The 72,089-nt window shown below is 42.8% G+C and overlaps 2 protein-coding genes across 2 annotated transcripts; both read right to left on the bottom strand.

Moving 5' to 3' along the window:
• Positions 1 to 22,264: 22,264 nt before the first annotated feature.
• Positions 22,265 to 32,226, bottom strand: Ptger2 (prostaglandin E receptor 2). Its single transcript, XM_041634156.1, has 2 exons — positions 31,384 to 32,226; positions 22,265 to 23,659 (listed from the first exon to the last, which is right to left on the bottom strand). Exons 1-2 carry the CDS (start codon positions 32,224 to 32,226, stop codon positions 23,414 to 23,416), a joined length of 1,089 nt encoding a protein of 362 aa, XP_041490090.1. The 3' UTR covers positions 22,265 to 23,413.
• Positions 32,227 to 64,407: 32,181 nt separating this feature from the next.
• LOC121434827 (prostaglandin D2 receptor-like) lies at positions 64,408 to 71,437 on the bottom strand. Its single transcript, XM_041633787.1, has 2 exons — positions 70,595 to 71,437; positions 64,408 to 64,641 (listed from the first exon to the last, which is right to left on the bottom strand). Exons 1-2 carry the CDS (start codon positions 71,435 to 71,437, stop codon positions 64,408 to 64,410), a joined length of 1,077 nt encoding a protein of 358 aa, XP_041489721.1.
• Positions 71,438 to 72,089: the final 652 nt, after the last annotated feature.

Genomic DNA, 72,089 nt, shown 5'->3' with positions numbered 1-72,089 from the left:
TATTTTTACTTTTTTCTTTTTAATTAACTCTTCTAAGAGCAAGGACGTAGGGCATGCCACTTGTTTGTGGATGCGTGAATGCAAACCCGTACCCACGTAGTTACCTGGAGTTTCCTCTGTTTATCGCAGATCCCACCTAGGTGCCAGACCCTATGCTAACCAAATGGACAAAATCCGTACCCACGAGAAATTTGTATTTTTAGCAAAGAAAGCTAAGTTCTAAAAAGTTGTAGATAATGAGATGTGATAATGACTTGTTTGTGTTTTCTGCTTAAGAGGCCTTCGTTCTCTCTTTTCGAAAATAACAGTCCCCACCCTCACGAGATTTAAGTTCTCATCTTAAAGCCATATGCACCGCCATGCGGTATTTATAAATTCATAGTGGTTCTTCGGAACAGAGTTCTCTGTTTTATTTCCTGGGTAAGGTTCAAGAGACAGTCCTGAGAGCACCAAGTCGGGGCTTCTTCCAGCAAGCGTGCATTAGAAGGAAATGTTTACTAACTGGCGAAAGTAGCCTGTAAATGGAGCATTCCAATGTGCTGAGCAGGCAGCACTCTCGGCACATCACACGGAGAAAGAGGTCTGGACTGTGGGGCTGCAAACCTCTTAGACTCATTGTTAGTTAATTCCCCTTTCTGCATAGCAGTTTGCTTGTTAGGACACACAGCCCAGGAGACCGATAGCAATTTACTTACCAAAGCAGCGAGTGGCAGCTTTTCCAGTTGTTCTCCTTCAGTACATGCATGCTGGTGTCAGAAAAGGGCCTCAAATACAAATGACTGGAGACGACTCTCCCCACCAGCCGCCAGTGTAATAGCAAAGATAATCAGAAACCCGTGCTTGATACGATCTGCAGTGCTATGGCTTATACCAGATTTAAATCAATGAATATATGGAATGAACCAGGGGAGGGTAACAGATTTTGCTCTGGACTTTGCTGTCTGTCTGGCTTCTTCAGAAGAACAGGAAGTGTCTTTGTTCAGTTGCAGCACACTGTCCTGGGCAAACACACAAGGTTCTAGCACTTGGCTGTTCAGGGATCTCTGATTAGGGAGTGTTGCTGAAGCTGTTACTGTGGCTTCCTCTTCAAAGATGCTCACCTTTTTGCAGTAGTTCTCTGTTTCTATCTCTTTGTGTGTCTTTCTGTTTCTCTCTCTGTGTGTCTCTGTCTGTCTGTCTGTCTCTCTCTCTCACACACACACACTTTAGTCAGTTTTATTACCATAGCAAAATTTATGCAGTCTTCATGGCTATATCTCATTTATTAACAATAAGCCATTAATAAATTATTGGTTATTTAACTCTGAAAGAGCCTCTCAGTTAAAAGTACACACAAAGATAGTGCCATCTGTCAGAAATAACAAACATCAGCAATGTGTTTTGTTGCCTTTCAAGTTTCTTCTAAGAAACGAAAATTATAGATAATATTCCTTTGATGCCACCCTTATCTCCAGGGACAACCACCATCAAGAAGTTGATGGGCATCTTTCCTTATGTGTTCCTGCCTTCTACGATGTCTCCACTCACAGTGAATGTGTTAAAACTGTGTACAAGTGTGTCAGTGGAAATCCACCTTGCCTTTTTACTCGACATCGGAAGGTATTTCCATACAAGGCATTATATCCAATTCAATTTTCATTTTCACTGGTGTTTGATCTGTGTCCGAAAGTATGTTTGGCTTGGAAGTTTCACAAGCATAATGAGGTTAATTCTAATTAATTAATTTGTATTTTTTTGTTGGTGGTCATTTCATATCAGACTCTTCAGCAAATTGTCTGGTTGGTCCTCAGATCATTTTCCGTTTGCATCATTTGTATTTTCACAAAGATTTATGGTACTATTTTTTTCTTGGATGACAAGCTACATGGATGACAAGCATCTTAAAAAATAATTACTAGTTTATCTTTTAACAGTTTCCATGGTCCTGTCTGTTGTGTTGCATGCAGCATATTGCTCATTTGGCATAGTAAAACGTACTAGTGAAATCCAGTTATCCACAGTGTTGTGCAACCACACCTCTGCCTAGTTGCACAACGTTTCATCATTCAGAAAGGGAACATATATGCATAAGCAATTTCTCCCTCTCTTCCCTACCGGGCCGCCGAAAACATGAATTGCTTCGTTTGCTGATTCTTAGTGTTTCACATAAATGGAGTCATGTGACATGTGACCTTTTGTGTCTAACTCCTTTCACTTAACTTATTTTCCATGTTCATTCAATTGTACCATACATTAGTACTTCATTCCCTTTATGTTTAATTTGTTAAAGAGAAATGTTTATTTACGGTTTCTGACATTTTACTCATGGTCAGTTAGCCTTCTTATTTGGGACCTGAGGTAAGGCATGGTGTGGCAAAGCTATGCATGTCACAGAGGCCGGGAAACAGAGAAACAGCAAGAAGAGGCCAGAGTCCTAATGCTCCCTCCAAGGGCACGTCCTCAGTGGGATGCTTTCTCCAACCAGGCCCCACTTCCTAAAGTTTTTCAAACCTTCCGAGCTATCACCCCCAGAGGGACCCAATGTAAACTTATGGAGAACGGTTTGTTTTCCCATCACAGGGTTCCACGCTGGCTCCCAAAAGCTCATGTCCATTTCCCAAGGCAGAATTCCTTATACCTCTAAGAGCTCCAATTACAGCATTGTTTAAAAGTTATATCTTATCTTGGAGCCCCTACCAAAAGAACAAAAAAGAGCAAATTCATATTTGTGACACACAGGGTAACAGGGCAGACATGTCCAGTCCAAGTGTAAGATGTGGAGAGCAGGCAGGGGACAGAAGCAATGCTGAGATCCAGCCGGGCCAACACTAAATCCTGTTGCCCTGGCACATCTGGCCTTCCTCACTGTGTGAGTTCCAAGGGACTGACTTGTGCAGCCCAGCCCCCACAGCCTCAAAGGCTGCTACACTGTCCCCACAGCCTGCAGAGTCCTGAGCTGGCTCTTCTTGTTTCCTACATCTTTTCTCAACAGATATCCTATAAGCCTGGCATCTCTACCTTGTTGGGATCTCCCCTGCATTTCTTTTTTACTCCACTCTTGCATCTCCACACTCTTCCTTCCAGGGTGTCGCTCAGCCTCCCACCCTCACAGATACTGCTCCATGTCTCTGGCATTTTATATCCATGCACCACCAGCATTATATGACCAACACCAGTGTCTGCCACCAGCCTAGCCAGGAGTCAGGCTCCCTGGGATAAGAGTGGCCTTTGAGGGCCTGGATGGCTGAACATGAGGAAATATTTTTGTAGGCAGTCCTGTGTGAGCAAGACACCCCAATCGCTCTTCTCAAAGCTAACTCTTACAAATGATTTAAACCTTGGGATGGGTGGGTCTGGCCCATTCCTGAAGCATCCTCAAAACACTATTCCTACTGTCAGAATGCAAAGTGCTTGACTTGTTTTAATGTCCATCCTCTCTTTAAAAGCCATATGTCCCTTGGCCCCAGCTGTATTTTTCATTTTGGGCCAGAGGCAAGCATTTGGGATCTCTCTGTTCTTTATTTTCCCAGTCCCCCTCCCCCCCCTCATTAGGTGGCAAAACCCAAGCCACAGTCTGAATTCTGAGCTAACTGGACATCTCTTCCCCCAGATTAATTATCCCATCACCTTTCACCTCAACCTACTAGAGTTTCAGTACATGGATAAAATGTAGGTAGGCGATTTGCCAGAATGTTACACAAATGGCTTCCAGGCTGATTCCCAATAGAGTCCCGGTACCCTGCTGAAACTCATAAGCAGTCTTTTCTGTCACATCCCTCTCAGCATTCTGACCTTGTACTTCATTCCCTTATATAATTGAAAGATACTGGGTTACAGCATACTTTTTAAATCGCCCATCACTTGACAGACATTTAGATGATTTCAATCTCTTGCTTATAGTAAATAGTGTTTCTGTGAACATTGCCACATAGGTATCTGTGTTAGTCCGTTTCAATTCTTGGGAGTAGGTACCTAATGGAAATGCTGGGTCATATGCAATTCTGTTCAGTGTTGTGAGGACAACAGTCTGCAGTAGCTACGCCAATAAAATTATTTTTATTTTATATCTTACTTTCCACTCCCTGCTCCCCCCCCCCCCCACCGAAATCCTTCCAAGAGGGTCTTAGCCCCAGACACTCAACTTTCAGTGCAAACTGCAGGATACTGGTCCAAAGCTACATGTCAGGCCAATGAGCTGCAGGGACCCACTGTCTCTCTTTCCTTAGCATTGGCGTAATAGACGCAAACGCCGTGCCCACTTACGTGTGTTCTGGAGATCTGGACTCGATACTTACACTTATGTGGTAGGCACTTGACTGCCTGAACCATCTCTCAGCCACTGTTTTTGCATTCTTGTCAACAGTACATGAAGGTTGGATTCTTCCACACCTTTGCTGTTATCTATTTCCCATCAAATATTGCTATAGTTATGCTAGTGGGTGTAGAGTTGGTATCTTGTGTGATTAAAGTTGTATTTAATAATAGCTGATGATTTTCAGCATTTTTCAGGTCCTTGTTGGTCACTTAATATCTTTGTTAGAGAAATATCTATTCAAATATTTTCCATTTTAGCCAGGCGGTGGAGGCGCATGCCTTTAATCCCAGCATTCGGGAGGCAGAGGCAGGCGGATCTCTGTGAGTTCGAGGCCAGCCTGGTCTAGTTCCAGCTAGTTCCAGGACAGGAACCAAAAAAGCTATGGAGAAAACCTGTCTCGAATATATAAAAAAAAAAATTCCATTTTAAAAATGAGTTCTGTTGGGTTGTAAGTGCTCTAGATGCTAGGAGCTTCAAATATGTAATTTGTGAATATCTCTTTGAGTTTATATGCTTCCTTTTAAAATTCATTATGGTTTTCTGATACACAAAATTTTCAAATTCTGATGAATCTTATTTTATGTATTTTTTGTTTTATTTGTGCTTTTGATGTTATACCTAAGAAACTATTTCCAATTCAAGGTTATAAAGATTGATCTCTTTTCCCCCTAAGATTATTATGGTTTTTAACTCTTATGTTTAGATCTTTTATTAATTTCAGTTAATCTTATGTAATTATAATTTCTCATTGATTTGTAGAAATTCTATATTTTAAATACTAATGTTTTGACTGCAAGAATGGTAGAGAGGCCTTTTTACTTTATGCATGGCATTTTATTCTGACATCACATTTTTTTTATTTTTATTTTATTTTTTTTAGTTGTTGCAAAAAAAAATTTCTGCCTCCTCCCCGTTTCCCATTTCCCTCCCCCTCCTCGCACATATCACTCCCTCCCCCTACTCCCCTATTCCTCTCCCCCTCCCCCCCACTCCATTCCCCCTCCCTCTCTAGAATGAAGAGCAGTCCAGATTCCCTGCCTTGCAGGAGGTCCAAGGTCCTCCCACTTCTATCCAGGACCAGGAAGGTGAGCATCCAAACAGGCTAGCCTCCCACAAAGCCAGTTCATGTATTAGGATCAAAACCTAGTGCCATTGTCCTTGGCTTCTCATCAGCCTTCATTGTCCGCCACGTTCAGGAAGTTCGGTTTCATCCCATGCTTATTCAGTCCCAGTCCCGCTGGCCTTGGTGAGCTCCCAATAGATCAGTTCCACTGTCACAGTGGGTGGGTGCACCCCTCGTGGTCCTGACTTCCTTGCTCATGTTCTCCCTCCTTCTGCTCCTCATTTGGATCTTAAGAGCTCAGTCTGGTGCTCCAATTTGGGTCTCTGTCTCTGTCTCGATCCATCGCTAGATGAAGGTTCTAAGGTGATATGCAAGATATTCATCAGTATGGCTATAGGATAGGGTCATATTCAGGGGGAACAGTTTTTTAAACTTTTTTATTTTCTCCTTCATTTATTTGTATTTTCTTTTAGAAATTCTCATATTTTCAGAAGGTCTCACAGTTCCCTGAATCTGCCATCTGGATTTAACTTACCATCATAACTTCTATTTTGAAAATATTTCCTTTATTCTTCTTATCTAAAATGTGAATATTTGGCATATTTATATGCATATATTTTATGCATATATTTACACAATATGTTGTAGAATATTATTTTAAGGTGTGTTACTTTTGTTTCTACTCTGGAAATTTGTTTAATGATGCAAAGATGTGTTTGATTAAATAAAATTCACCTGTCAAGTTTCAGGAGGTTGCCCCTGATAAACTAGAATCAAATTAAATTGACATACATCCATAGCCTCTTCCTTCCCATGGAAACAAAAGCAAAACCTCTTCTCTAAAGCATTTTTTGATTTCCATTCTGACATCACATTTTTATGTCTGCAACTCACCATGTGTGTTTTTTGGTTCTGTTTAAGAAATATTTCTCATATGAATTTGCAAGATTATTTCCTATACTTTTGCATTTCCTTTTCCTGTGTCTAAATGACTACCTGGAAGTACTTTCATATATGGTCAAGTAGAGATCTAATTACTGTTTCCTGCATAGACAATAATAGTCTCAGTGGTCTTTATTAGTCTTTCCCTCATAATTTGCAAAACTACTTCTGTTCTATATTAAGTTCCCAACATGGTAGCCTTGCCTCAGGATCTGTCTACTTTTATCTTTCCTAGAACCATTCTAACTAGCACAGATTCATTGTAAGCCTTTGTAAGATTCATAGTAAGCTTAGTGCGGCAAAGTCAACCTCCTAATTCTTCAAAGTTGCATGGTAGCTGGAGTAATGTCCCCTTGTAAGGATGCATACCAGAGTCCTAAATCTTTTAGTTTATATCGTAAAAGAGTCTTGCAGAAAAAATTATGGATGTTAGATGTAGAGAAAACTCTAGATTATCCTGGTAGACTTAGTATAATTCAAGTGATGACCAGTGGGACATCTCTGGAGGGTCAGAGCCAGAGAAGGAGATGTGAGGATAGACACAGAGGTCAGACAGATGTGGCTCTGACCCGAGGAACGCTGGCAGCCTCTGGAAGAAGAGGGAATTCTGAGAAAACATAGCTGGAGTTTAAAGACACCAAAAGCTTGTAAATGTTCTGCTCAGCCAAGTACCTTATATGCATCAATCATGCCATCCTGACTAGAACAGTCTAATAAGAAGATATAATTTGAAGGATATTTCTTTTGTTCACTGTTGGGTGCCATGTATTCCCAAGTTCTTCATCACTAACAATTAAACTTTTTTCCTTTTCTTATTAATGTAAGGTAGCAAATGTTTACTGCTTCATCAACATATGTGACAGGTAATGGAGTCTTGAAGAAAGAGTAATTTTTAAAAAAGTTTTGTTCATATGTGCAAATAATTTTACACAATTTGTGTGTGGTTTGACACTGCCATTGTCCTTAAACCTCTTTTGCAAAATTATGAAATCTAAAACTAAAACCAAAAGATTACTTGTTTTTCATAGTACATTTGCAAGGAAGTCTATGGAAGAGTTCTTTTAACTATAAATGTATTTCTGGAGATGGAAATCCCTTAGTAGACATGTTCAGTTATTTACATTTAAGATGAAGCATACAGTCAACAGTCACAATGGTCTCTTCACATTCCAAGTTCAAACTCTTAAGGCATGCACTTCATGATTTGTTCACTTTTGTGTTTAATTTTTAGCCAAAGCTACATTGGTCCTGATTCTTCAAGGATTCCTTACCCCTGGCTGCACTCAGGGGTCCAGCCTTTGCCTCTGCCTTCCAGGTGCTGTGAAGTCAAGGCCAACCTGGTTTACAGAGCAAGTTCCAGGCCAGCCAGGGCTTTTACATTGAGAAACCTTGTCTTAGACCCTCCCTCCCCCAACTACCCCCTAAAATAAAGAGAAAAGAAAAGAAAAATAAGACTTCTGGTTGAAGATTTACATTGAAAGCCTACTAAAGTGGTTTTGTATATAGTTTTTGGTCTGAGTTTTTATTTATGTCACTACTTGGAGATTTTTATCTGAACTCTTAGGAAACAAAAGCTTCAGATTCTGACTCTCAACTCCAGGGCACTGCTGTTAGACTGAAGAAATAAAATGCATCTCAGATGTCAACTTTATTTTGCTTGGAGAAAAGTTCACAAAAAATGATGGGTTTAAGTATAATGGCATTATTTCAAGATATAATTTATACTCTGATACATTGTACTGATATTTGTAGTTTTGTAACGGACCAAGCTAAGCTTCTCATGTCATGTTCTGGGTTAAGATATGAGTTCAAGGATGAGCCGCTGACCAAAACAGGGCTTTGTTTTGTTTCCTGCTTTTTCTTAAAAGTTGACCGCTGTTTGTGAGATCCTCCTTCAGAGAAAAGCAACTGTTATGAAGCTTTTTATGATTAGAGTCATAGTATAATTTCACAGGCATTGATGTGTGCATTTTATTAACACAATTAGCACTTCAAAATCTAGTGTTTGATACTGAATTGGGTGAGTTATTTTCAGAACACATACACAAATATAATTTAATGATATATATTTTTAAAGACATGCCTTTAAGCACACAGAGATGGGCTGCTTGTACTGAAAGATTACAAACATTATTGATCAGAGGTTTTCATCATGATCACAGTAAGAAGAAGTCTGTTCCTCAAAGTCTTGTAACTGGATCACGTATACTAGAACAGGGAAACTGAGGCATGGATGGCTTCAGGGCAGTAGAAGCCAAGGCTCAGCAAAGTGGAAGTACAATTTCTCAGTTCCAGCAGTTTGAGTTTTCTTGTTGTGATAAAACACTCACAGGGAAAGAAAGCGTTTATTTGGCTTCCACTCCCAGGTCACACTTCATCACTGAGCAGCGTCAGGAGAGAAATCCAGGCTTCACTCATAGGTTCATGCCTTGCTAGCTTCTTATACGACTGTGGTCCAGGGAATGGTGCTGCCCTCAAGAGGCTGTATCTTCTTACATCAAATAACAATCAAGATGACCACCCCACCCCATAAACATGCCCACAGCCCAATCTGATTTGGGCATTCCGTCTATTGAGACTTCTTTCTCTGGTGACTCTAGGCTGTGTCAGGTCTGCAGTAAAGCTAACGAAGATGGCACGGTTTAGATGAGCAACTGGGCAGAGCCAGTATATGCTGGTGTGTCCGCTGCGAGGATGGGATGATGGAAATCAATTGCACAGGGAGAGGATGCATTAGGAAGGAACTGCTTTCCAGGCAGCAGAAAGGCCTTTACTCCTCTAGGTGCGATAGAGAGGGGTATTGCTCCTGGAAACCTATACCACGAGGAAGGAAAAAAAAATCTTAAAATAAAAAGGTAAAAATACAGAAGTGCATGCTGCTGTTAATGTGTATCAAGAGCTTCATGGTGAAGGCTATTTTGAAGGCCTTCTCCTCTTTTTATTAACTATACTGAAGGTTTATTCTTTTCTCTACCTCCTCCCCCTTTTCTTCCTCCCCTTAGCAAATGTGGCAATACTGCATTTTCCCAAGGACCTTTGTACTTGATTAAAAATTAGGGTTATTTGTTTTTAAACTGAGCTGAAATTAGATCTACTTTTATGTTAACTCAATAAATATTTGTTGGGAATCTACTTTTTCAAAGTGTTTAAATTGCAAGCAAAAAAGTATGCCATCAGGGAGACTTTGTTTACTTAGAGAGGAAGATGATAGGCACACGTGTACAGGGAAGAGTGTTTAATGCCGAGTCCTGAGGAGAAGGAAAAGGGCCATAAAAAAGAGTGGGGGTGCAGGGAAGATGGACTGTTGTATCAAGCTGTTTTCTACTTCATGTAAGTCAAAAATATTCCCTATTGTGGTGACAGTGAGCCAAAACCTGAATGAAGTGAGAGATAAAAAATTAGACTACTTGGCACAAAAGACATCGTTTGTGGATGGTGCGGAGACAAGTGGAGAAGGTGGTACAGCCAGGGCATTCGTTATGGTGAACACAAGTGCATTGTCAATGAGCTATATCATCTCAGCCTTCAGGGCCTCAGGGCTTCTGTCAGCCCTAACCTGATAGACCTTCTAGTAACATCTGACAGAGCAATTAGGCACACACAAACATGATGATGATGGTGGTGGTGGTGGTGGTGATGATGATGGGTGGCGATGGTGTGCTTGGTTTTGATGTTTTACTGTGCAGTGATGGCAGGAGCAAGATTTGAGATGAACCTAAACCTTGTACTGATGACTGTGCTATTCTTTCTCCAAGGGGAAAACCTCTCTCAACATGGGGAAGACAGGCTGGGAGGTCTTCAGTACTGAGAACAAGGAGCCATCATTTTGATTACTGTCCAGAGAACAACTATCCCCCAGGTGTGCTGTTAAACATTTTCAAGAGTAAACATGAAACATAACCCTCTGTGCTCTTCAGCATAGATCTATGGTTGATGGGCAAAGTCGGTGAAGAGACTTACCTGCTGGACACGTGGAAATTGTGGAAAGTTTAATGGTAGTCACTTTATGGAAAAGTCTTATGTAAATTTGCTTTGAAGAATAATAAATCTCAGATGGGCAGGGTGGCTCAGTGGTGAAGGGGCTTGCTGTCTTGCCTAATGACCTATGTTTCCTCTCTAGGACCTACATGGTCAAGAGGAAGCCAGTTCCCACAAGCTGTTGCCTCACCTCCACGTGTGCACAACTATATCTGCACCATGCAGATGAGATAAATATTTAAAAAATGTAATGAATCTTCATTGGGGAGATGGAATGGAAACTGTATTTAGTAGTAAAGCTGACTGAGACAGCGATTCTGTACTTAAGGAAGAAGAGCTTAGTTGGTATTTTCTTTGCGCCTCTAACTAGCTCCCAAATAAAGGCATGAGGAGTTATTATTAATTATGAATGCTCAGCTTTAGTTTAGGCTTGTTCCATTAGCTATTTTAACTTAATTTAACCTGTTTTTATCCACCTGCATTTTTTGCCTTTCTCTCATTCGGTATGTTCTATGTTCCTGCTTACTCCATGTCTAGCTGGCTGGCCCTTCATCTTTTTCTTTTCTTTTTTCACATTTTCTTTTTAAATTGTTTTTATTGAGCTATATATTTTTTCTACACTCCCTTCCCTTTCTCTCCCCTCCCCTTTTACCCTCTCCCATGGTTCCCCATGCTGGCAATTTACTCAGGAGATCTTGTCTTTTTCTTCTTCCCATGTACATTAGATCTATGTATGTTTCTCTTAGGGTCCTCATTGTTGTCTAGGTTCTCTGGGGTTGTGAATTGTAGGCTAAGGTTTTTTTTTGTTTTTTTTTTTTTTTTTTTTTTACTTTATGTTTAAAAGTCACCTATGGGTGAGCACATATGGTATTTGTCTTTCTAGTTCTGGGTTACCTCACTTAATATGATATTTTCTAGATCTATCCATTTGACTGCAAATTTCAAGATGTCATCATTTTTTTTTCTTCTGTGTAGTGCTCCATTGTGTAAATAAATGTACCACATTTTCCTTATCCATTCTTTGGTCAAGGGGCCATTTAGGTTGTTTCCAGGTTCTGGCTATGAAAACAATGCTACTATGAACATAGTTGAACACATGTCCTTTTGGTATAATTGAGTATCTTTTGGGTATATACCAAAAAGTGGTATTGCTGAATCTTGAGGTAGGTTGCTTTCTAATTTTCTGAGAAATAGCCACATTGACATCCAAAGGGGTTGTACCAGCTTGCACTCCCACCAGCAACGTATCCCTTTACCCCACATTCTCTCCAACATAAATTATCATCAGTGTTTTTGATGTAAGATGGAATCTCAGAATTGTCTTGATTTGCATTTCTCTGATGGCTAAAGATGTTGAGCATTTCCATAAGTGTCTTTCAGCCATTAGAGATTCCTCTGTTGAGAGTTCTCTGTTTAGGTCTGTACCACATTTTTTTTTAAATTGGATTATTTGTTCTTTTGATGACCAATTTCTTGCATTCTTTGTGTATTTTGGAGATCAGACCTCTGTCTGATGTGGGGTTGGTGAAGATCTTTCAGTAGGGTGCCATTTTTCTTGTTGTCCATGCCCTTTGCTTTACAGAAGATTCTCAGTTTAAGGAGATCCAATTTATTAATTGTTTCTCTCAGTGTCTGTGCTGCTGGGGTTATATTTAGGAAGTGGTCTCCTGTGCCAATGTGTTCCAGTGTACTTCCCATTTTCTCTTCTATATAGTTCAGTGTAGCTGGCTTTATGTTGAGGTCTTTAATCCATTTGGACTTGAATTTTGTGCATGGTGATAGATATGGATATATATTCATTCTTCTACATGTTGATATCCAGTTATGCCAACATCGTTTGTTAAATATGCTTTCTATTTTCCATTTTATATTTTTTTGTTTCTTTGTCAAAAATCAGGTGTTTGGTTATGAGGATTGAAATCTGTGTCTTTGATTAGTTCCATTGGTCCTCTTGTCTGTTTTTATATCAATACCAGACTGTTTTCAACACTGTGGCTCTGGTTGGTGTAGTTGGGGCTGTGTCTCTGGTGATCAATCTTCTAGGAGCCAGTGGATCCAAGGCTCAGATGGATGCTTCTCGTGGTGCAGTCAGGGCCACAGATCCAGTCTCCCTGGATGTCACTTGTGTCCTCAGAGGTCACTCAGTGCTCCTGGGAGTTGCTCTTCAATCCCAGGAGTCATTCATGCCTACTCCCATGGAGGTTGCTTTCTTGGCTCTGCTCCCACTGAGGTCTCTGCCTTGGGCCTGCTCCTGCAGAGGTCCCTGACTTGGGCCTTTTCTCTCAGTGATTGCTCACTTGTACTCCTGTGGGGGTCAATGCCTCAGGCCTACTCCAGCAGGAAATCACTGGCTCAGGCCTGCTCCCATAGAGGTTTTTGTCTTCTTCATCTCTTTTACTTTTTTCTTTTTTTGGACCTACATTTCTCCTTCTATTTACTCTCCCTGCCAGGAATTTCTGTCTATACTATACTCCCTCCCTATTGGCCAGTCAACTTTTTATTAGTCCAGTCAGGTACCTTAGGCAGGCAAGGCAAAACAGCAACATATATTTACAAAATTAAACAAATGCAACATAGTTATATACATATTCTACAACAGCAGAGGCTTGAGAAACCTGTGGAACCCGAAAGCTGAAACAATTGGATAAAGAACTGGACCTCTGGTGGGCATGCCCAGTTGTCTCTGGGACAGACTCACTCTCTGATGTTCTAAGTTCACACTGGGAAAAAAAGACATTGTGATTTCAAAATACTGCCTGTACATTTAAATAACAGCTTGTCGTTGTAGATGTATTTGCTTTATTTCTCTCTTCTTGGAATAGAATGATCAGGGATATATGTCCTTAAAGCTAAACTTTAATGTCATATTAGTGCTTAGCTTTATGGACTGGTGAGCAGGTAAGCTAGGCAAAGCTAACAGTTCTTAGAAAAACAGCTCTGTGGACCACATCATTATTTGTTTCCTATTTCACACACAGTTACTTCTTTATAAGTCAAAAGCCAAATATTTGATGTAAACTAACCACAAACATGGGAAATTGGCTCAGTGAATAAAATTCTTGCAACAAAAGAGTGAGAACTGACCTGTTTGTGTGCCCAGAACCCATGCAAAATGCCAGGCAGTGAGGCAGCTGCCTGATTTCAGTGCTCAGAAGGGGAAGCAGAGACAGAGGACCCCAGAAACAAGCTGGCTAGCTAGTTGGGCAAGAGTGGGTGAGCTCCAGGGTTATTGAGAAGAGACTCTACCTCGATATGTAAAGTGGAAAGCGAATAAGGAAGACATCTGGTGTCAACTTCAATCCTCTACATATGTGTACACAAACATATGTGTACTTATACACATGCAAGCATACATACATGCACACACAACACAAACATATACACATGAACACACATATATGCACATACACATTTATATGTATATATATGAATGTATATGTGTATGTGCATATATATACACATACAGATACTCATTCAATGCCTTCTTAACCTCAGTGATAGAAATTAGACTGTGATTATAGCTTTGACTAATCTTTCCACATGTACAAAACCCATGAACTTTTGGTCTTGTTTTCTTTCTCCTGCAGGAAGTAAGCCTCCTGATTCATTGTTAAATATTTTGAATACTGAAACTACCATGAGCTTACAAAAGCTCCAGGAACCCAGGACACAACTTTTCCCTCAGAATTACCTGAGATTGGGTTCTGGACCTGATACATCATCACCATGAAGATTTCAGTGTGTTTTTCCAAGGATGGTGTCCTGCATCAGCATGAGACAATAACCAAAGGTAGGAGGTGACGATGAGCACATTGCCATTCAGCTCTCAATACACATCTACATTTTGCTAATTGTCTCAATAAACCCCAGTGAAAGGATCTCATTCAGAACCACTCATGTCTGCTCATTCTGACCCTTCGGGAAAATTCTGTCTGGAATAGTTTTTCACCTATCCTTGACTCTCACGGTTTTGGCCCTTGATGGTCACGGGGCAGGCCATTTGGTCTTCCTGCATGATTGTGTATTGAATCTCGGAGAGAAAGAGCCTCCCAGCAGTGCTCCCAGGATGCATTGCATACAATCTTCTGGCTCATGGCTTCAGTTGTGTCCATTACTGAAGCTGTTTGCTTTGTTCCTCTGATTTGGTCAGAATCTGTCTAAGTATCTCACTGCCAAGTTTCTCCTCTTCTTTGTCATCAGCAATTATTTTATCAGCAGATAATTTCCCTTCAAAATTTATTTTTGTCTGTGTGGAGTCACTGTTTTTCTACGGCACCCACATCCACAATCTGTTAACATCTATATTTTGAAGCTTGAATTTGCTCCACTTTAGTTGGTGGGAATTCCCTTTGAATCCAATGTCAATGTTTTGTGGTGTGGCCACTTCATTCTTTGAATTCCTCTTAATTTTATTGCAGAATATAATATCAGAATTTGTTCTATACTCTCTCCCAGGAAGCAGCCTTTTCCATGGAACTCACTGTCTTCTTTGGAAAAAAAGAAAAAAAAACCCAACCCCCCAACCAAAAATGATATGTAAAGGCCAAGGCATGAGGAGTGCTTGTTAATGCTGGGTTGTGGGGGAAGGCTTGGAGATTTCATGTTCGCTTGGTGAATGAAGTCTGAGAAGACACACATGTATTTACTTCTGCATTTTTAAAATCGCGAGCTAGAATCAAGCCCTGGCTTCCAGTCTAGCGCCATGGTATTCATTCTCACTTCCTGTCTTCATCTGTGACATCTGCTCTCGGTTCTCCCTCAAGTGCTGGTTTATTTGTTAAACCATCTAAATGACCAACCTCTCATCATGGCTGTCACTCTCCCCCACATCTTCTTCTTTCTGCTCAAGCTGTTGGCTCGAATCTGAGCCCGTAATTGCCCTACACAGACACCATTCTCCTGCCAGTTGGATCCTGGTGTCCTATGGAAGGCATCCTACAGGGGCATCTTTCACCTTGCTCAGGCTTACAAGCTGGTCATGGTCCTTCCTTTGCAAGGAAGGACACCCTACCCTCACGCAGGTTCTGGGATCCTACACTACTTGACTCCTGCTTTCCCTAGTCCCTTGAAGCTAGCCTCATCTCTGATCAGGAGGCCTCTTTCTGTTCATGCTTCTACATCCTGATACCACCCTATTTAAGTCTGGCTCCTCACAATGGGTACTTACACGAGTAAACTCCTCATTCTTTGGGCTCTGATGCCCAATTCTAGCCTGTCTGTGGGCTTATGCTGTCATGTTTCTACTGTGACCCCATATCTTCACATCACACCACTCCTATATCCAGACATATCTTCACTACAACTTCACCCAGTGATAGCGTATCACAATATGTCAGGGTCTCTGCATGGGCTCCTTCTCATATGAACTCTTACATCCCCCAGTGGCAGGCCTGGTCTGCCTTCCCCTCCACACACAAAGGGACTGAGTTGTTAGGGAGAAGGAAAGAAAGAGAGACAGAGGAGGAATGAGTAAGAGATTTATAGTGATTGTATTCTTGAGATCATTTGTTCATTTATTCATTCAAAACATTTAGGACAACCCAGTACATTACCAAGCCCTATCCTACGTACTATAATAAGAAGTAGTATCCTTGGTGCTACTTGATAGGCCAGGTATATTTCCAGAATGTTTTTATTCTAGAAGTACAGGGAGAAAGAGAGGGTCATGTAGGTCTCTGTCCTGAGAGTCAGTAGAACGTCTCCTGGACCTGGAATCAGACACTACCTTGAACATTTGGGTTTAAAGGCATGAGATCCTGAGCTAGCTGCTTGACTGAATGTCCTTTGTGCCATCTGTAAAATGGAGAAAGCACGTATCTTACAATGCTGTTCTTAGGATTGAGATTCAATACACACAACACTTACGAGACGGCATCAAATCCTCCTCACAACATACTGAGCTGCATCTTGTTTTAAAGCGGAGCATAGCAGAGGTTGGAGCCATTGTGCTCAGTCCCCCGGGCTCCATTTCCAGCACTACAGCAAACTGGATGCAGTGGCACAGGCGGGTAATCCCAGCATTTGCGAGTAGAGGTAGGAGTTCAAGGTCATCTTGGGGTGCAGTTTTAGGAAGAGTATCCACAGAAGGTCTCTGTGGGGCAAAATGTTGAAGGAGATGAGCAAGCAAGGCATAGCTATTTGGAGGGAAAGCAGCTGTTCCAGATAGAAAAAACAGTCATGGCGTTGAGCCTGATCCAGAGGTTTTCTGAGTGTGTTGTACAGAGAGTTAAAGGTGGCTGGTGACCTTTGGCAGGAGTCTGAGCAGGGAGGGAGGGGGAAGAGGAAGGAGGTGCGAGAAAGGGATCAAACCACTCAGCCTTTCTTTCCCTCAGTAATCCAGCCCCAGCCCAGCTTTCTGTATTAACCTCAGTGTGATAGAATACCACTATGCTTTTCCCTGGGTGACTGGCCTTCTATGTAAGATTCCTCCTATAAGATATTCTACTTAGTATTCAATAGATAAGCTAAAGGCACAGTTTTATTGTTTGAAGATACCATTGATATTGATGATGGGATAATCATGTTCCCACATACTATGTCATTGTAACCATTATGTGTCACTATAACATTGTGGGGGGAAAACAGGAGAGATTCTTAGAAGGGGGTTGGGTTACATCTCAGTAGTCTAGTACTTGCTTAGACATGAGAGCTCTGGTATGGACCTCCAGTGCCGAAGAAAGAAAAATGTAAAAGGCAGGCTATGTCTACTTCTTCACCTTCCGTAGTGTTTCAAACCAGTGTGTCATGGAAAGATGTGAACATCTGAGCTGGTGTTTCCTCTCAGGGTGGGAGCTCAACTCCCTCATCACTATAATAGGTAGTAAAGATAATGAAAGTCCCTCAAATATCCATAGACGTGCTCTTCTTTTATCCGAATGCCTCCTTGCACAAGGAGATTCACTTTTACAGGTCAGAGAGTAGCACACTGCAGTATGCAGCCCGTAGCATCCTGGTCATTGTGTCTTTCACTCTCAAGTAACACCAGGACATACATACATACATTTATGTATTGTTTCTTCTTATTGATTTTTATTGAGCTCTACATTTTCCTTTGCTCCCCTTCCTGCCTATCCCCTCCCTCTTTAACCCTCCCCCAAGGTCCCCATGCTCCCAGTTTACTCAGGAGATCTTGTCTTTTTCTACTTTCCATGTAGATTCGATCCATGTATGTCTCTCTTAGTGTCCTCATTGTTGTCTGAGTTCTCTGGGATTGTGGTTTGTAGGCTGTTTTTTTTTTTTTTTTTTTTTGCTTTATGTTTAAAAACCACTTATGAGTGAGTACATGTGATGATTGTCTTTCTTGTATGGGTTACCTCACCTAAAATGATGTTTTCTAGCTCCATCCATTTTCCTGCAAAATTCAAGATGTTGTTATTTCTCAGGACATTTATTTTTGAGAATACAGACAAGCAAATGTGTGTTTTCAAAAGTCAGGATCTTTTTGGCTGATTTCTCTAAACTCAGTGTGGAAATACTGAGACACTAAGAACTGATAGATAGTCTCAACTATATCTACAATGATCCAGCTGTTGCAGTTTTTAAATGCTGGATTGATCACATATACCCTTAGGGCGGAGATGAGTATCTGCTAGTTATTTCTAGTAAAGATGCCATTTGATAAGTAGAACTCAAGGAGCTCCATTTGCAAGGGAGTGTCCATTTGTGGCTTAGAGCTGAGAACTAAGTCATCGACATGAAAGATCAATTCAGTCAACAATCCGATGTGCCCCCCCCCCACTAGTGTAAAGGCCCAAGCAGAAACATTAAAAACAAGAAAAAAAAAACCCTCTGTGTGTGTGTGTGTGTGTGTGTGCGTGCACGCTCATGTATTGGGTACGATGGCAGGGAGGGGGGTGGCAGGGAGGAAAGTTTAGATTACAGTCCATGTTTGGAAAGATACACCCAAGAAGGAGGCCGAGTGTGGTGGCACATGCCTGTGATCTCAGTATTCTGGAAAGTGGGACACAGGAGGACCTTGAGTTTGAAGATAACCTGGGCTACATAGTGAGACTGTGTCACAAAAGTGGGAAGAGAACAGGGGGTGAGTAAAGGAACAAAGGCAAACCCCATTGAGCAGGATCAGCTACACGGGCAGCTGCTCCTGGAAGCTATTTTTTTTTTTTATTGTTAAAATCTTCTCCTTATCGGTCCCCTCCCTGACTCCATTCTTCATCCCCACCCCCTTTGGAGACAGAGTCCCACTGTGTAGTCCAGTTTGGCTTCAAATTCACTTTCTTTAGGCTTCAGCATCTTTAGCATTGGGGTTACAGGTGTGCCCCCTCCATGCCAGTTTCCTTGTGGTTCTTATTAGTGTTTAGACACAGCTGAATTGTTTCATATGCTCTTAATATGGCAGTGTGAACCTATCCAACTTGTGGTTTGGATGACATGGCCTGCCATAGTTAGGTTTTTCTTTTCCCAGTGGTCCTTCTCAAAAATACAACTTCAATTCTAAACCAGTATACAGAATCTAGGGCAAGTGTCTTAGAATGAAGATCTATGATATTTTAATCCTTCCCATGCAAATGGGGCAGATCTCTATTTCCCACACTTGCTAAAGAACATCTATTTGGAGCAGAAGATGACAAGCAGAACTACTCAGCACAAATTGTTGGTCAATCTTCTCATTTTACCCTCTAGATCTAGCATTCTGTGCTTCATGGGTGCACAGCTCAGGTCCCCTTACATTGTGGACTAACTACCAACTAGGTTAGACTGATGGAAGGAAGGGGCAGAAGAACTCCTTCCTGCCCTGTATCTGGGCAGTAGCTGTTTCCCCTTTCATCATGGCTCTTATTGGATGGCACCTTCTACACCTCTCACTGGGTTCCAGGAACTGCTCCCTCTCTTGTTACACCAGGTGCAGGAGGAAGAACAACTTCCAAGGCCTTTTCCACCATCCCTTCACCCTGTCACCCTCTGTAAATATCCCTTTCATTAGTCATTCCTCCTTTATCCCTGAACGTGCCATCATTTCCTACCTGAACCATCACTGACTTATACTTGACTCTATATTTTCCACATGGTACTGACATACATGGATTGCAGAATCAGAATTCTAAAACTGACCTCGAATACCACATATATTTCATAGGAAATACAACCACAATTCAAGAAAAATATTTATAGTTGTTTTTTTTTTTAAATCACCTAAGTTGCCAGGATAAGGAAGGAATGTTATGAAAACAGCAGTGTCTGACACAAGGCCTTCGGCTATATGGAAATCGGATTGCAGCTTTTGTGAGTTGCTAAATACTGCTGCCTTCAGGTGATCAAATGCCTTCTGTTTGACTTTGTTTTGACCGTTTGTTTTTGAGACAAGGTCTCACTATGTAGCCCTGGTTGGCCTAGGACTCAAAATATAGACCAGAGGACCTTACATCAAAATGATTCTTTTACCTCTGCCTTGTAAGTGCTGGGGTTAAGGGTGTGCCACCACACCCCACTGATGAAATGCTGTTTAACTTAGAGTCTATTGTAGCGTTGCTGAGTGATTGGTGGTATGTCACAAGTGCACTCAGAGATGACATACAGTGGACATACAGTGGAGAGGAATGCTCTTTACTGAGAAGCACAGGCCCGTGACTCTGTACAGAGAAATGTGTTTTTTTTGCAGGGGGAAATACATCTCTGCTCATGGCCCAAGTAGGAGCCCTTCCCGAGTCTGGAATATAATTAGGTTTGGCTTAAGCTAAGTGAAAAAAATAAATCTTGTCCCAAGTGAGAGCTAATCGCTCACCTCTGCCTTTCAAAGTTGTCAAATTCTAAGCCAGAAGTGCGTTCTTTTCTTAAACTTTTCAAATAAGAGCTGTCTTGACCCTAGCATTAGCACAAGCCTCCCACACCCCCACAAAGTGAATTGACCCTGGGGAGAAGAGGGTCAAAGCTTAACAAGAGATGTTGGGCGGGGGGTGGGATGGATTGGTCGCCCTGCTTGAAACCTGTGCCAGCCTGGGCAATTTGGGTTATGGCAGTTTCTAGAGCATTGGCTCTAGGTTGTCTTGGTTCTAGATTTGAGATGGTTGTTTCTGGAGCACAGGGCTGCTGTAGGTTGTCTTGGTTCTATGGTTTGAGATGGTTGTTTCTGGAGCACAGGGCTGCTGTAGGTTGTCTTGGTTCTAAAGTTCTTGACATTCAGGTCTTCTGCAGGCTTTATAGCAAACTTGGTTCTCCACCAGATCTCTAGAGAGCAAAGGCTCCAACTTAACAGCTGCACTTCCCAGATCTTTCTTGGAAAGGTGACCAGGGTCACACTGAATCATCTCGAAAGAGCCCAGCACAGAACAGACCACTTGACTCCATTCCAGGACACCTTAACTTAAGTCTAGCATTCTCAGGTGAATATTCACTTGACACTTTTCTCCCTTTCACACCAGTGACAGAACTAAAAAACAAAATCAGCTTTTCTTTCTTCAAATTTAACCGTGTATGTACTATGTCAAAGTAATTGCTGCTTCTCTCCTCTCCCTGGAAAATGAGTCAGTAACCGAAACAAGCATGGCCAATGGGACAGGGCCGCCAAAGAGGAAATGTCATATGCCTTCTAGGTATTATTTTTTTCTAAGTTGCCTTTGAAATGTCATGAACAATGGGTGATTGTTAGATAAAGTTTTGGTATTCAAATTCTTTTATGTGTAAATTGGTGCAAATGAATCAATAGAATTTAGTCACCAACATGCAAGGAGCAGAAGCACACAAGGAAATAGAGTCCTAGAGACTGACTAGTTGACTGACTAGTTCTTAAATAAGTGGCTGAACAGACCTGAGGAGATGGCTCAGTGGTTATAGCCCTTTTGTGCAAACATGAGGACTAGAGTTTGGATATCCAGAACCCACATAATTTCTGGGCTGGCAGAGAGAGGACCCCCAGAGCAACGTGTCTAGCTAAACTGGTGAGGTTATATTGGTGAGCTCTTCATTTGACCGAAGGATTCGACCTCAGTGAATAAAGTAGAAAACCGTGAAGGATAATTCCCAACAACCTGTGCAGGCACACATACAAAAAAAATACATGCAAGCCATGCTTAAAATTGGCCATAATAATTAATTAATAAATAATTTAAGTGGCTTAAATTATGATATTGTGAGCTTCCAAGTGTATCATTTTGTTCCCATTGTAATATGCCCATTTCAAAAAATTCTTAGGTATTGCTCTGGAATGGGTGCAGGGGGACAGTGTTGCCTGAGTGTTAATAATTTTTCACTCTGAGATTTTACGAAGACATCTGATAAAAAGAATCAAAATTCCAGATTCAAAATAATCAGAATTTTATGCTTGAGGATCATACCGCAGGCCTCATTGTTTCCCTGGGTATAATTTCTTGGCATGAAACACTGGGTGGAGGGGGGTATTTATTTAGACCTGTCTAGATTTTTAGTTGTTAAACTTTGCCTGCCATGCTTAAATTTATACAAAGGTGAATTATTTATTCATTTTATTAAAGGTAAGAGCTAATTTGATACAGACAATTTGTATCAGAGATGCTTAGGTATTTGATGTCTTTCTAAGTGATCACCAAGTTTGATAACTAATTATGGAAAATAGCTTTGAGTAAACAATGAAACTTGAGAAACAATTAAATTTGAAAAAATCAGCCATGCCATAATTTTATCTGCCATTCAATCTGCCCTCCAATTGACCATGTTAAAAGACTGAAAATTGAAAGCAAAACTCTCTTTGAATATCAAGAACTCCACTGAATATCTTAAAACTTGAATTTACAACAAACACACATTTTAAAAACTTGCCAAGAATTAATTTGAGCTGGGCAATGGTGGTACACGCCTTTAATTCCAGCACTTGGGAGGCAGAGACAATCTCTGTGAGTTTGAGGGAAGCCTGGTCTACAGAGTGAGTTCCAGGACAGGCTCTAAACCCTGTCTTGAAGAACAAACAACAACAACAACAAAAACCAAAAAAAATTAAACAAACAAACAAAAAACCAAACCAAACCAAACACCCCCCCCCCCAAAAAAAACCCCTAATTTAATTTTTTCAACTTTCATTTCACTTACAGACGCCATGCCTATGCTAACTGCAAACTATTCTTGGAGAATAAGTACGCTGAAGACTTCCACTTTTCCACGTTTTCTTTCAGAGTTTAGTTTGTAGCGTTTCAGATGTGTTTATACCATAACTCTGACTAACATGTACACGCTCACTGAAATATTTTAATGCTGAGTTTAAACCATGCCGAATGTTTGGAAATACATTGAGCTATGACTCACAGTTACATGGTTTCTTCTGTAGTATGAGTCAAAATATGTTCCTTAAATAAAAATACCGACAGAAGAGTTGGCTGTGACCCAGTCAGTCATTTGTAAGGTGGATGTGGATGTTAGTCCTGTCCCTAGTATCAACGCCACAAGGATTCCAGTATACCTGAAGAATGGGCTCGAGTTTTCAGATTTTGATTTTAAAATCTGGCCTCAACTATGAAAAAGCTTCCCCAACAAAAACTGAAAAGCATTCATTAGAATTAATTCTTTTACTATTTCTTTTTGAGAAGGAAATTTCTAGTCTTCTTCAGTAGCATCATCACAACAGACAACACAAAATAAATAACTTGATACCAGGACAAGGCTCCTAGGGGAAGGGTGAACCAAACCGGCCTTAACCACATCAGTGCAGCCCTCTCAGGGTGGCAGAGTCCTGATTGGAGAGGACGCCCACAGGCACAAAGTTACAACGTTACAGTTAAAGGGACTGATGACTTTCAAGTTCATGGTCCAAATAGAGTCCATTAAGCAATCACAGGACAGCAACTTGTCTGTCTCGATTGCTTCATCGCTTGCACGAACTGACTTCCTAGAGAATGAGTTTCGCTTGGCCTGACTGCACACTGCATTTATAACAGCAGTGGCATCAAAATTTAAAACAGGAGACAGGAACCACGTAGAGTTTTAAACAAATTACAAAACCACATGCTTGGTTATTCAGCAGGAAAGCTTATATCAACTGGGTCTTAGACGCAGCTGGTTGTCCTACAAAGGTCACATAGCATGAGCTGTAGACAGCCTCTGAGATCTTCCACGAAGGGCCTTGCAGTTTCATTTTGTTCCTACGCCAGCTCTTCACGTTTCTCCAAGGAGGCTGTTTAAAGGCCTTTGCAGAGGCTCCCTTGTGAAGTGCATCCTCATAACTGTCCACAAAGGTCAGTCTGTTTAGTGGCACTGGACAGGGTAGGACAGGAAGTCCGTGAAACCTCTTGTGTTCTCAATGAAGTCCGGCAACAGAGGACTGAACGCATTAGTCTCAGGACCGGTGGCCTAAGGATGGCAAAGACCCAAGGGTCAATTATAGAGTTAATTGATAAAAATCTAAGAGCTTGGAGGTCCAAGTTTTCCTTTCGGGAAGAGGTTTCATTCACATAAGCAAAGATCTGAAAGGAGAGAAAAAAACAATGTTAGTTTTATATTGTAAGCAAGCTGACTTAGATCCCATCATCTCTTGAGATTCAGCCTTGTTTTGTGTAGTAGCAGCAAGTGGAAGGGCGGGTGGAAAAAATCTTCTATGTAAATCATAACTTAATCTTTTTTTTTTTCTGTGAACTTAATGAAAGCAAGTACTCTAAGGGTTACAGTTAACATTGGCATCATATACAAAACTTTCTAATCTTGTCCCTGGGAATGGAGGGAAATTAATAAACTTTTCTTGGCACCTAGAATAGAATCTGCTTTCCCTTTAGATGATCTCATTATATAGCCCAAACTGACCTCAACCGCATGATCTGCCTATAACCTCTCAGGTGAGGATTGCAGGTGTGAGCCATTGTGCTTTGCCAAATAGAATATTTTAATAATATCTGTAGTCATGATGATACTATTTGTAGCTTCTGTTTGTCGATAGCACAATATGTGTGCTGTGAAACACACTGGGTCATTAACCTGCTTTCTTTGTAGTCCTACGGAAGCCATAGCAGATGAGGAATTAAGTTTCAGAAATGTTAAGAATAACGTTACACTTCTAGATATCTGGCTTGATGTGACTATCACGATTCAGCAAGAGAGAGCAAGCGAGCATATCAGTGGGAGAACTGGTTCTGAGTATTGCACTGCTTTGACCTGAATTTAAGTCTGTCTGTAACTTTAGTATCGTGGGAAGAGACTGTGAGCCTGTCCTCACAGGTCATCGGAAGCAACACTTGGGCTGTGCCAACAGAGCTCCTGTAATAGTGCTCTACAGAGTAGGTGAGTTGTGACCTCACTTCACCAAGGAGGACACAGGGGCACTTGCCATGGATCTAAGGCTGGCTAGTAGCCTAGGAAGGGTGCAAATCCAAGACTTCTGGAACTGGTATGCGCTCAGTGCATATTACATCCAGGTCAGTGCTGCAGGAGGGGCCTGCAGAATTATGTCTTAAGCTCTGGGAAGTGGACAGACACACTTTTACACGTGGATTGGCATTTCCAGACCGGTATTGGTGCTCTCCTTTGACTCAGTGCAGCAGATTGGCAGGGAGTGGTATGGACTTGGTGGCTATACCTCTTCATTCCAGCCTACAGAGAGGAAGAGTTCGAACGTGGACCACACCTCATCATCTAACTAACACAGTAATTCTTGGTGTGCCAGGGATCCTCTGGCCTAGTCTGTGACGTAGGGAAGCCAACCACTTCTCTGATACTTTTCCCCGAAACAACTCATTCCTTCCCTTTCTCCCGTACTTACTCCGCAGCATCTGGGAACTGGATGTACCAAACAGATTGGAGGGCGAGAGAAAAGTAGTCATCTTTGGGTTGCTTATGTTAGGACAATAGCAGGAAGGTTTGGCAGCCAGAGGTGTTTATGCCAGAGAATCTTGGCATGAGGAATGGAGAAAAGAGTTGGCAGATGAGTAAGGAAAAAGAAGAATTGATGGTGGGCTTCTCAGACCTCAGAGAGAAGAGTTAGGTAGGGCTATGCAATGGGGCACTAGTCTTCTAGTCTGCTGTGCTATTTTGGATGCAAAATATTCAGTTACAGTTTTTATATATCATGATATTTTATCATGTGAATTTTTTTCTTTATGGTGTGGGACTTGAACTTGGGGTCTCATATATGTTTGGCAAGCATTCTACCACGAGCTATATTCCCAACTCTATTGTGAGGTTTAGAGATCTAAAAGTCTGTAGTTGCGGGAGAGAATGCCCCTCCTTAGGATGGCTAATTATTGCAACCAACAAAGGACTCCACAATGAGTATGTCTTTGCTACACACATTACTAACCAGTCCTGAGATATACCTCCTCCATAGACCCCCCAACTCATAGTAATGTTCTCTCCTTAACGATCCAGGGTCCTGTTAACAGGCAACCAAGGACTGCCTTGTAGCTGACAGCCTGTCATAATTACCCAAGTTTGCCATCCGAATCCTTTTACCTTGACATGTCTTTCCTGCAGAAACCCCAATAAAGACCACAGCCCAGACCTTGCCATCTCCCTGACTCTTCTGCATCCTCACCTATGTATGCACTGGCACTGCCTGAATTTTTCATGAATCTCTTCTTGGAAATGAACTTGACTGACGTTAATGTAAAAAAAAAAGTACCTATTACCACCACCTACCTCCAAACTCAAAGTGTGGACCTTCCTCTCTCCCTATGGCTGATCCTCAGTTCTTAACAAACAGTTGACATAGGAGAGACACAGGAGTGATGTTTTGGTGATGTTCTAGAATTTAAATTTGGAGGTTGGTGGGAATGCATTCTCCTTCTGGCATTGACCAGAAAGAAATTGACCAGTAAGAAAATGCCAGGTCCTAGTTTAATGAATCCAGTGAGTTACCTGCTTGACCCCTGCCCCCGGTTTTGCAAAGACTGTGGTACATATTGAGTGATGCAGACAGGAACCTGCTGTTTCGGCCATGTCTGAGGCAGCCGCCCCTGGAAAGCTGGCAATGGTCAGGGGCTATCATTTAAACTATTCTCCTATCTTTAATCCTATATGAAGTGGGTTCAGAATTCTAGAGTGAATGAGCGCTTCACTTGGGAAGATATAAAACATTCAGTTGCTTTTCTTCTTTGGCATAGTCAGTCTTGGCTAAACCATGGGCTTCAGTGGCGGGGGTGATCTGATAGCCTCCCCACAGGAGTGCAGACTCATTTTAGAGAGAAGGAAGCCGAGGCTAGAAGACTAGTTACTTTGCCTTAGGAGTCAAACTGCAGTGATGGAGCTCCAACTTCTGTGTCTGTCCTGAGGCAGTATCTGGGCACGGGCATACAAAACCTTTGAGACAAAGCTTCCTGTGAGATTGACGAGTGACCACCTGACACTTCTGTTCAAGGGTGTCACGAAGGCCTGTGACTATCCCTCTTCTCTTTAGAGATGGAGACTTTTCAAAGTCTCTGTTTGGCTCTTCTCCATGGGGCTTCCCTTTCATCAACACTTACCAACAGCTAACTTGCAGGCAGCACTTACTCTCTGTTCATCTGTCTTTCGAAAGATGTTGTGGTCTCCTAGCTACAGGCATTGCACAATTAACTCTTAATTTGTTGTTCTTGTTGTGGTGGTGGTGGGCCATGCTTTAAAGAAATCCTTTCTCCCTAAACATGTCTGTGGTACATGGAAACTTAACCCTACTTTACTTCATAAGAAAAACAAAAACAAAAATCCGCGGCATGAATATGGCTCCAGCATGAGAATGGCCTTGGCACTGTGTGCCTTGAAAGTGCAATGGCGACTCACTGCTGAAGTCTACAGCTCTGGGTTGAAACAGCCCAGGACAGTGGCTCTGAGGAAATGATGGACAGCAGGATTCGCCCGCCCAGGAGTCCCCTAACATATTTCACAGCTGGTGTAGGTATGACTCCCCCACCCAGGAGTCCCCTAACATATTTCACAGCTGGTGTAGGTGTGACTCCCCCACCCAGGAGTCCCCTAACATATTTCACAGCTGGTGTAGGTGTGACTCCCCCACCCAGGAGTCCCCTAACATATTTCACAGCTGGTGTAGGTGTGATCCATGTGAAGGACCAGGAGGGAGTCGGACAGAGGCAGACAGATAGGGAAAGGAGCCATAAATACATAATGTTGACAAACTCCCAGCCTTTTCTTTATACATATGACTGAAGACAAAGACCTAAAGTTCTGTCTTTTTCCCCACTAGTCAATCCCCCTCCCCACTACCGTACCTCTGCTGAAGGACCAGCAAAACAAGTTCGAGGCTGGATCAGGGCACGTTTACCTCAAACTTGTGGAGCTAATGGCCTCCTTGTCTTTGGTCAGACAGAGCAACACTGAGTTGGGGAAGGCTCCTCACAGACCCTGAAACCCAGGCTTCCTTCCGGGAGAGGCGGGGCTTCAGCTTCCCCAGCTCACCTCTGCTTTGTGTTTCCTCTCCCCGAATAAATGCCTTTCTTCACTTGTTGACTCTGTCTGCTGTGTCTGAGGCCTTTCCCTGCTGTTACCCGTTACACTGGAGATTCTCCCTGCCTTTAAATTTCCTCATTGGCAGAGAAAACATACTCATCCAAGGCCTCAGACAGTATCACATGTACCGCCCATGGAGCAGAAATCAACACCCCTTGTCCACAGGAAGTTTCAGCCTTCCCTAACCGCTTTCCCTTTCTCTGGCCTTCATATTACACAAGGGTCCTAGTTTCACAGTGCTTAACCCTGTTCTCAATTTAGGGACCAGTTTAGGTAGCAAAGCTGTCAGAGGAATGCAGCTTAGTGAGCCCAGTGATGGGAATTGTGGTACAGTGGACACAAGCTCAAGATCTGAATGGGGATTAAAGGTCAGAAACTCAAAATGGGACAGGAGAGGCCAAGCCCACAGAGCAAGCTGTGATTAACTGAGAGTTAAGCCCCTACCTAGAAAGAGATGTGTTGGCTGGTGGTCCTGAGACATGGTAGCTATTGTTTTTAAGTTCACACTGTGATGTTGGTGTGCGAAAGAGAAGGAGGTGATCTCAAAAGCATGGTGTTTTTTTTTTTTTTTTTTTTTTTTAAAGCTGAAATCCTAGTCTGAAATAACAGCAAAGATCCACCTAACTGTGAGGATAAAGAGCTCTAATTCTCTGTCGGGGGAAAAAGGCGATGCTTCTTACAGACTGTATTTTAAAAAACCACCAGAACTGTGTCCGTATTTACAGTCACCACTGCAGAATAGCAAATTGGTGGAGCAAAAGATATCAACTGAAAACACTCACACGGAGGAATGTTCTCTTAAAAGGAAATGCGTATTTCAACGGTTGCGACAATTGTCAAACACATCACTAATGATACCTCAATGATGAAGGGCATTCCAGCTGCTTATGAACATTCACTTACATATCACCACACTAAGTTCTCCATGGGCACCCAGAGACTTCTAGGTTTCTCTTCCATCACTACCTGAAGCTTATAGTTTATACCCTTGTGACTTTCACCACCTGTTTACCTGACATTTGGCACGAGGGAAACCAGAAATGAACAGCAATGAACAGGAAACTCCAGGATTGTTTGCTTCAAATTTTTCTATAGTGTGAAGATCAGATTTCCACTAATCAGATTTGCCTAGAAATTCTATCCCTGGAAAATTTGTAAAAAAAAAAAAAGATATTTTTTTTAAGTGAGTCAATGGCAGGTTCTTGAAATTTTAGAACTGAATAAAATGCATAAGCGCTTTATCCTAGTGGCATGTGGAGAAGAGTTTAAAATGCCCAGAAGCTAAGCACAACTATCAAAGTGCTGAGAAAGTAGCTAGCTGAGCAAGGGTTGGAAATTGAGAAACAGAGAGTATTTGAGACAAGAATGGAAGGTTCATATGTTTCCCTTGCGCTGTTCCATTTCAGGAAGAAAAACAGCTTTATTTGTCACTGTGAAATGATGATAACAGTTGATTAACATAAGGAGGAATATATTAATTTATACATAATGAATAAATAGTTTGGACATGTTGTTGGTCTCATGTATGATTTCATACTGGACAATCAAAGTCCTAAGCACCACATCACATGCTTTTTAAGTCACCGAAGAAATGTTTTATGGGCATCAAAGGAAGGTTTTATGTGAGGGCTAATCTGATTATTTCTTAATTTAGACTAGCATTTACACTAGCCAATCTCCTAAAATCTCAGTCCCAGGCTTGTATTTCACAGGACTGCAGAGAAAGAAAATGAAGCAACATGATTGTATTAGCATGTGTGTGTGTGGGGGGGGGACAGCGCTAACAGGCTGTTTTATTTTTAAAGCTAGTAAAAGTTAGAATAAAGAGACAAGGTGGTCCAAATATTTATTATGTATTCCCAATTCTCTTGTGAAACCATAATTGGATCTTCTCCCATGTTACTCTTAAAATGAGAACTTTCTTTTAGATACTATTACTATTAATACATTGCATCCAGCTCTGCTACTCCCTAGCTGTGGGCCCAGGAGGAAGTTACTTGACTCATCTACACAATAGGATACATCTTGGAGGTTGGTGTGAAGATAGCGAGTTGATGTAAAAATGCACCCTCAGAACCCTAAGTCTTTAGGTGTCACAGTAGTGGTACGCTAGGCTGAACTGAATTCATCTCAGTATACTGAACGTTTTCATTTTTCTATTTTGAGAGTTTTAGTTCCTGAACTTTGGAGGCCCTGGACTGACATCCTAGAAGGAAGGACTCCACTGCTCATAACCTGGGAAGATGGCTGATATTAGCAGTTCATTGCTAACTCTGGATTTTCTGAGTCCCATCTTTTTCCGTGGCCAGAGAACTGCAGAACTGACCGGGGTCCCACCAGCTCTGGCTGTGAATGCTACTTTTTGCTGGCTAGAGTCTGACATACTTCTGAGGAAAGTAGCAAAAACAGTTCTTGCTATTCTGAGTAAAAAATGGTCAGTGGTCCCAAATATAAAACACTCTACCTATAAAGCTGAAGCCTAGGAGCCATGTTGGTTTCTAAACCACATTTCACTACACAAACTCTCCTGCTGGGGTGCCTAGGGAGTTGCTACCTTCCACAGCCCAACTCCATCTTATTCCCCACTAAGTATAACTTACCAATTCAGACCATCTGCTCCAGGGACAGAGCTACCAGTGTGAGGGTAACGGGGAGCAGAGCAAAGAGAATATGGTTGAGAACGGGGGTTCTTTGGGGACGTGGTTCATATCCGAATCTCTTTATGTCCCCAAGGAAAAGTAGATGATACCAATCAGAAGCATTGATGAGGGCAGGAGACAGGAAAGAGAGACAACTGTAGCTTCTATGTGGTTCATCTTCCCTTAGCCACCATTCATACCATCATTTCCCAAATCCCCAGTTTATTGCTCTCCATGAGAGGTCAGAAGGCTCCAAATTCAATTCTGCTTCCACATTAGACTTTAGGAGCTCAGGATCTATTTTTAGAACTAATTTGTTTAGAGCTAATGGTCCCTCTAACCGCACAGCACCCACACTTCTACCCTGGCCCTGCCTCCATTGCCCAGGAAGCCTTTGCTCTGCTTCCCTGAGATGTACCAGCTGTTGCTGCAAGTTCCTTCGTGTGCATCAAGTGCACAGCTACAGAATGGCTAACATCTGTCTATATTCCTGACAGTGACATTAAGAGAATAATTTGAGGTTACAAGTGTCTCCTGTGAGGGATGAAAAAAGCACTATGTAACAGTTGATCCTTTCCTCTCATTTTCATGACCACACAGACATGTACTCTAATATGTAAACTGGTGAGTCTCTCAACTAGATTTTTGGCCTTAAAATTCCTAAAGTCGAATGCAAGCGGCTGTAAACTTCTCCACCAAGGAGTCTCTGAATGCTATGGGCCCGCAACTACATTTTGCCTGGGAGAAATGAAAGCACCAAGGGATGAGGCTTCAAGCCCTGCAAACTGAACTCCAGTGGTTGGCTTATAACAGGACAACCGTCCTACCCTGGAAGGACTCCCTCCTCTTCAGTTACCAACCAACCCAGGGAAGGGACCATGGAGAAGGTTCCTGTAGGGCATAGAAGAACTGCTCTCTTAGGAAAGTTCATGCGTAAACGCTGGGGGCGGAAGGAAGTGGGCAAAGGTGAAAAGGGAAAGCAATGATGGCAATAGACCTTTATAAATTAGGGCACTTTGTTTTCCAAGTTGCCAGTGAGTGCCCGGAGGTAGAACGGGTAGGTGAAGGGAGTTTGAGGCAGCTGCATGCTGCTGGGCTGTGGAAACAAACGAAGGACTTACTGTGAAAGGCAAGGAGCAGATGGCGAAGGTGATGGTCATAATGGCCAGGAGAATGAGGTGGTCCGTCTCCTCCGCCATCGAAGTCCTTTCTCCTCTCCTGCGCGACCCAGGGCCACCCATGCCACGGCCGAATGATCCACAGCGGCTTCTCCTGGCCCGACGGTGCATGCGGATGAGGTTAAGGATGACGCTGAAGTTGCAGGCGAGCACCGCCAAGATGAGCAGCAGCAGCACCGTGGCATAGAGCTGCAGGTATGCAGTCTGCCCGTGCCGGATGAAGCACCATGTCCCGGGACAGTACTGGACGTACTCCCCGTAGTTGAGCAGCGGTAGGGAACAGAAGAGCAAAGAGACCGCGTAGATGACTGGCAGCACCGCCAGGCCCCCACGACGCGAGAAACGGCGCCGGTAGAAGTAAGGGTGTCCGATGGAGAGGTAGCGCTCCAGGGCCATCGCAAAGAGCATGAGCATCGTGGCAAGACTGAAGAAAGTCATTGTGAAGGCGAAATAGGTGCACACGCGGCTCTCGGGAGCCAGAGCCACCAGTGTCTGGTTCCGCGCATAGGAAGCCAGGACCACCGGACTGATGAGACAGGTCCCCAGCAGGTCGGTGAGCACCAGCTCTGTCACCAGCACGTGGAACAAGGAGATAGAGGTCCTGCTGCCGGCACTGCACCCCGTGTCCCCGCGCCAACGGCGTGCCAGCAGCGCCAGCGCAATAAGGTTCCCCAGAACCCCGGCCGAGAACATCACTGAGCTGATGGCTGGGCTATCCTCCGGGAGGAGCCACTGTCTACTCTGGCAGTCCTCCGTCTGCCCGGAGTCATGGGAGGCATTATCCATGGTGGAGGGCTTGGACAGCAAGAGGGTCTGAGGGCCCCGGTGCTCCAAGACACAGAAGGGAAAAGGGGAGGGACCGAAATCCAGAGCTCCCTTCCGGCCCCCAGCTCGCGCCAAGGGCCGCTTCGCCCGGGTCTCCCGCTTGCGCGCCCAGTGGCCACTTCCCTGAAGCATCATCAGGTCGCCCTCGAGGTTCCTGCGCCTCATCCGCTCTGGCTGCTGGGGAGAGCTTTGAGGGGTAGCCCACAACCCCCATGCCCGCGCCGTCTGGGGGCAGGTCCAGTAGTGGCTGTCAGGCAAGCAACTTCCATTGTTTGCGAGCTGCTGCTGGGGTTGTTGGTGGGGGAACAAGGCGAGATGCACTAGCTGGGCTCTAGAAGGGGGTCCAGCGTCCACCCTGAGCTGACTTGTAGGGTCTTCATTCCCGCGGAGCATCCAGGATGCTTGTAGGGTCGTCTGACTTCAGCTCTGAAGCCTTTAGCCCTAGCAGACGGCTGGGAACCAGTGCAGGGTAGTAAGGCTGAGGTAACAGAATAGCAAACTAACTCACTAAACAGAAGTTAGGAGGACCCAGTCCTGTGAGATGTAAAGAACAAAGGAACTAAGACTTCAAGACAACTTGAAGTGAGAACAATATGAGAGAGGTTGTTGCTTTGCATTTTTTTTTTACATTCCCAAGAAGATACTCAACATGGGTGAGACAAAAACCGGAAGGAAGTGAAAGTAAGCCGGTTCATCCACAGAATGGAACTATACACACCATCACAGAACGTCCTGTTGTACAGTTAATAGCTTTGAGTCAGTTACCAGAATTTTTTTTTCCTATGCCAACACTATAACAAATGACAACTTGCTTAAGCAACCTTAACAAAACAAACGGGAGAGGTTTTTGTGATCGTCTAGAATCATGTTTGTGTCCATAGATCGAAACTGCACTTTAGCGTTCCTCTACTCAACTCAAGCCAATCTTGAAGAAACTGTTGATAGGCTGTTTAGCCTTTCATTTATCCTCTCATGGTCAGTTAACCATGAAGGCCTATTGGAAAGATTCATTCCTGGGAGTGTGTTGCTAACTGGCCAGTTTCACAATGGAGCTGACACAAATAGTTGCTTAGCACCTGTTGTCATAGTTACAGAGTAGCGAAAGCGCACCGATGTTTTGAAATTTTCAAATCCAGCTTGACAGACAATGTAGGCAATCATATGCTACTTGAAAAGGCATATTTCACATGAGAAAAGAGACTGCTTCAAGACAGGTTTGCACAGGAGCCTGGTACAAAGAAAAAAGCAAAGGAAAGATGAATTGCAGAGCGCATCTTGCTTCCTTGACTTTACCATGATTCTGGCCTGGGGACTGGAGGACCGAGAGAGGGTTTTCTAGCAAAATAAGGGAAGCAGAATTTATTTGTGAAGCCTACAGGTTCATTTTCCCGCAACAGCAGCTATTCACTCCAGTGCTAACCTTCTTAGGGCGCTGGTGGAGTGGGTGTCAAAACTCTAGTTTTCTTTCAGGCTGCAAGCTGCCGGGCAGTAGCATCCTCAACCGAGCCACCCAAGGTGAACCATTCCCCATCTCATCCCAAGCGACTGTGTGAATGAGAAGAATTGGCGTGATTCTGTTGCAGTTTTTTTTCCCACTGTGTTCATTTTCCAAATGCTTTTGTACACTTTCCATTTTCATAGGCCACTTATAGCCAAAGCCTCTTGTTGCACTGTTTCTATATATTTGTCTTTAGCTTTTCGCTAGATGAGTGCATGGTGGCAGGACTCCTCTGACTTTAATGGATGCCAGAGAACAATTGCAGAGCCTCACCCCAAACTTTGCCTTTAACTTGCTAGTCTCCACCCCGTCTCAGTTGTACACTGTGAGAAGATACTCACAGAGGTGGGTGGACAAACTAGTTTCTGATGACCAAGCTCTGTCTACATCCCTTCCTCAAAGACAGCCCCTCAGATCCTAGGATATAGACCCCATGCATATGGGACATCCTTGGGTAAAGCTGGCGGGGATGGGGAGAAGCTAGTGTGAAGCCTGGAAACAAGCTGAAGGCAAACATTTAAGCAGGGAATTTGTGATCTCAGGTGCCAGGAAGTTTTTCTACAGTACAGGTGGCTTTGGGGCTCAGTGAGTAATCCCTACTTATGGGTGGATTTGCCACAAGACATAGATCAGAGCTGGCTCTTCTAATTTTGGGAGTTCATATCTCACCAGTTTCTCTATTGGGCTACATGCTTTCAGTTGCTACATTCTCAAGTTACCATTTTTGTTTGTTTGATTGTTCCAGTATTTGGACAGAGAGAGGTAGCAGTTTCAGAAGTCTGGCAGGAGGTTTAATTTGCTACTCCTACTTCCTCAGCTAAGGCCATCAGGTTTGTTCCAGTAAATCAAGTCTCATCGTGCAGTTAAAGCGACTTCTTCTTGTCTCTAACTGTAGTGTCACCATCTCTCCGTACAATGTCAGTTTATCCAGAGTCTAGAGATTCTTAACAGAAAACATACTAACACCCTCAGTTCTAGAATTGAGCCATAAAGCTTTGCTAATTTTCAGTTCCTGTTTGTGAGGCCATTGTATTTGGGGAACACCATGTGATTAGTAATTTTGTGTCAACTTAGCCAAGCATGGGGTGCTCAGGGGCTGATTAAACAGCCCGATTGTGTCCTGGGAAGGAGTTCTAAAAGAACTAAATATCCTCTCCTGTGGACTGACTAATGAAGTCCAGTGTAGGTGGACCTCCTCGGGTCTGTTGGGTGCTGAACAGAACTAGAAACGTAGAGGAGGGTGGATTCCCAGACTAATCTGGGGCCTTGATCTGCCCTTTGCGTTCCTGATTCTCAGGCCTTCAGACTGCCTAGAATCCGAACCCTCCACTTTCCAGTTTCGAGACCTCTTCCAACTACAACATCAAATTTACAAGTAGACTCACATAGAGACCTGCGTGTAAATTAAAGGCTGGGATAACAGTTTGAGAAGGTTGTTGCTAGGCAGATTTGTGGTTTAAGTGTGACGTACACTACTGATAAAAACATTATGTATCATATGATTGTGTATACAGAACACACATACTCTTCTATTTCTCTGAAGAACTCTGACACATACATATTTCTTGAAATCTAAAATTCATAGTTTTCTTTTAATCTGTAACTCAAGGGCTTTGAAAGACAAGCTGCTGTAGGTCATTATTCAAAAGAAGGCGAAGGTAGACATGAAGGGAAGGAGAACTACACAGAGGAAGCCGACGTCAGTGCTTGCATGGTTCTGCTTGTATTAGCCCCATCTTTCAAAACACCAAATCTTTGCTTCATGATTTCTTTGCACGTCTTACCAATTTGTTTTGAAGAGAGCTCTAAGAGCGCCACCTGTGCCCTCTAGTAAACAAGACAAGGGTCGCATTGCTTCCCTCTGGCAGACAGAAGTCACTGAAAATCGGAGAGATGGGATTTAACGAATGGTTTTCAGCGGCAGTTTACAGAGGACCAGTTTTCTTGCTTCTAGGCTTCTTGCTGATGGGTGCTTCCTGTCCTCCAACTTTGTCATTCCTCACGCTTTGGATTTGTGTAGCCAGGATCTTCCCCTTGAAGGTGCAGGTTCCTTCCTAGGCAAGTCAAGATTCAGCCAGAGCAGGGCAGTGGTGGCGCACGCCTTTAATCCCAGCACTCGGAAGGCAGATCTCTGTGAGTTCGAGGCCAGCCTGGTCTAGAAGAGCTAGTTCCAGGACAGGAACCAAAAAAAGCTACAGAGAAACCCTGTCTCGAAAATAAAAAAAAAAAAAAAAAGATTCAGCCAGAGAATCTTTAGCAATAAAGAATGCGGAATTCATTATTCAGTACAAAGCTTGCATTGCTCAATAATCTAGTCAGTAGCCACATGACAGTTTAAATTTAAATTAATTAAAGATAAAATTATAGTTTCTCAAAATATGCTTAGTCAGTCTGGTACATTTCAAGCCACATGTGACCCTTCTACCAGGAAGCTGATATATAAAATACTTCTTTTCATTTCAAAATTTATACATGTTGCCTTAGGTCCTACCTGATGTGGAGATTGATGGGGGAGACCACAATGTTTGTGGCTATATTTGGTTCTTGTTTTGAGCCTGAATCACATTCAGGACAAATTAGAATGGCAGTCAGAGTGGACCTCTGGGTGCACAGGAGAGCAAGAGCAGACCAGAACTATGAAGGTAAACTAGAGCCCACGGAGGACTGAAGTCTTAGAGGGTAAACTGGACCTGCTGTGTCTTTACTAATTTCAGCCTTAGTGGCATCAGTACCCCTAAGAAAAAGCTTGATGATCTAAAGATGTGGTTCCGGCTTGAGACTTGAAGATACCACTGATGGAGACTGAGGAGGTTCAAGCCCAGATGATGTTATGAAGCAAGATCAGGGGGAGTGTGTGAAAGCCACCAACATGTCCGGGGCTTTACATTTGTTTCTTTTGAGCAGGGACACCATAATGCTATTTCTTGGCTGCTCTTCAGGTCACATGTGACATGTCACTTGTGATCATCACTAGACTGGGACCATGCAAGGATTCTAGATGACAGTTTCTGTTTGGCTTGGATGATGTGAGCAAAGCTACCATACAGCTCCTCCACAGGTTCGGGCATTTTGTCTTCAGTGAAGACCTGCTTCCCTCCTCCCTCACCTGCTTTCTCACTAGAAAAGCAAAAGGCTTTCCAGGAGCATTGAAACAGGCAAAGAAGAGGCTGGAAACAACTTTTGGATTAGTCAAAAACATTTGTTAAAGAGAGAGAGAGAGAGAGAGAGAGATCTTATTTGAAGAGGAAGGCACATTTACTTCCTGGTTTGAAAATTGGTAATCATGGAGACAATTAAACAGTATTCAAACTTTCTATAAGAAATGTATCTTAAGGTAACTAAATAGGTTCAAGTAATGAAAGTTGTACTGTAAAGTAGACTGTTCACGTAAAATGTAGAATGCAAGACAGAATCAGAAAAACTACATCCTCTAATTCCTAATAAAATTAGTGATTGAGTTAAGTATGTTAATTTACTCTTAAGATATGTAAGTATGTGGGTGTTGGGACCTAGAAAGTCACATAAGACAAAAGTAACACTACAGGGATTCCCCTCTGTAGGTGAAGACTGCCTATTCATTTCCCAGCCTCTCAGACGCAAATAATCACACAGAAACTTTACTAATTATAACACTGTTTGGCCAATGACTCTAACATATTCCTAGCTAGCACGTACATCTTAAATTAACCCATTTATATCAATTTGTGCATTACTATGAGGTTGTGGCCTACTGGTAAGGTTCCTAAGGTTCCAGTGTGTCCTTCTCTTTTGGCAGCTTTATGACAGACATCTCTTTGACTCTGCCTACTCTCTATATCCCTGTTCAGATTTCCTGCCTTGCTTTACTCTGCTAAGCCATTGGCCAAAACAGCTTTATTCATTAACCAATAAAAGTAGCACAATTACAGAAGGACTTCCCATATCACCTTTCTTATGGCTCGGGAGAAAGAGGGACTAATGGTTCAATGAAAAGCTCCAGTTGGACCAACAAGCTCACTGGGTAAAGGCACTTGCCATCAGGACTCACTACTTGAGTTTGATCCCTGGAATCACATGGTCAAAGGAAAGAGCTGACCACCAAAAGTTGTCTTCTATCTGCCACATGATGCACTGTGCTGTTCATGTGTGTGCACATGTACATGCATGCGCACAGTCATGCACACAAAAATGTAATATATGTATTATATTTTTTAAAAGCCAAAACTGTCAATACCCCAAAGTAAATCATAATGTCCAATCAATGCTTATTTTCTCTGAGTTGAACAAAAAAAAAAAACAACAGGAAGTACAACTTCTGGTACATTCTAGATCTAAGACATAACTGGAAGTCACGTCTTCTTTTACATCAGATCCAAATAAGGTCAAGTGGAGCAGGATAGAAGGCAGAAGCCAGCATCCAGAAGGGATAGCCAGTCAAGAAGGATAGTGTGTTTCCAAGAAGAAGGTGGGTTCTGAGCAAAACAAGGTCTGAAGCCAGGTTGTGGTCTGAACAGAAGGAACATAAGAGAGCATTTTGAAAACAGAAATTTGCATTTAGACTAAAATTAGACAGGTGGAACTCTCTCTCTCTCTCTCTTTCTCTCTGCCTCTCTCTCTCTGCCTCTCTCTCTCTCTCTTTCTCTCTCTCTCTCTCTCTCTCTCTGTGTGTGTGTGTGTGTGTGTGTGTGTGTGTAAGTTGAGTGAAACAAGCAGGTAACAAGACCCTCACACTCCAGTGACACCTCACTCACCTGTGGTTAGGAGGAGGCGAGCCAAGGTATCCATAGTAGCAATTTCTCCGTGGTAGCAATATGCTATATCATGTGTTTCTCTTGCTTTTCTATAATCATGTATTTTTTTAGCATGCACACATCTATTTGGGGTGAGCAAACTGGAGCGGGGAGGAGGCGCCTCCAAGCAGGCAAGGAGTGCAACACCTGTCTAGGGCAAGACGTCACACCTAAAATGGCAGCAAACCAGCCCACTCCTTCATTTCACCCATCAGACTGAAGGAGAAATGAGCTTCTTGAGCAAGCCACCCCCAAATAAGAGTTTGATGGGCCATTTCCACCTCTAGACTTTAGGATGAACATACCCACTTGCTGATTTCCCGCCTGTGAGCCCAGAATGTCTGAAGTTTTTCCCAGTTCTGTACCAAAACCTCTGAAAACTTCTCAAGTTCCTCGTGTCCCAGTTTTCATTGCCTTGATTGTTGTCTGGGCCCCATGAAAATGGAAGAAGAAATAAAAAATTCTCAAGAAGCTGCTTCTGGTTCTAAGTAGCTTTGGTATAAAACTGGGTTACAGGGAAGAGATTATGTACCTTAATTTAAAATCAATTCAGAGGTAGAAAGAGGCTGAGCCAAATGAAACTCGAGGACTGTCCAAAGCTAAACCCTTTTTTTTTAATTTTTTTTTTATTTTTTATTTTGCAACTGCCAGTGCATGGGACATAGATGTCAGGGGTCTGTTCTATTTTGCGATGTGCTGTCTTGTGTTTTGAGACAGCACAGTGTCTCACTCACTTTGTAGCCTCACAAGCGAGGTCCTCCTTTCTCAGTCTCCCAAGTACTAGGATGGCAGGCACTTGACGCCAAAGTGCTAGCTGAAGATTCCATGTAGGGTTATCTTCTGCCCGTGGCTGAAGCTGAGCTTAAGGGTCTCGCTGTCACAGTAGCGTTTTCTGCTGCAGCTCCCCTGCATCTCTAAAATCTTGACGCCTGGGGATAGAGGCCTGAGGAGGTTCATTTTCACAATATTCCAGCACTTGGGTTCCACCTAGAGGAGCAGCATAAGAACTCATCCCCTACAAAGCTTCATTTGCAAATAAGAAAAATCTGATTTTACCTAGTTATAAAAACTTTAAAGTAAAACCAAGCGACGGTGGCGCTCGCGGTTAACCCCAGCACTTGGGAGCGAGGCAGAGGCAGGAGGATCTCTGTGAGTTCCAGGCTGGCCTGGTCTACAGAGTGAGTATCAGGACAGGCTCCAAAGTTACACAGAGAAACCTTGCCTCAGCAAACCAAACCAAAAAATAAACAAACAAACAAATAAAGTATAAAGGTACCACTTCAGCATTTCTAGTCGGAAGCATCCCTTGGAGGTTTTTCTGCCCTGCAGTACATATAACATGGTCACAGCCACCGTCTTTGCTACCATCCAAGTCCTTTCTGTATAGTAATGCAGGAACAATCATTTCTGTTTTCTGAACCGTAGTGACCTAATAAGCACTCCTCCCAGTGTGGGACAGCGGGATTGCCTCAGTTCTTAAGAAAGACCATTTTTCCTCCCTTCTTCCTTCCTCTCTCATTTCCTTTCATTTGTGTCTTAGACAAGGGCTCTGTCATCCAGATGCCACCTTCAGTGGGAGTTTGATACACTACATCAAACTGTCATTTGAGTTTCTGTTCGTAGAATTAAATCTAAGCTGTGAAATTACCAAACCACAGCAGGTGACGTCTCAAACTGGAGATCCTCTTGCCTCTGTCTCCTAATCCACACCACTTTCATCTGAAATGGGATTAAAAATAAGAATTTCAACACATCAACATAGTGCTGGGTACTACTGTCTTGAAAATGCATTGATAATTTAGTGTGACAGTGTTGTTTTGAATTAATTTAACTTTGGGTGGGTAAACAGTCTCCTGAACTTATAGATTTCATTTCCTCTCTTTGGTATTCTTTGGAAACCTGGTTCTTATTTTGTTCCTCAGGGGTCTGAGATCTCAGAGATTAGAGGTACAGAGGATTCTAATACAGACATGCCCATGAACTTAGGCCTCAAAGGGAAGGCTAGGGCTGACAGAAATCAAACTGAGCCTGTTTCCACACTCTGTCCACAGGGAAAATAAAACTCATTTGAACAGACAGAGCAGGCACACCAAAGAAAATGAGATCCCTGGCCATAGATGATGCTATATGCATGTGCTTGTTGAGGTTCTCTGTGAGCTTGTAATCCCAACTTCACCTCACCCAGATGATCCAAAAACCTCATGCCTGGTTGAATTTGGAACTGTGAAGAAGGATGCTTAAAAAAAATCCCACACTAGCTCAGAATTGAGAAAAATAGAGAGTTGTTTATTGGAGGGAGGGGGGTAGACTCACAAATCAGAACCTTCTGCAGGAATGGAGAACAGAAGCCGAATCCTGCAGCAGGAAAAGAGACCAGATGCATGCTCTACATGGGCATAAATAGCATGAGGCCATGCCCCCGTGGGCGGGTAACTACAGCTGTAGGATTTCTATAGCAGAATTGTTCAAGATCAGATCTAGTACACTAGTCTTAGTTTTCTATCACTGTGAAGAGACACCCTGGCAATGGCAACTCTTATAAAGGAAAGCATTTAATTGGGGCTGGCTTACAGTTTCAGAGGTTTAGTCTATTATTGTTATGGCGGGAAGCACAGTGACGTGCAGACAGACATGGTGCTGGAAAGATGGCTGAGAGCCCTACATCAGGATGCCACAGACAGCAAGCAGCAAGAGAGCAGAGACTGTTGTAGTACGGAGCGGCGGGCTGTGTCCCGCCACCCAGCTAGCTTTACCCAAAATAATTACACGGAAACTGTATTCTTTTAAACACTGCCTGACCCATTAGTTTCAGTTTCTTATTGGCTAGCTTTTACATATTGATCTAACCCATTTCTATTAATCTGTGTAGCCCACGAGCTGGCTTACCAGGAATGATCTTAACCTGCATATGTCTGGAGTGGGAGAATCATGGCGACTCCCTGACTCAGCTTCTTTCTCCCAGCATTACGTTCTGTTTACTCCGCCTACCTAAGGGTTGGCCTATCAAATGGGTCTAGGCAGTTTCTTTATTAATAAGAAATCACTCCCACATCATTTCCCCTTTTTCTGTTTAAACAAAAAAGAAAGGCTTTAACTTTAACATAGTAAAATTGCATATAGCAAAACAGTTATCAAGCAAGAATTACAGTTACAATATTTATATCTATTTTATCTTTTATCATAACTAAGGAAAACTATATCTATTCATTCTTCAACTCCATCAAAGACTTCAGAAGGATATAATACTACCTAAGTAAACAAGAAATAAGAAAACTCTAGAAATGACAGAGACATCTTGCTGCCTGGACAGTCACCCAAAGTTCTTTTGTATGGTTGGGGCATCCATCTTCAGCCTTCAGGCCCAAAGTATCCAGCAGACATTTTCATGAAGCAGGAAATTCCAAAGACAGTTCAGTCACTTTCTGCTGTATCCTGCAGAATGTTTCGCAGACTCTTTCATGAGTCAGGAACCCCAAAAGACCGTGTCACCTTAAGGCAAGTTCAGCAGTCCTCTCTCTGTGGGTTCTCTGGGTCCATTTTATGCAACAGTCCAGGCAAGAGCAGTTTCTTGCCCAAATGGCTATCAAACTCCATAAGGATCCTCTTCGATGCCCATCTTCTTCTTGAAGTAGATTGGTGCCGCCAGGAGCAGAGTGTCTCATTGTCATGAAAAGTCCTAAGTTATTAAAACATTAAATGCCATATTCTGCAGTCTTTGAAAGATATGAAGAATGTCTATCTAACTGAAATGTATCTCTATATATCTAGAAAATCTAACTAACATGACTACAAGCTTGACTATTACTGATGATTATCCATAACCTATATTTCTTAATTATACATTACATTTTTAAATGAACTACACAATCACAATACCTTAATCAAGATCAGAAATACATATACATATAACAAAATTGCCTGTAAAATCCACACCAATGCAAATTACTCATACCTATATCATTTCCCCCTTTAAATGTAAAAGAACATTTATAAACAATATTTTGGGAACATGGGCGCAGTTTTTCTCTCCAAACTGCTTCCTGCTGAATGGGGGCGCTGTTAATCAGATCGTTTAGGGTGTAACCTGTGTGTTAGGTTCATCTCAGTTGGCAGTTGAGTGAAGTAATTTTGTGAAGATGTTCACAGCAACTTTTCGGGAGGTCGTGGTCTATCATACCAAATTGGGATAGAAGAAATCCACAGGGTCTGGTCCTCTGTGAAAACAAAAGAAGACCCTTTCCAAAGTATCATATCCTTAGACCCAAATTTTGAAATCGTAATACCTTTATATCCATTCTGGTTTAGCTTGGCAGCCCATGTAATGAAATGTCTGTCTGTACTTAGCTCCTTTACAGTCAAAAATTTTAAAGAAAACACAATGTACATAATCCAGACTCTCTGTGAATTTTTCATTTTTACGTGGCTTATTTTTCTTTATTTCTTTTAATCTCTTAACTATCTGTACTCTGTCTCTTTAAAGACTTTACCTTTTTTTTTAAACCATTAACTTTATCTCTATATTCTTTTTCTTCTCTCTCTCAAGTCTATGTGCATTCATCCAACAGTGTGGTCTTTTATGTCTGAATCTGTTTTATTGTGAATCTGTAACATTTTTTTACTATCCAAGAACATTTCTTAAAATGTTAAGCAGTTCTTAAAAACTTAAGTTGCACCATGTACAGGTAATATGGTACCACCTGTGTCCTGCCCAGTCTAAACCTTAACTGTGCTGTTATTATGGTAATTACGGTAGTTCCTGCCAACCAGCACAGTTCAGCAAGGAGCAGCCGCTCCTGCCTCAGATCCATTTGGTGCCCCTGAGCTGTGCTCAGTTTCAGGCACACAGCAAGTCCTCATTGGAGCCGCACTCAGCAGTTTAATTTTGAGACTGAGCATGCAGCACAGAAACTCTTTTTATCCAAGTTACAACCAAATCTGACACGCAGAGCATTGCGGAGTCTGAAAACACGTCTCTTCCACCATGCTCTTCTGCCTGCCTAAGCCTGATTCTGCCATCTGCCCAGGTGCAGGCGGGGAGCGCTGAGAGCACTCTCCTTCCGATCCCAAGCGGGAACATAAACATCCAGTCCCATAAAATCCATTGAAATGCTTTAAAGCCAGAGTTTGCACTGGCGGCATAGTCCCAAGAAGCCGCACTTTAAAATGACGCAGCTTTTTTTTCTGTTGCTGTTGCCGAATCAGGAAATCTCTCTACAGCACGCCACCAACAAACAGCAAAAATCTGTGTTAAAGTCTCTCTCCCTTATTTTTAAGCCTTCTCAGGTTTTTAAGTGGATTTAGTCCATCACGTCGGGCGCCATTCTGTTGTAGTACGGAGCGGCGGGCTGTGTCCCGCCACCCAGCTAGCTTTACCCAAAATAATTACACGGAAACTGTATTCTTTTAAACACTGCCTGACCTGTAGGATTATTTGGTATACCTGTAATGTGTTTTATATTATAATAATCAAAAAAGCGTTTCATTTTCTTAGATACATATGCTGGACCATTATCTGTCTTTATTTGCGCAGGTATACCCATGATGGCCATAACTTCCAATAAATGTGTGATTACTGAATCAGCCTTTTCTGAGCTCAGGGCAGTAGCCCATTGAAAACCTGAATACGTGTCTATGGTGTGGTGTACATATTTTAATTTACCAAATTCCATAAAGTGGAACACATCCATCTGCCAGATTTCATTTCTCTTAGTACCCTTTGGGTTACTCCCTGCAGGCAACGGTGTTTGATTATAGAAAGAACAAGTAGGGCATCTCTTTATAATGTCCTTAGCTTGTTGCCAAGTAATGGAAAATTCTTTCTTTAGGCCTTTACTATTGACATGATGCTTCTTATGAAATTCCGAGGCCTGCAACACACTTCCAATCAATAATTGATCAATCTCAGCATTGCCTTGGGCTAGAGGACCAGGCAGACCTGTATGGGACCGGATGTGTGTTATGTACATCGGACAAAGCCTGTTCCTGATTATGTCTTGTACCTGGATAAACAGTGAAGTCAACTCTGTGTCATCTGGTATAAATTCAGCGGTTTCAATATGCAAGATAACTCTTTCTGCATATTGTGAATCTGTAACTATATTAAGAGGTTCTTTAAAATCCCTTAGCACCATAAGAATGGCATATAATTCTGCCTTCTGGACAGAATTATAAGGGCTTTGTTCCACCTTACTCAATTCATCTGACTTGTAACCTGCTTTCCCTGATTTATTTGCATCAGTATAGAACGTACGGGCTCCAGTTATTGGAGCATCACGTACAATTCTAGGAAGAATCCAAGAAGTTCTTTTTATGAGATTAAGTCTATCACTTTTGGGATAGTTGCTATTAATTTCTCCCAAAAAGTTAGCACAAGCTCTTTGCCACGGTTCATTGTCTTCCCATAACTTTTTTATTTCTTCAGTAGTAAAAGGCACTATAATTTCTGCTGGGTCTATACCTGCTAGTTGACGAAGTCTCAGCTTACCTTTTATAATTAATTCAGAGACCTTTTCCACATAAGTTTTTAATTTTTTACTTGGTTTATTAGGTATAAATATCCACTCTAAAATAATATCTTCCCTCTGCATTAGAATCCCTGTAGGAGAAATTCTGGAAGGCAATATGACTAGGATGCAGCTAAGATTTGGGTTCACCCTATCCACATGTGCCTCCTGTAATTTTTCCTCAATCATTGTCAGTTCCTTTTCTGCTTCAGCTGTCAGTTCTCTTGGACTATTCAAATCTTTATCACCATCTAAGGTTTTGTTTAAATGAACTATTAGATCAGGTGTTATCCCAACAGCTGGTCGTAGACTGGAAATGTCTCCTAACAATCTTTGGAAGTCATTAAGAGTCTTTAACCGGTCTCTCCTAATTTGTGCCTTTTGCGTTTTAATTTTCTCTAACCCTATTCTGTAACCTAGGTAATTAATAGAATTTCCTCTTTGAATCTTTTCAGGGGCAATTTGTAATCCCCACCTAGGCAAGACTTTCTTTACTTCTTCAAACATCCTTTCTAAAGTATCTTTATTTGAATCAGATAATAAGATGTCATCCATGTAATGATAAATGATGGACTTGGGGAATTGTTTACGAATTATTTCCAATGGCTTACTTACAAAATATTGGCACAGTGTAGGACTATTGAGCATACCCTGTGGGAGGACAGTCCACTGATATCTCCTATTAGGCTGAGAATTATTATAAGTAGGCACTGTGAAGGCAAATTTTTCTCTATCCTTTTCTTGTAACGGTATAGTGAAAAAACAATCTTTCAAATCAATAACTATAAGAGGCCATCCTTTTGGTAACAGAGAAGGCAAAGGAATTCCAGATTGTAGTGGGCCCATAGGTTGAATTACTTTGTTGACAGCTCTTAGATCTGTCACCATTCTCCATTTACCAGATTTCTTTTTTACAACAAATACAGGAGAATTCCAAGGGCTGGTTGATTCTTCAATATGGTGAGCATCTAGTTGCTCTTGCACCAGCTGTTCCAATGCCTGTAGTTTATCTTCAGCTAGAGGCCATTGTTTGGTCCATATTGGCTTCTCAGTTAGCCATTTTAAAGGTAGGGCCGTTGGTACCTCTAAAGGTTTGGTATTTGCTGTATGTTCTTGTACAGCCTGAATGGCTGGTGACCTTTTCCCATAATACCTCATCATATCCTTCCCAGAATTATGAGTTCCTGGAAATACAGGAATGTTAATCTGGGTATTCCATTGCTGTAGCAGGTCACGGCCCCATAAATTTATGGCAATATTGGCTATATATGGCCTTAGTCTTCCTATTTGCCCTTCGGGCCCTATGCATTCAACCCATCTTGTGCTTTGTTTTACACGAGATAGGGTTCCAATTCCCAGGAATTGAACATCTACCTCTTGAAGAGGCCAATTCGGATGCCAAGATTCTGGGGTAATGATACTTACATCCGCACCTGTGTCTAATAAGCCTTCAATAAAAGTGCCATTTATACAGACTCTTAGCTTTGGTCTTTGATCATTAATAGAAGTCTGCCAAAATATACGTTTACTCTGTCCTATTGGGTTTTTTGACTCATCCTCCACACGTAATTCTTCATTTAGACCAGTATTACTTTTTACAGCAGAAATTGGAGCTTTTAATTTTCTTGGTGAGGCACGTTCTCCACTGTGACTGGGAATGACTGGGCCACTGTTGGCTTGGGGGCCTGCGAGAGGCCCCCCAAGGAGTTTCCCGATGATATCGGATTGCCCCGTCTGTCTGTTGTTGACCTACATTCGTTGGACCAATGCCTGCCTTTACCGCATCTCCTACATATACCTGAAGGCCGAGGTCTCCTATTTTTGTCATTCCCAGAAGAGATATTATTCCTAGAAATTCTTTGCCTGCAATTCCTTTGCAAATGTCCTAATTTACCACAATTAAAACACCTGGCAGTTTGATGTCTCCTCATTGCTTTGGAAATCGCTTCTCCTACCCAAGATTCATCATTATAGCTAAACGTCTCAACATTCATCGTATGCTGAATCCATTCATCCATAGGTGCTGATCTAGACTTTAAAGGCCCAATTATCTTTTTGCATTCTATGTTTGCATTCTCAAAAGCTAGAGATTCAAGAAGTATTCGTCTAGCTTCTGGGTCTGTTACCCCTATGTCCAGAGCCTTAATTAATCTTTGCAAAAAGTCAATAAAGGGTTCTCTCTGTCCCTGCCTAATTCTGGTATATGATTCGACCCTTTTTGCTGGATCTTGTATCCTATTCCAAGCATTTAAAGCTGCTTGGTGACATAGACACAGTACTTCATCGTCATAAAGAGCTTGGACCTGTGGATCAGCATATTCTCCTGCACCAAGAATTTGATCTTGGGAAACCTCAATACCTTTTGCTCTTCCTTGCTGTTCCATATGTTTGGATTCTTCTCTGAAATAAATTCCAAACATCAAGGAAGGTCCATTATCTAAAACTGCAGACACTAACTGATGGAAATCATGGGGAGTAGCTCTAGCATTAGAAGCCCAAGTCCTTATCATTTCCTTTACATATGCATTGTGCAAGCCAAAATTAACAACAGCTTGCTTAATTTCTTTCAGATCATTCATTGCTATTGGCGTCCATCTAGCTTCTCTGACTCCCTTTGAGCCTTTAGAAGTTGATGCTTTTTCAGAATTAAGTATAGGGTATGTCGCTAGAACCCTGGGTAAGCCAGTTCTAATAGCTGGTGGAGGCCTTGTATCCTGTCCTTGTGCCTCCTTACTCTGTTCACCAGCTGCAATAATTTCCCCAATCTTTTCAAATCTTTTTATCATTGTCTCTCTTAAATCCTGAATCTCCTGACCTGTATATATTTCCAGTGATTTCACTGAGGTATCAATTTTTTGGTCCCCATTCTGCACCTGTGATTCCAAAGCTTTAATTTTTTCCTTCAAAGATAACATGTCCTCCTTAAACTTTTCTTGTATATCATGTAGATTCCCATCTTGGAGGTACATTCTGTCTGTTACCTTATCAAAACTTTGTGATAAAGTCTGAACGTCAAATTCAACAGCCTGAACCCTTTCAGGTAACTTTCTAATACCCTTGGATATGGAATCAATTTTGTCTGTCATAGTATCCACTTGTTCAGATAACCTCTGATTTTCAATAATTTTAATCCTGTCAATTAGTTGTTCATTATTAGTTCGTAAAGATTCTATCATTCTTAGGAGTGCCATATTCTTCTGTTCATTATTAGTACGTAAAGATTCAATCGTTCTTAGGAGTGCCATATTCTTCCTTAATGATAGAATATGGAAAAGAAAACTGAAGGCTAGTAACAAGCAAATTAAGGTATCCCCATAATCATATAAACCTTGTATGATGTAATTCATTGTATTAGTAAATATAAATTTACTAATCCATTGTATTAGTGAAAACAAAGCAGTAAAATTTGCGTTAGAAACAAAAACTGCAATATTACCTATTATCCAGCAGGTGGCGCTGTTGCAGAGTCGCGGTGAAAACATGGTCCTGTTTCAGTGCCTTAGTAGATGTTAAAAACTGGAAAATTCAAGTTTCTCAACAAAATAAATCTAATTAAATCAATTCCTGAGACGGAACAAGTCACCCTGAGGGGTTGCAGCTTTCAGCAACCACGTGCTCTGGTTCGTGCCACTTAAGAGCTGTACTTGCAAGGGAGATTTAAAAATGACTCAGAAAAGAGCAAACCACGCGGCCAGAGACTATGCGGGCCTGTGAAGTTTAAATCCACGTGGGGAGTCCAAGGCCGCTGGCGGCTGAGGAAGGGGAGGGCTCCCGCCAAGCCGAACTAGAGCCCGCCAAGCCCGCGGCCGCCAAGCTGAACTTGCGCCCGCCAAGCCCGCAGCCGCCAAGCCGAACTTGGGGCCGCCAAGCCGAACTCGCGGCTGCGAGTGGGGAAAGGAGAGGTTCTAAAACCAAATGTTGGGCGCCAAAATGAAGGCGTAAGTCACAAACAATGCCACACCAATTCGGGGTTATGATTATTAGGGTGGTATTTATTTAAAGGGGAAAAAACTTACAGATCACTGTCCCAGGCAACAGCCCTCTTTGCAACCAGGAAAGGAGTCTAGTCGCAGGCGGAGCAGGAAGTGAAGAGAGAGCGAAGAGGGAAGTGGCCGCTTTTTTAAAGGGAGAGAAACCACGCCCCAGTGGGCTGGTACCTCAGCGGTGATAGGCTGGAGGAGTGGGAGGACCTCCCGCAACACCTCCCCCTTTTGTTTAAATAAGAGAGTTCTAAACCTACTATGAAATTATATAAAATAAGTACAAATATCCTATTCTAACTAGCTTAGGTCTTGTATAATAAATAACTTGGCCAAGTCATGAGAGAAAGTAACTACATTTATATAGTCTTCAACCCCATCGAAGATCTGAGAAGGGAAATAATGTTACCTGGGTAATTAGGAAGTTCAGTAGAACAACTTGCAAAACATGCAACAAATTACAGAGACAACTAGCTACCTGGGCAATCACCCAAAGTCACATTAGCAGCGTTGAAGCAACCAACTTTGGCTAAGGCCTAACATAACTGACATACCATTTTCTAAGGCAAGCAACTTTTCAAAACTATCTTACCCTGTCTTGGCAGGATATGACAGTCCTGTTTTATCCATTGATGCATGCTCTGTATCTTTGTCAGTTGTTGAGGTATGGGCATTTCTTTGCCCAAACGCCAGTTCTGCCAAAAAGAAAGGCTCCAGGTGGAGTGTCTTTGGTGCTCAACATTCTCTCGGGAATAGAGTGGTGTTGCCAGGAGCAATTGTGTCTCACTACCACAAAACTCTGAGTTAGATTAAAGGCCATTTTCTACAGCTCTTTGAAGAAGTTGAAGATTATCTATCTATACTGAGTATAATCTCTATATATCTAAAGAACCTGATTAGTCTATTATAAATGACAAACTTAGATGACTATTAGTCTATATAATTCTCAATATCTATCTAACTTAAAGACTAAGACAATAAACGACTGTGAAACAAATGAGGACAATGACCTCCAAATATAAACAATGTACAAATATACATTGCAGTAGGCAAATATATATCAATACACAATCATTATATAAGTATCTTAATCAGAGGTAGAAATGTACACTGCAAAATGGTAAATATATACAATATATATATATATATATATCAATACAATATATGTCAATACATAAAAAAAATGTTTTAAACAGAGGTAGAAACATGCATGCGTACAATAGTCAATATAATTTAACTTTGTATCAATATACAAGAATCTATACCAATGTATTTGTCTAAAAACAGTAACTCACAATTACAAATCTATTATCCCATCATCCCTCTTTTTTTTTTTTTTTTAAATGATCCCTGAGCGTATAAAATTCCTCCCCCAACCCTCAATCGTGTACTAATTATAATCAACCCCTAAATGATGTCCCTAAACCCAAGGGCAAGTTTTACTGGGAAAGGGGACGTCGTCCTCTAGAATTACTTCCAGCTGTCATGGGGGCGACGTTCTTTCTGGGGGATCCTGTGAAAGTGAAATGATGGTTAAATTTCAAGATCAATGTCTTTTAAAATTGCCAATAGTCTCTGAGTATTTTGTGCAGGTCTGGCCAAAATGTTGTATAAGATGTGCACCATTTCAGCTAACCAAGTTGGAACTGTCTTGTGCAGCTGGTACCAAAAGCAGGTCTTGTAGTAGCGCTATCAGCATCATGACGTCATATCAACCAGGTGGACCTCGCTTGAGCATTTGAACCCTCAAATCCCACTGCTAGTGACACACTTCCTCCAACAAGGCCACACCTCTGAATAGTGCCACTGGTGACCAAACATTCAAATCTATGAGCCTCTGGGGGCTAGTCCCATTCAAACCACCACAACCAGCAATGCAAATGTTGGTGGGAGGACAGCACCTCCAGAGAATGTCAGGAATACAAATTTCTGTCACAACAAGCAGCCCAGGAATTAATCCATGAACCAGATTTAGCAGGAAGAAACCTGCAGTTATGTCCGGCATCTCTCATTGTCTAGTTCACTTTTGATCACCAGGAACCACATGGTGGCTCACAACCATCTGTAATGAGATCTGGTGCCCCCTTGAGGAAGAGACCTTGTCAGTCGTCCTCATCAACTTAGACCATGAAACCCAATGTGGAAAAGTTCAACAGGTCTGGAAGTGTCTCTGGCTGAGAGATATTAACTAACAAAGGAAATGGTAATTGCTTCTAAAGCCTGGAGCCTGCAGGTCTCACAAGGACATAAGATATTAGGTTAATTTCCTAGGTCCAGAACTAGCCCTGCAGAGGTGACAGAGGTGAATATTTTACTTAACTTGTGGACTTAAGATGGCTATAAACAAAATACAGCTCTCAAAATACAGGTCTTTGCTTCCAGCATCTGAGATCTAAGTGCAGTCCCAAGCCTTTCTTAGGGTGGGTTTTTAAGCACAAAAACTACATTGACAAAGAAGCAAAAAAATGACAAATGGAAAAAAGAAAAGCATATTTAACAAATGGTGCTGGCATAACTGGATATCAACATGTAGAAGAATGAAAATAGACCCATATCTATCACTGTGCACAAAACTCAAGTCCAAATGGATCAAAGACCTCAACATAAAGCCAGCCACACTGAACCTTATAGAAGAGAAAGTGGGAAGTACACTTGAATGCATTGGCACAGGAGACCACTTCCTAAATATAACCCCAGCAGAACAGACACTGAGAGAAACAATTAATAAATGGGACCTTCTGAGACTGAAAAGCTTCTGTAAAGCAAAGGACATGGTCAACAAGACAAAACAACAGCCTACAGAATGGGAAAAGATCTTCACTAACCCCTAACTAACAGAGGTCTGATCTCCAAAATACACAAAGAACTCAAAAAATTGGTAATCAAAAGAACAATTAATCCAATAAAAAAATGGAGTACAGACCTAAACAGAACTCTCAACAGAGGAATCTAAAATGGCTGAACGACACTTAAGGAAATAGTCAGCATCTTTAGTCATCAGAGAAATGCAAATCAAAACAACTCTGAGATTCCATCTTATACCTGTAAGAATGGCCAAGATCAAAAACACTGATGACAACTTATGCTGGAGAGGTTGTGGGGAAAGGGAACACTTCTGCACTGCTGGTGGGAATGCAAGCTGGTACAACCCCCTTGGATGTCAGTGTGGTGATTTCTCAGAAAATTAGGAAACAACCTTCCTAGTAATACCACTTTTGAATATATATCCAAAGGATGCTCAATTGTGCCACAAGGGCATGGGGCATGTGCTCAACTATGTTCATAGCAGCGTTGTTTGTCATAGCCAGAACATGGAAACAACCTAAATGCCTCTTGACTGAAGAATGGATAAGGAAAATGTGGTACATTTACACAATGGAGTACTACACAGCAGAAAAAAATAACGACACCTTGAATTTTGTAGGAAAATGGATGGAGCTAGAAGACATTATTTTGAGTGAGGTAACCCAGACACAGAAAGACAATCATCACATGTACTCACTCATAGGAGGTTTTTAAACATAAAGCAAAGAAAACCAGCCTACAGATCACAACCCCAAAGAACTTAGACAACAATGAGGATACTAAGAGAGACTTACATAGATCTAATCTACATGGGAAGTACAAAAGGACAAGATCTCCTGAGTAAATTTGGAGCATGGGGACTTTTGGGGAGGGCTGAAGGGGGGAGGGGAGAGGCAGGGATAGGAGCCGAGAAAAATGTAGAGTTCAATAAAAATCAATAAAAAAGGAAAAAATAAAACACATCCTGGGTTGAAAAACCCAGTTAGCAAGAACAGTGAGCCAGAAGCAGAACTACAGAAGCCAAAAGCAAGGTTGGCACATTTGGAGACTCCCAGAACTATGGGCTTTGATGGGAGTAGGCCTTTGTTCTCTTTCTGCCAGGTGGTATACCCTAATTGCTGAGTTTCAAGGCCTGGATGGTTCCTTCATCATGGTATTAGTTTTGCTACAGTCTAGGGTCTGTTACGTTCCCCACTGGTTCTATGGATATGAATCAAACCATGGTTCATATGGGCCCCGGGGGGGGGTGGGGGGATGGCGGGTACATCATCTTCTTAGCACCAGCAGTCTGCCAGAACTTATGTCTGTTTTACATCGTAGGCAGTTGAGCAACAGGGTCCTGTAGTGAGGGCTAGAAGCAAAAGTTAGCCAAGGGTACCAGGAGAACAAAGATGGCATCTCCTTTCTCTTTCCTGAAGGCTATTTCTGAGCATAGCTAAACTTTCTCTAATTATCTCTGACTGGTTGGCACAGAAGCAACGAGTTTCTCCCAGCACCACACAGAGGCCTCCCTGTTTTATAAAGAGGAGGTCCAATCCTCTTCATTCTGAAGAACAACCTCGTCTAAAGAATCTCACTGGGCTTCCACATGGGAAGCAGAATCTTCAAGATGGTCTGGTGAAGTAATAAGGGTGGCAGCGGGGCTGCGTCCCCAACACCCCAGCTGCCTGCCCAGCTAGCTTATGCCCGAAATAACAACACACAAACTGTATTCATTTAAACACTGCTTGGCCCTTTAGCTCTAGCACTTACAGGCTAATTCTCACATCCCAATCAACCCATCTATAACAATGTGAGAACCGGTCTTACCGGGAAGATTCTAGCCTAGTCCATCCTGGGTCGGAGCTTCATCCCGGGAGCGGGGCATGGCGTCTCTCTCAGGCGTCTGCTCCTGAGAGAGCTGTGGAGTCTCTGACCTCACTTCCTGTTCCTCCCAGTGTTCTGTTCTGATTACTCCTCCCACCTATCTTCTAACCAATAAAATGGGCCAGGGCAGTTCCTTTATTAGCCAATGACCTTCCTCCATCAGTCTGGGTCCATGTCTTTTCAATCACGGAGCTTCTCTATGTTTTGATCTCCTATAATTAGGGTTGAAGTCTCAACTGCAGCAGGGCCTGTGATTCCTGCCCCCACTAATGGAGAAATGAGAACGGGGAAGGCTCGCTGTGCATGGGAAGGTCCGGAATTTAGATTTAGGCTGTACCTGCCCTCTTCACCATTACAAATGAACCCTTGTGCTGGAACATACACAAGGGTGAAGAGGAATGAGGTCTCCTCCAGTGCAAACAATTCAGAAGACTCACACTGGTTAAGCTGGTAGTTAAAGCAAGCTAGGTAGTCTCTTGGGTCTGAAAAGGCATTTGGCTGTCGCTCCTGAAATCAACCTACAGGGATCTATCTGCCCAGGCGGAACCATGTGGGGGAGGGAGTATCTTGGTGACATTAACAGGCATCCTTCCCCTGGAGATGCCCCAGGGTGAGCTTAGGTTGGTCCCATTTACAGTTGTCAGGGTTGGAAGTGGAGCTCTGATTAGCTTTGGGCTTCCCGGTTCCAGTCTTAGGCTGATGGGGATTTGGGGCCTTTCCGACAGGGCGAGCAAAAAGACAAATGGGAAAACTGTAAGTCTAGGGACAGCATCAGTCTTATTTTTAGGGGTGGGAGAATCTGGTGACAGCCCATCTGTAGCCTCCTGTAGCTGGAGTGATGGGTCTACAGGGTGACCCCAAGGACCTCCACTGCTGTAGGAGTGGCGAGGATCACAGGTTATGAACCTTTCCACATTGGTGAGGTCGCCAGGCTGGAACCTGTGGACAGGCTCAGACAGAAGCAAGGTTTCAGCCTGGTGAACAGTCCTCTGGGTCTGTGGCAGGGTGTGTAAGGACTTGAGGAGAAAACAGCTAGTAATTTTTGCCTTATGAGCGTCTCAATTTGGGTGCGCCTGGCCCTTAAGAGAACAAAAGGTAGACGGTTGGCCCAGTTTTCACTGGTCTCAGCAACATTTATACTTTACCTGTCCAGAGCTTTGTGACTTCTAGGCACAATGTTTTCAATGAACACTTAGTACCTTTGCCAGATTTAGGGAAACTTTCAGGGCCGTTGTCAACCGAGGAGAGAGGCAACCCAAATCTAGGTTATTATTATTATTTTTAATCTTCCAGTACTGCAGAGTATGGCTCTCTCGTCCGGCAAGAACCACCATTAGCCTCCTTCCTGTTTGGCCTCTTTCCTTTTCGTCCACTTAGTTTCTTCCTGTGTCAGTTCGGGCTGAGTTAAGGAACCTTTTCTCTATAGAGGACCAGTGGAAACCGGCAGTGGCTAACGCATACCATCTATTCGTGTACATAGTGATGGCTTTGCCCTTCCGCCAGTGAAGTGCCTGGGTTAAAATCAGAAGCTAGCCCTTTGTGCTGTAGTCGCTGGGGACCGGGTAGCAATTGCAGCCCCAGCACACCTGAGTCCATCTTGAACAACACTGCTCTCATGTAGTTAGTACCTCCTCAGGTCTGCCACAGTAACGTTCAGGAAGTGTAGATTCCAGCTGCAGCGGAGCTCAGGGTGGAGGCTGAAGTCTCCAGCCAGCCGCATTGTGGAGTGGAGGGTGCAGCAGCCACAGCTGCTTGGGTAGCAGCAGCCAGGGCTGGGACTCTGCTTGGGACGAGAGCTGGAGCTGCTCCTGTCCATCTTTCACCACAGCTGTGAGTGTTTCTGAATGGCCAGAGCATGCCTGGAGAAGCTGAGCAGCTAGCTCCTGCTGGTCGGAACTGGAGGGACTGAGGCCGGAAAGGGTCTGGACCACATCTCCTTTTCCCGGGTTGGTATCGGGCCTGTGTGCATCCACTGCTGTTTCCCCCATCTGGTTGGTGGAGTCTGATGACACTAACTGGGCTGCTGTCTTTAAGTGGCTCTTTTGGGTGTCTGGCAGCAGGCTGATAGCTAAAGTTTTGTAGAATCAGATATGGGGCTGGCCCAAGAGAAGTGCTTGATAATGTGTTATTTGGCCGTTACACATTTCCGTCTCTAGGGTCCCCCTCAGGAGGTCCATTGTAGACTGTGAGGTTGTTGGGAACAGTTCCTGGCCCAAAGTCAGTTTTTTTTACTAGCATGGTGGTATTGGCAACTGCCCACAAACAAGCCAGCCACTAGGCAGAAGCAAGTCTTTTGAATAGATAGGCCACTGGCCTTCTTTAGGGTCCCAGTGCCTGGACAAGGACCCTCTTTATAATCATTTATGTAGGATGGGGCATCCTTTTTTTTTCCTTCTTTCTTTCCTGGTGTCTCTGGCTTCCCTCTATGAGGTTTCTTTTATCTTTTGTTTTGTTTTGGGGGTTTTACAGATTCATGGTTATTGTAAACCTTTTGAGCAATTTCAGTAATTGGGAACTGTTCATACTGGCAAATCCTTCTAAGTTCTGAAATTCTTTTTCCGATATCTGGGCCAACTATATGATGAAAGCAATTATTTTGTAGCAGTTGCCTTTAGTCCTAAAAGGGTCTGGCAAAAATTGCCAGCGCTTCCTGGTTATCATTTATAAAGACATGGGGACTGGAGGTCAGTCCCATGGGGGGGGGGGTGACAGCGGGTCACCTGAGGGCCGCTGCTGGGCAGTGGTGGGTGAGAGACAGATAGATGATATGCCATGCAGAGAGAGAGTTTGGGTAGAGAGTTTATTTAGTGGGTTATAGAGGGCAAAGGGAAGGGGAAGGGGGAAAGTGGGAGAGGAGTGGAGAGGAGAGGAGAGGAGAGGAGAGGAGAGAGAGAGAGAGAGAGAGAGAGAGAGAGAGAGAGAGAAGCAGTTACATTTTCAGAAGAGGGACAGAAAGAGAGAGACCAGGCTTGAGAGGAGGCTGGAGATCTGCCTAACTCAGTGGAAGGGGAGAGGGGAGGGGGTGGCAGGTCGGGAGTGGGCTGGACTTGTCTCTTAGAGGGACAGGGTACCAGGTGACAGACCAGGTCAGTAGATTACACACTTATTACCGTGGTCAGTGTTGGGGTAAGATCACTGATTGATAAAGGACATAAACCCAGGGCACACCTGGCTGCTTAGCTCAAGAGGCAGGGTGCAGTGGGGGAGAAATACACGACTTGGGGCAAGTGACCCAGTAGTCAGAGTCCCCAGCTTGTGCTCAGGGAACAAAATGGGGAAGTAAATGTCCCTCTATCAGGACTGAGAGAACTGGCAGAGGTTAGGGGTTTCTCTCTGTGACCTGGACAAGCCAAGAGTGCACAGGTTTTAAGCTGGGAGCTTGGGGGTCTCACACCAGAGAAAGCCACTAGTCAATACAAGAAACTGGTTGGGATTTCTGGGGTTTCCCACTGACTATGTTCCAGATGGCCTGGACTGTCACGGACCACCTGGCTCCAAAAGATGGTCAATTGATTTCACAGAAGGTTCAGAGTTTTCCATTACAGAAACATCTGCCACGACAGAACTATCTTTAGGCCCTTGGCCATCACCCTCCATTCCTCTCAGGAACCCCTACTGCTAGCATTACCATAACAACAGCAGCAACTGCCTAGGAGCCACAGTTGCTGCCTGAAGCTGGGGTTGCTTATGGAAGGGGGAGCGCAGCTTGAGTGACTCAGTGTGGACCACAAGTCTACAAGAAATTGTGTGTTATTCCAGCAGCTGCTGTGGTCCCAGGAAGGTTCACTCTTCCTTCATTTTATCTTGTTTTCTCCAATCAACAGAACTGACAGAAACATATAGAGAGATGCAGAGTAAAAACAACCAGGAGTGGCTACTATGCAGTCATGTACCTGAACAAGCCAGAGGAGTCTGATGAAGTCTCACCCAGATTCCAGACATGGATCCCCACCACTAGCCTCTCCTTTGTGTTCTAAACAGAAGGTGCCTTAACCAGACTTCTCTCTAGAGGTGACAGGCCAGGTGACTTTCAATTTGTTCCCTTTTAGGGGTGGAGGTGTCTGATTCCTCAGAAGCATTAGGCAGCAATACATCAGAGGAAATACCGGGGTCCTAGAATGTCTCAGGTTGTGCACCTCCTAGGAGTTCCTTGACCACCACATTCTTCCCAGTTCCAAGGGGCTCTGAGACCTCCAGTTGCTCCAGGTCTGGTCTCTGGCGATCTTGCTGGAACCTCTAGAAATACTGTGAGATATATGCCAGAGAAGACTACTTGGACATGGGTTCAAACCAATAAAAAGTCTTTATTAGCCAGACAATAACTACACTTGGTGTCTGGGGTCCCAGTGTCACGTGAGACTGTCACAGAGTAAACTTTTAAGAACAAAAATTACATCCTGCGTTGACACACCTCATTAGCAATACTTGTTAGCCAGAAGCAGAACTACAGAAGCCAAAAAGCTAGGTTAATACATTTAGAGACATTCCCAGAATCATGGGACTTTGGTGCATTATGTCTTTTTTCTCATTTTGGCAGGTGTTGCTGCCTCTTTACTTGATTTCAAGACCTGAATGGTTCTTTCATCATGGTGACAGTTGTGCTAAGATGTGGGGCCTGTTGCACCGATACTAAATTGATATAGGCAAGCTAGTGGCTTCATTGTTTGCTCAGTTGTCTGTTCAGTATAGTACTAGGGTAATTATAAATTATCTATGATTTGAGACTTTGTTGTTTTCAAATTATACCTTTGTAGTGGTTTGAATGAGAATGGCCCATAGGCCCATGTGCTTGAATACTTGGTGCCAGTTGGTGGAATTGTTTGGGAAGGATTAGGAGATGTGGCCTTGTGGAGGAGGTGCATCACTAGGGATGGTTTTTGAGGTTTCAAAGGCCCCAGCCTTTTCCAGTTATCTCTCTTTGCCTCCTACTTCTGGATCCTAAGGATGAAACCATCAAGATATTTTATGAGCTTGACTGAAAAGATATCTCTTGTTTTTCTTGATGATGCTTGATTATCCTTAGTTTTAGCACTACAGTAATAGAGATAACAACAAAATAAAGCCTTCTGAGTTTGTGCATTCTTTGCTAGGAGACATGATAAATCCTAGATACCTGCTTTGTGATGGTTTCTAAGACTAGACTGATTTCTGAATCCTCAGTTGTCTCAAAAATTGAATGTTCCCCTTAACCAATAACAGATGAGACCTGATGATGTCTTTAACCCCGTTAGGCAGTTGTGTAAAGCAGGGAGAGGAAGCCCCCCAATCACCAAACCTCAGTTAGCTGTGAACTTAGCGTTCTTCTTGTCTAGAAGAGAGCTGTGTTCCATTCTGAAAAGAGAAAGTCATTCTTTCAAGGCAGTTCCAATCAGAGAAGGTAGTTGGCCTCATCCAAAGATCAGACTCAGTAGATCTAAGGTAGGACTCAGAATTTTCATTTCTACTAATTTTCAGGTGGAAAAGCTTCTATTGCTTGTCAGGACCACACTTTGAGAAGTCAGTCTAGTGTGCCTGGTTGGTGAGGATGAAGGTTGTTCAGGTTTTGATGTTTACAAAATTTCTATTTTCCTGGAGTTCCAGGAATACCTGGCAAGTAGGCTTTTTAGCTGTGACTAAATGAATAATCTTCATAGTAGCATGGTGGTTAGTGTTGTCAACTCAACAGCACCTGGAATCACCTAGGAGACATGTCCCTAGGTACACCCATGGAAGATTATTAGGGTATTTGCTCTATTATGTAAATCAATAGCCTCTGGGCACACCTGTGAGAGACTATTTTGATTTGGCTAGTTAAGTGGGGGAGACACACTTCACTATGGATGACCGACATACTGGACTGAATAAGAGCGAGGAAATGACCTGGGATGAGCACCATCTGCTCCCTGATTCCAGTCACAGTGCAACCAGCTCTCAAACTCCTGCTCTTGACTTCCCTTGATGGAGTTCCTTGCAGCTATAAAACAAAGTAAACTTTTCTTTCTTAAATATTGCTTGTGTAAGGGTATTTAATCACAGCAACAGAGAAGTAACAAAGACAATTAGCTTTTCTTAACCCTGCTGGGTAGGGTATGTTAAAATCTATAGTAATCTCAATAAGGAGCTGTAACCTATTGTCCAAAAAAACTGGGAATGTAGAGGGGAGAGAAAAACACTATTTTCAGAACATTTCTCGTTTTCCTACCTGGTTTATGTGAGCGCTGAAGCTCAGACAGAAAGTGGTGAACTGCAATGGAACTGAAAGGACACAGCCGCCAGTCACATGGTGGGATTCCCTAAGGAGTCACCATGGGATCCTAGGAGCTCTGCCTCCTAAGCCCCTGAGCAGTTATTTCCCCTCTCCCTGCTGTCTGAACCCAGTTCCATCTTGCCTGCCTCTTCCTGATGTGTGATGGTAGTAACACTTGATTTCATGTTTCTGTACTCTACTCTTTGTATATTGATGGCATGCTGCTTGTCCAAAACCACCATGCTGTAATGTAATTCTCCTGGGTCTATCCTATAGCCAAATAGTGACTTTGAACCATTAACACTTAATGACTTGAATTCTGCTGTGCCTAACATTAATTTTTGTTCACATTTGAAGACCAGACAGATTGATCCTTTAACTCATTTTTATCTTTTGAGGGGACTCTTGCAGCTGGGCTTCTCTAGGCCTTCACATACAGAGTTTTTGTGTCCCTCTTCAAGTAAAACAAAACACACACACACACACACACACACACACACACACACCATTAAAATTCTTCTTCCTCTGATCAGGTGGGATGCATAGCAGGGAAATCCAGGGCCAGGCCATTTTAAACTCATTTACTTCCTTAGCTGGGAGCTAGGGTCCACTACTGAGAATGGGTACAGAGAACTGTCCCAGGTTTGACACAACTATTCTCATGCCCCTGTCTGCCCCATTCATGGTCCACCCCAACTCCATCAGATTGCCCCCATTCCACAGCCTCCAGTAGCTAGCAGCCACAGTCTCCCAGAACACCAAACCCTACTGCTGACCCACCCATTACTTCATGGTATGAAACCTGCCACTCTTTCAGCCTCTTCCCCTTCAGGTTTAGGTCTGAAGTCCCTTATTTCTGCCAAATGAAGCTACAGGTCCTAGATAGGTCGCCCTTGCTTGTGCTTGCACACCTCTGGATTCTGGTCCTTCAGATCCAAAACTCAGTCTTGGTGCCTTTCCTCTTATTTTCTCAGTCTAGCCCTAGAGATCTTTTCAAAAATACTTCCACATAAAAGAAATACTTACTGTCTCAAATCTCAGAAAACATAAGGAGTCATGGGGAAATGTCCATGGACAAGAGTAACTATGGTTCATGGTTTCTTTGATTTATTTTTGCAAGGTATTTTTGTGTGTGTGTACATATTTATAGTAGTTTGTATCTTGATTTTATCACTTATTGTTATGTGGTAAATTTTATTCTTAGTGCTTATGCTAGTTGAAATAAACTTTTAAAATAGTTATATGCTTAGTGAATATAGTATACATAAATTAAGGTATATTTGAAGTTTTGTTTGGTCCTTATTCTGACAGTTTTATTTTTTTGTTACATAAAGTAAGGCTATAGTTTTTTTAAGTATGATTCTGTCAGCATCGCTATTTCTTCTTTTGGAGCACAATTCCAGATTGGAAACACTGATACTGGCATGGGAAGTCCTTCTGTATATGTGTTGCTTTCATTGGTTAATAAAGAAGCTGCTTTCAGCCAATGGCTAAACAGAATATAGCCAGGCTGGAAGATCGATCATCTATCTATCTATCTATCTATCTATCTATCTATCTATCTATCTAGTAGGTGGAGTCAAGAAGAAGCCATGTAGCTGCTGCAGAAGACAGACATATCTGCTGGAGCCTACCAAAACTTTTCAGGTCGGCCATGACCTTGTGGTGATGCACAGAATAATGGAGATGGGTTAGTTTAGGATATAAGAGCTAGCTAGCAATATGCTTAAGTTATTGGCCAAAAAGTATTGTAAATAATATAGTTTCTTTGTGTTTATTGTGGGACTGGGCAGAACAGAAACCTCTGCCAACACTGGTCCTCTAGACCTTCTCGGTTCCTTGTCATTTAGTAAGGCTGCTACCAAGAAAGAGTGCAGTAATTTACAAACTTACTGGAGGACTGTGAATATTTACATTTCAATGATCTTCTGAATTTCGCAAGTCACAATGTTTTTTGCTCGGTCCTCCATCATTTAATTCACCCTTTTCATTTCTTTGGTTAGGCTAAATGTTTTTCTACATTTCTGAAGTATATGTATGTGTTCCCGCTTCTATGGACTGTCTTAGAGTGTCCCTTGCAGTTTTCAGTTGGGGTTGGCATGTCTACTCATTTTCAGGGTTTTTAGGAAACATCTGCTCCCTGTGAAGTTCTTTGGACAGGCCTCCGTGTGGCCCTTCTGGGGATGTCTTGGCACAGCATTCTCATTTACTGTTGAGAATTTCCAGTTGTTACAACCATTACAGTCTTGTCTCCCTCTAGTGGACAATGAGTAACTCGCACCTAACCAACTGCTAGGCATGAGGTCTGTATAGATGATAAAATAAGTTAATGATAAATCAGTGAGGATCCCCGCACAGTGGACTGAAACTGGACATGGATTTCACCAGAGCAGTTTCTCAGCATTTCATGTAAACCAAATAGGAACACTAGGCTCTTGGATAAGCCTAGGAAATTTTGTTTAAGGTAATATAAGTGCCAATAGGACTTAGGAAAATTCACACTTGCATAGATAGAGATTGAAATACTGCTGGAAATTGTTTGCTCATAAAAAAACCAAGATGTTTGACTTTTATTTTTTAAAAATCAATTTCCTCCACAAAATATCATAAAATTACATTTATTTATTCATCTGGAACTTTATTACACCATCTGGACAATTGTTCTAGTATACAGTAGGACACAAAAAAGCTGCACTTTTCTTAAGCTAAAAAAGGCATGATTCACATTTAACATAGAAATGAAAGCCAAACCAAAACCAACTGTATTTTTCGTTGTGTTATACTTTCAAGTTATACTTCCTATATCCCTAATTTGGCTTTTTCACAGTTTTGCTATAAATTATATATATATATATATATATATATATATATATATATATATAACAAACATATATATACAAACACACAGTCATATCATCTCTGAGATCTCAGAAAAACCAGAGGTGAGAAAAGTGGGTTTTCTGCTGAGCTGGAAAGATGCAAGCTCCTCTTGTCTCTGGAAGGGACTGCCGCTGGAGGCCTTGAGACCGTCTCAGGGTCGGAGTGTTCAGGATGCACAGGGATGTGAAAACTCTCTATATTACAGAAGTGGAAGTTCTTGTTGTGAACTGGACTTAGAACCTTCAATCCTACTGCAGGGACATCCCCCACTTTCTCTTTCGGCCATAGTGTTGCTGACCTGTGTAAACTCATGTGTAATCACAGTGTTCCATCGTGTCCTTCTGAGCCGTGCTTTGCTCTGGTTCTGCAAGTGCTACGCATAGGAGCCTCATCTCATTGTCTCTACAAACAGAATGAAGCTGTAATAGGCAAGTGTAAAGTCCATCACCATCTCTCCACAGAGGCTTAGTCCTGAGTGGGCCTCTTACAGTGCTAAATGCCCTGTGTGTTCACACAGCTGAAATCGTAAATAATATAGCTCTCTGGTAAGTCACACTCCAGTGTTTTCCCAAGAAACGGATCCTTTCCTCCCAAGAATCCGTCACTGAGTTTTCACGAATTGAAGAATTTAGGGTCAACACCTACATTATCAATTCCCACTGACATCTCTGCCTCCGTCTACAAGAGACCGGACTTCAGAAGTTCGGTTTTCTTTTTTCCATTTTGAGTTGTGTGGGTTTTAGCTACATCTTGCCTCATACATACTTCACAAGAGTTGTCCTTCTTCACCGGAGGTCAGTGAGCTCCCTGAGGTCTCCCCAAATGCCTGGCCTGTTCTGGTTTCCCGACTCACTTCTCTGAACAGCATCTATAATTCAGATTATTCTTAGGTCATTTCACAAAAACAAACAAAAACCAGAACCAAACAAAATAAAAAAAACAAGAGCAATTATGATATAAAATAAGTTTTAACTGGAAAAAAAACAGTGTGAGCTGTTGCTAGGCTTGTTTAAGAATCCCCACCACATAATTATAAACAGACAGTGAGGTTTCTACTGTATTTAAATAAAAAGCCATAGGTCTCTAAAAATTTAGGGCCACCAGATACAAATGTTGAAACAATTAATGCCATTGCTATAACACTTTTAACATTGTTTACAACATACACATTTGAATTGTTGTTATTAGTACATTTTAAACTGGACCAAAATACAGTTACATATTGTTAAATTAGATACTTCTGAAAATACATGTTTTAGTTTTTGGAGATATTTGTAAATTTACTTTTATTATTTTTAATAGTATGTGTGTCTGTGTCTCTGTGTGTGCTTGTGTCTCTGTGTGGTTATATGCACATGAATGCAGGTGCCCAGGAAGGCCAGAGGCGTCAGACTTCCCTAGAGCTGGAGCTACAGACAGTTGTGAACCCTCTGAATGGGTGCTGAGAATCAAACCCAGGTCCCCTGGAAGAGAAGTACATGCTCTTAAGTGCTGAGCCATCTCTCCAGCTCCTCATGAGAGATAATTTTAAGGATTTAAATTGTAGGTTTTTTTTTATCCAATCAAGGTTCTTTGAGTGTGTGGTATATTCTCTCTTACCAGAGCTGCAGAGCCCTCACAAAGATGATTCCATCTTAGATTTTTGGCAGGAATGGCTGTGCCAGTTTCTGTAGCTCAGAGGTCTTACAAAAATCTTGTGAAATAACATCCGGAATACTGAAGTTCTGAAAATGATGAAAATCCAGGGGTCCACGATTGAAATCACAGACAGAAAACGCAGGGCCCGGAGGTCTTCCAAATCTCCTTCAGTTGTGTGGACAAGTTTAAAGGCTCCATAGTAAGCACGATACTGTTGGGGGAGAAAAACAAACAAAAAACCAAAACCATTACACAGATAAGGACATAGAAGGCTGATGGAAGGAACAAATTTCCTTACTTTGCTTATCTTAGCCTGGACAACATCTACCGTCACAAGACAACCGGTAGATGTGGGTGAGGAGCCTGAGAAGTGGGGAAACTGAGGCCATCTGGGACATCCATCTGACTGACTCTCTCAAGGTCGTTCTGAATTCTGCTCGGTTCTCCAGGATGCTGTCAGATTATGAAGACACCACCAGGTTTCCACACACAGGTTCTCTAACTAGTGTCCTTACATGAATACTTTATTTAGCTTCCAGCTGTCTGTCCACTCTTATTAGTTTATTTAGAAGTAATTGCTGCATGTATGGACACACCAAGAAATGGAACTTTGAACAGAAGTAAAAAGACAGAAACTATGGTGATAAAAAGATATGACGTGACCAGATGGAAGAACTGTATATATATGTGTGTACATGAACTATATATATATATATATATGAAATATATATTTTTACAGGGTTTCTCTGAGTAGCTCTGGCTGTTCTGGAATTCTCTTTGTAGAACAGCCTGGTTTTGAACTCATAGAGATCTGCCTGCCTATGCCTCCTGAGTGCTGGAATTAAAAGTGTGCACCCCTGCCAACCAGTTATAAATTGTTCCTTTTATTAAGATAGATTCTATATAAGATGGGGGAGGGGGCATGCCCAAAGATAGCTACCTTCTTACCTTTGCCCAGCCACTTCCTATGCTTTGATCTTACCTTGCGTCTCTGTGGTTTCCTCAGAGCTCTGCAAAGTGCCTCAAATCATGAATCTCCATGCCATTTAGGTCATGTGACTGCCTAAATCAGCACAACCCCAGACCTCCATTCTGAGGCCAGATACCTTTTCTTTTGGCATTAGATTTCCCATGCCTACTGAGATTCTAAATCCATAATGAAACAAATTGACACTAATGGGACAGCAACTACTTAAATCCAGAATTAGTAGGGGAAACTGTGGCTAAGAGTACTCATGGCCACCCAGGAACATCTCTTAGAGAAGATGCAAACTCCTAGAATCAATCTCCTCAGCTTTTGACTCTCTTCTCTATAACATTTCAGTGGTCATGGCTACTTCAGTCCCGTGCATACGGAAGATGCCTTACATTGGACTCATCTGTTGCTGATAGGCGGACACTCTCCTCATTCTTGCTTCATAATGCCAACAGCAATAACAAAGGTTGGTGACCACTTAGAGCCTTCAACTCCCTGGCATTGTTCTATGTCTTTTGAAATTTTCATTTTCTCCCTATAAAAGTCTTATGAGTAAAACCAGTCATTATCTCCCTTTTACAAGCCTGGAAATGGATTAAAGAGCCAAACAATGCTGTCCTTCAAATTGACTTCAAATATGACACATTTTTGGAGCCTCTTTGAGCCACTGGCTAAAGGTCTACACGTCTGGGTTGGAGTCCTCTCTTCAGATGTGTGGCTTCAGGGAAGATGTGGTTTTCTTATTTTTATAAAAATAAGTTTGTTGTGCCTGCTTTCCAGGATTCTTCTGACGGTGGAATGAAAGGGTGTGAAGAGAGCTTCAGGAACAGGTCTGCTATATAATAAACACTGGATAATTAGCTTGTGTATTGATGTGGGATTCCACTCTGTATGCTGTGAATATGCTTTATTATCATTGGTTAATAAAGAAGCTGCTTTGACCTATGGCAGGGCAGAATATAGCCAGACTGGAAGATATATATATATATTAGGTGGAGTCAAGGAGAGATGCCATGTAGCTGCAGAAGGAGAAAGATGCCGAACCCTTACCAGTAAGCCACTCTCTCTCTCTATGTCTCTTCCAGCCTGGCTATATTCTGCTCAGCCATAGGCTAAAGCAGCTTCTTTATTAACCATTGATAATAAAACATATTCACAGCATACAGAGGAGTATCCCACATCAGCATATTGTCTTCTTAACTAGGAGTTGCCCATTTCCTCTGCTACACTCTCCTTTAGCCTTAATTATTATCCTTCCCTTGTAACTTGTGCCTGCACCAGGATGTTTTCCTCATTTTGTATGTCACTGAGTTACAGAGTGTGTCAGATGAGGTAGGTATCAGATACATGCTGTATGGCTATGACACGGACCACAAGCTTAGGTTAATGTAGAAACAAACAGTTCACAGATGTGTTTTATGTTTGTTAGTTTTCTCCTCAGAGAGGAGTTTGACGGAATGTAACTTCAACCAAAATTCCAGCCATGCAAGAACGTTTGGTAATGAATGATAGTTGTATAATTAAAACAAACCATTTTATCCTTTTAAATTAAAAATACATTTATTTTGCGTGTTTAGGATTGTAGCACCATAGCGTACATGTGAAAGACAGAGGCTAACTTGTGGGAGCTGGTGCTCTCCTTCCATCACGCGTGGTCTGGGACTAGAACTGAGGTCATCAGGCTTGGCAGCAAGCGCCTTTACCTGCTGGACCATCTTGCCAGCCTAAACTATTTTCTTTCTATGCAGTACTTACCCATGCCAACTCTACTAGGTTATCTCTTATTTTACATATTTTTTATGCAATGCTTGGGTTGAACCCAGAACTTCACACAAATCCTGGGTGAGTAATCTGCCATTATTATTCAGGCCCTTGCAGTTGTTATTAGAAGTAAATTATTCTATAACTGGCAATTGTACATCCACGTAGTTTACATTAAAAGCATCCACATGGAGCCTGGAGAGAAGGCTCAGGGCTAAGAGTATTTACTGCTCCTTCAGAGAACCCAAGTCCAGTTTGAGCACCCGTGTGGGAGGGGCTACAACTGCCAGTGACCCCAGCTTCAAGAGTTCCAATGCCCTCTTCTGGCTTCTGCAGAAATCATGTGCACACACTATGTGCCCATCTACACACATTATTAAAAAATAAAATATTTTTAAATGTAAAAGAGCATTAATTTAAAGGAGTGTCCTTATATGACTTTAAGAGTCATTGAGTAGATGTTTCTGTGGCCAACTTGGTGGTATTTTACATGGTTGTTGGGGATTTGAACTCAGGTCCTCACACTTGCATGACAAGCACTTTGCCAACTAAGCCATCTCCTCAAACCCTGCAACTCCTAGGTTTACTATATAATGTTATTGATATAGATTCAGACACTATTCATTTAAATACAAGTTGTATGGGCCCTTAGTAATTTTTAAGGGTATTAAGAGGTCCCTAGACCATAAAAATTTTGAGAACTGCTGCCTTAGACTACCACGCCATCTCCTAAGGAGATTATACTTCCTGATTAATTTATTATAGTCACCAGGAAATAATAATAAATGAGAACCAAAATTAGTAACAATACTGAGGCAAGGCACTGGATTCTGTGGTGCTGACACACACACACACACACACACACACACGTACCCCTATTCCAAATTGTTTGGGACTAGATAGGTTTTTGTTTCCCAGAATGTGGAATATGTACATCCCACAAGACACTGTTGTAGAACACAGCCCTCCACAGCCACCATTTTCATGAGATGTTTGTCCTCCACACCTGTAGTCGGAGACAGGCAAACTGTCTGGGTTCCAGCCTATCACTTGAAATCAGCTGTAGGAGTTTCCACTTGCAGCATGGCATTCACATTCAAAATATTTTAGATTGTGAAGCATTTGGGATTTTCTACTCAAGAATGCTCAGCGTGGGCTAGGGAATTGGCTCAGTGGGTAAAAGTTTGAATCTCTAGATCCCATAAAGTTGATGGCAAGGCAAATCTGTAATCCTAGTGCTCCCAGGGTGTCCTGATTGGGTTTTTGTCAACCTGACAGAAGCTAGCTTCATCTGAGAAGAGGAAACAGCTGGGAAAATGCCTGGGGCTGTAGGCAAGCCTGCTGGGCATTTCTTAATTAGTGATTGATAGGGGAAGGCCCAGCCCCTTGTGGGTGGTGCCACCCCTGGGCAGGAATATAAGAAAGCAGGTGGAGAAAGTCATGAAACACAGGCCAGTGAGCCATGCTCCTCCATGGTTTCTACTTTAGTGCCTGTCTCCAGGTTCCTGCCTGGAGTTCCTGCCTTGATTTCTTCCAATTGATTGTGATGTGGAACTGTAAGTTGAAATAAATGCTTTTTGTCTTGATGTTTATCACAGCAACAGAAACACAGAAAGACAGGAGGCTGCTGGCCAGCTAGTCTGGCATACATACCAGCAAATAAAGAGACCCTGTGTCAATCAGAATGTCCAGTAAAGATCAACATCTGAGCTTGCCTTCTGGTCTCTAAGTGTGCATCATGGCATGCACATGACTGTACTTGTATAGGTGTGTGTGTGTGTGTGTGTGTGTGTGTGTGTGTGATTTTTAGCCTTTGCCAACCCCACAGAACTAGTGTGGTTATCCCTCAACAGATGAGGAGAGCCAGTAAATAAACAACTACCATAGCCATGAGTGCTGAAACTTGACCCAGACCAACAGCCATTGAGCAATCCCTTGGTCTTCTAGGAAATGATCGTTCCTGAGAGGAATGCCGTCTGGCTTACACTTATCCAGAACTTTACAAATTGTTTTTACCAAAGTGTCTTTAAATATATCAGTTCCTTTAATTCTCACAATTCCATAAGGAGATATGGATCTCCTTAGAGATGTGTCCAAAGGCTGTGTTTGTTCCTTTGGTTTACACTGTTTTCTGAGTTATCCACATTAAAGCATCCAAATGCTGCTTCCAACTCTCACGGATTTAGCTATTCTTTGCTTTCATTACAGCATAAGTGAGCACCAACTACTGGTCTGGAGTTTTTTAAATTTATTTTTATTGGTAAGGGCTGGAGAATAAATGATTCAGGTTTTATAGACCACTGTGCCAGATAATGCACATTCAGGAGATACTAACACAACCAGAAAACAACATATCCCACAATTTTTATTTATCATTCTATGTGTATGGGTCTTGTGTTTGCATGTATGTCTGTGTACCACATGTGTGCCTAGTGCCTCTGGAGCCAGAAGAGGGAGTCAGATCCCCAGGTAAACATGAGCTGCTACATGAAACTGGTGAAATTAGAGATGCAATAGCAATGACTGGGTACAACTTTAAAGTACATATCTAATATGAAGAATTTAATTCTTTTTAATAATTTGAGTAGTGCTTAGCTTCATTAGGGTTCTAAGTTTTTGGTGTCTGTCATCAAACTGATTACAATCATTCCTTTCAATCTGGGAACAGCAGCTTCTGCATCATTCAGTCTCTGCCATCTTCTCCTTGTAATTTGGATCCAAGTTAATGGGATTCTTTGCCATCTCATTGGCCAAGATAGAAACAAAACTCATCAAGACAGACAAGGAAACAAGGGGCCTCCTGTAACTTCTCTGCCTCTGCTGTAACCCCACCCCTACCCCCGTGGGGGGTAGTACAGCAGCAGCCACAAACCTAGAGTTTTTCAGAACTAAATCCGTGTGTATTGCTCACTTTTGTAAGCCACTCAGGATGAACTAACCCCTTTCCTTCTCTTCTATGCCAAAGTCCAGAGAGGAACTCCCAGAGAAGTACCTTTCCAAGACGTCTAAATTAGAGGGTGGATCTGACAAAATAAAATACTGCATAGCTCGTGCGGGGGGGGGGGGGGGGATAGAGGACTAAGGTCTTTGCCTCACAAGAGACCTCATCGGACAGGAGCAGAGAGGAGGGGACATCTGCCAATTGGAAAAGGTTTTGCTGCGTTCAGGAGACAACACCCGTTTGTCTTCGGAACATCCTTTGTCTGACATTCCTTCTTCTCCCTCTACAAATGGGGGGGGGGGGGTGTCATATCTTAGGTCTGTGGAGGTTCACTCCCCTGGAGAGTTGAGGCCAGAACCAACTGCCCCGCATCCGACACTGGATGCAGCTCCTAGAGCTACAGCAGTATCCCTCCCACCCCCACCTTTCCATCTGGCCAGGGCCTGAGAAGACCAGTTTCCAGAACTTCCGTGCCCAGCAACTCACAATTAAAGGTAGGGAACACATAGTGAACAGCACTGTCATCAGAGCCAGCAGCAGGAGGTGGTCCAACTCCTCCAGGGGATGCAGGGACCCCAGACCTTGACTGGAGCCTGGCTGGGTGCGGTCTCTCAGGCAGCAGCGAGGGTGGCGCTTCAGGCGCCGGTGCATGGTATAGAGGTTGTGCATGGCGCCCAGGTTGCACAGTACGGTAGCAAGGACAAGTAGCGCCATGAGGCTGGAGTAGAGCACAGAGAAACCGAGAACCGATAGCGAGCGCTTCTCGTGGACCATCTGGATGAAGCACCAGGTGCCAGGGCAGTACTGCACAAACTTCCCAAAGCCGGCAAAGGGAAGTGCGCAGAAAGCCAAGCAGAAGGCTCCCACTAATGGCGCCACTAGCACTCCTCGGCGCAGGGTGATGTGCCTTTGATAGAAGAAGGGGTGTCCCAGAGATAGCCAGCACTCCAGAGCCATAGCCAGCAGCTGTAACGTCGAGGCTAGCCCAAAGAAGGACATGATGAACGCAAAGGCTTGACATAACTGATTGCCCGCTGTAGGCAGAAGTTCCTGTAGGCTCCGGTTTTGCGCGTAGGCAGCCAGAACCACCGGGCTGACCAGACACTTGCCCAGCAAGTCGGTGACTGTCAAGCCACACACTAGTACGTAGAAGACCGAAGGTGGCGGGCGTAGCGGCCGTGGTCCGCAGGACCCCAGGCCCGAGCGCGCCAGAAGCACCAGCGCCAGCAGGTTGCCCAGCAGCCCGGCGCCGAATAGCATGCTGCCCATGGTCGCGGAGGAGCCATTTTCCACCCAGGGGGATGCGTGGCAGCGATAGGACACGTTCATGGCTCTTGAAGCGTCCGGCTGGAGGGGAGCTGTGGCCCAGGCCAGGTGCGGAGGAGCCCCGGGCCACTCTGGGCGCCGCTGGGGCACGGAAAGTGTACAACAGAGAAAGACCAGCGGGAGGCTGGGTGTTGCTCACAATCAGTACTCCTATCTAAACTCCCGGGTCACACCCCTCGAGGAGGGCGGGGCGCTGTTGTAAGTGTCCCAGCAGCTCTGCTAAAAGCACAGGATTGGGAGGAGAGGCAGACTCTGTATACAGAGTCAGAAGGAGCGCGAAAACTCCCCAGAATGTGAGCATCCTAGGCCTGAGAACTGCAGACACAGAGAGGAAACTGAGGAGGAGTCAATGGGGAGTGGGGAAGCAGAAGAACTGGTGGTGGCCATGAACTCTGCAGACGACCAAGCCTGGAGTTGGGAAAGGACTATAATCCACTTTTCCCAAATCAGTTTAAATAACATTTGCACCACTCCTGAAACTTGGTTCTGATTCTCTTTTAGAACCCCACAACGTGGGGATTGGCCATGAGGTAAGGAAACAGGTTTTTGGAAAGTCAGGAGATCTGGTTAGCAAGGCAGAGGGAGAGAGTGGCAGATAGCCACGAATCAGGTGTTTGCTGAGTCCACCTGTCCCTTCCATGGCTCCTTTCCCCAA

Source organism: Microtus oregoni, unplaced genomic scaffold (assembly GCF_018167655.1).
Source record: "Microtus oregoni isolate MIOR12 unplaced genomic scaffold, Mior012 000045F_ref0000178, whole genome shotgun sequence".
Classification (NCBI taxonomy): Eukaryota; Metazoa; Chordata; class Mammalia; order Rodentia; family Cricetidae; genus Microtus; species Microtus oregoni.
This window is presented reverse-complemented; position numbering and strand designations above follow the sequence as displayed.

Bases quoted from the DNA above. Each gene is read 5' to 3' on its own strand.
- Ptger2 (XM_041634156.1), bottom strand. From the start codon at position 32,226: ATGGATAATGCCTCCCATGACTCCGGGCAGACGGAGGACTGCCAGAGT. The intron at 23,660-31,383 runs GTAAGTCCTTCG...CTCTCCTTTCAG, and splicing joins TCTGCTCCTTGCCTTTCACA to ATCTTTGCTTATGTGAATGA.
- LOC121434827 (XM_041633787.1), bottom strand. From the start codon at position 71,437: ATGAACGTGTCCTATCGCTGCCACGCATCCCCCTGGGTGGAAAATGGC. The intron at 64,642-70,594 runs GTGAGTTGCTGG...CTCCCCCAACAG, and splicing joins TGTGTTCCCTACCTTTAATT to TATCGTGCTTACTATGGAGC.